Source organism: Canis aureus, chromosome 19 (assembly GCF_053574225.1).
Source record: "Canis aureus isolate CA01 chromosome 19, VMU_Caureus_v.1.0, whole genome shotgun sequence".
Taxonomy (NCBI): domain Eukaryota; kingdom Metazoa; phylum Chordata; class Mammalia; order Carnivora; family Canidae; genus Canis; species Canis aureus.
The window spans coordinates 49066014-49127062 of record NC_135629.1 but is presented as its reverse complement, the minus strand read 5'-3'; the positions used below and the strand labels follow the sequence as shown (position 1 = coordinate 49127062).

The window sequence follows — 61049 nt, the reverse complement described above, 5'->3', positions numbered from 1 at the left end:
CCCTGAACTTTATGGTCAACTAATATTCGATAAAGGAGGAAAGACTATCCATTGGAAGAAAGACAGTCTCTTCAGTAAATGGCGCTGGGAAAACTGGACATCCACATGCAGAAGAATGAAACTAGACCACTCTCTTTCACCATACACAAAGAGAAACTCAAAATGGATGAAAGATCTAAATGTGAGACAAGATTCCATCAAAATCCTACAGGAGAACACAGGCAACACCCTTTTTGAACTCGGCCACAGCAACTTCTTGCAAGATACATCCACGAAGGCAAAAGAAACAAAAGCAAAAATGAACTATTGGGACTTCATCAAGATAAGAAGCTTTTGCACAGCAAAGGATACAGTCAACAAAACTAAAAGACAACCTACAGAATGGGAGAAGATATTTGCAAATGACATATCAGATAAAGGGCTAGTTTCCAAGATCTATAAAGAACTTCTTAAACTCAACACCAAAGAAACAAACAAACAATCCAATCATGAAATGGGCAAAAGACATGAACAGAAATCTCACAGAGGAAGACATAGACATGGCCAACATGCATATGAGAAAATGCTCTGCATCACTTGCCATCAGGGAAATACAAATCAAAACCACAATGAGATACCACCTCACACCAGTGAGAATGGGGAAAATTAACAAGGCTGGACACAACAAATGTTGGAGAGGATGCGGAGAAAAGGGAACCCTCTTACACTGTTGGTGGGAATGTGAACTGGTGCAGCCACTCTGGAAAACTGTGTGGAGGTTCCTCAAACAGTTAAAAATATACCTGCCCTATGACCCAGCAATTGCACTGCTGGGGATTTACCCCAAAGATACAGATGCAATGAAACGCCGGGACACCTGCACCCCGATGTTTATAGCAGCAATGGCCACGATAGCCAAACTGTGGAAGGAGCTTCGGTGTCCAACGAAAGATGAATGGATAAAGAAGATGTGGTTTATGTATACAATGGAATATTACTCAGCTATTAGAAATGACAAATACCCACCATTTGCTTCAACGTGGATGGAACTGGAGGGTATTATGCTGAGTGAAGTAAGTCAGTCGGAGAAGGACAAACATTACATGTTCTCATTCATTTGGGGAATATAAATAATAGTGAAAGGGAATATAAGGGAAGGGAGAAGAAATGTGTGGGAAATATCAGAAAGGGAGACAGAACGTAAACACTGCTAACTCTGGGAAACGAACTAGGGGTGGTGGAAGGGGAGAAGGGCGGGGGGTGGGAGTGATTGGGTGTAGGGCACTGGGGGTTATTCTGTATGTTAGTAAATTGAACACCAATAAAAAATAAATTAAAAAAGAAAGAAATGTGGTGCTTGGGCTTCCTTCTGCTCTGGAAATGTGTTTTAAAGACAAGGAAGCTTGCCCACCAAGGGAGGAGGACAGCACCCACTGCATCTCATTTCAAGAATGATGTCAAGGGCATCTGGGTAGCTCAGTGGGTTAAGCATCAGACTCTTGATTTGGGCTCAGGTCATGATCTCAGGGTCATGAGATCAAGCCCCGCACTGGGGCTCTGTGCTCAATGTGGAGTCTGCTTGAGATTCTCTCCTTCTCCCTCTGCCCCTCCTGGCCAGTGCATGCGTGCTTTCCCTGTCTCTCAAATAAATAAAGAAAACCTTTAAAGGACAAAAAAAATACTGGAAAGAACTCAAATACAAAAGCTAACCTTGGGATCCCTGGGTGGCGCAGCGGTTTGGCGCCTGCCTTTGGCCCAGGGCGCGATCCTGGAGACCCGGGATCGAATCCCACGTCAGGCTCCCGGTGCATGGGGCCTGCTTCTCCCTCTGCCTGTGTCTCTGCCTCTCTCTCTCTCACTGTGTGCCTATCATAAATAAATAAAAAATTAAAAAAAAAAAAAAAACAAAAACAAAAGCTAACCTTGTACCTAAAGGAGCTGGAGAAAAAAGAGCATATAGATCCTACACCCAGGAGAAGAAGAGAGTTAATAAAGATTCGAGCAGAACTCAACGAAATCGAGACCAGAAGAACTGTGGAACAGATCAACAAAACCAGGAGTTGGTTCTTATAAAGAATTAATAAGATAGATAAACCATTAGCCAGCCTTATTTAAAAGAAGAGAGAAAACACTCAGATTAATAAAATCATGAATGAGAAAGGAAAGATCACCACCAACACCAAGAAATTACGAACGATTTTAAAACATATTATGAGCAGCTATACACCAATAAATTAGCCAATCTAGAAGAAATGGACGCATTTCTGGAAAACAACAAAATACCAAAACTGGAACAGGAGAAATAGAAAACCTGAACAGGCCAATAACTGGGGAGGAAATTGAAGCAGTCATCAGAAACCTCCGAAGACACAAAAGTCCAGGGCCAGATGGCCTTCCAGGAGAATTCTATCAAACGTTTAAAGAAGAAATAATACATATTCTGCTAAAGCTGTTCCAAAAGATAGAGATGGATAACTTCCAAAATCATTCTATGAGGCCAGAAGACCTTAATTCCAAAACCAGACAAAGACCCCACCAAAAAGGAGAATTATAGACCAATATCCCTGATGAACATGGATGCAAAAATTCTCAACAAGATATTAGCCAATAGGATACAACAATACATTAAGAAGATTATTCACCATGACCAAGTAGGATTCAACCCTGGGATGCAAAGCTGGTTCAACACTCATAAAACAATGTGATTCATCATATCAGTAAGAGGAAAAAACAACAACCATATGATCCTCTCATTGGACGCAGAGAAAGCATTTGACAAAGTACAGCATCCATTTCTGATCAAAACTCTTCAGAGTGTAGGGATAGAGGGAACATTCCTCAGCATCTTAAAGGCCATCTATGAAAAGCCCACAGCAAATATAATTCTCAGTGGGGAAGCACTGGGAGCCTTTCCCCTAAGATCAGGAACAAGACAGGGATGTCCACTCTCACCACTGCTATTCAACATAGCACTGGAAGTCCTAGCCTCAGCAATCAGGCAACAAAAAGACATTAAAGGCATTCAAATTGGCAAAGAAGAAGTCAAACTCTCCCTCTTTGCCCATGACATGATACTCTACATTGAAAACCCAAAAGACTCCACCCCAAGATTGCTAGAACTCATACAGCAATTTGGCAGCATGGCAGGATACAAAATCAATGCCCAGATGTCAGTGGCATTTCTATACACTAACAATGAGACTGAAGAAAGAGAAATTAAGGAGTCAATCCCATTTACAATTGTACCCAAAAGCATAAGATACCTAGGAATAAACCTAGCCAAAGAGGTAAAGGATCTATACCCTAAAAACTATAGACACTTCTGAAAGAAATTGAGGAAGACACAAAAAGATGGAAAAATATTCTATACTCATGGATTAGAAGAATTAATATTTTGAAAATGTCAATGCTACCCTGGGCAATTGACACGTTTAATGCAATCCCTATCAAAATACCATGGACTTTCTTCAGAGAGTTGGAACAAATCATCCTAAGATTTGTGTGGAATCAGAAAAGACCCCGAATAGTCAGGGGAATTTTAAAAAAGAAAACCATATCTGGGGGCATCACAATGCCAGATTTCAGGTTGTACTACAAAGTTGTGGTCATCAAGACAGGTGCTACTGGCACAAAAACAGACACATTGATCAATAGAACAGAATAGAGAACCCAGAAGTGGACCCTGAACTTTATGGCCAACTAATATTCGACAAAGGAGAAAACACTATCCACTGGAAGAAAGACAGTCTCTTCAATAAATGGTGCTGGGAAAATTGGACATCCACATGCAGAAGAATGAAACTAGACCACTCTCTTGCACCATACACAAAGATAAACTCAAAATGGATGAAAGATCTAAATGTGAGACAAGATTCCATCAAAATCCTAGAGGAGAACACAGGCAACGCCCTTTTTGAACTCGACCACAGTAACTTCTTGCAAGATACATCCACGAAGTCAAGAGAAACAAAAGCAAAAATGAACTATGGGGACTTCATCAAGATAAGAAGCTTTGTATAGCCAAAGACACAGTCAAAAAACCAAAAGACAGCCTACAGAATGGGAGAAGATATTTGCAAATGACATATCAGATAAAGGGCTAGTTTCCAAGATCTATAAAGAACTTATTAAACTCAACAGGAAAGAAACAAACAATCCAGTCATGAAATGGGCAAAAGACATGAAGAGAAATCTCACAGAGGAAGACATAGACATGGCCAACAAGCACATGAGAAAATGCTCCACATCACTTGCCGTCAGGGAAATACAAATCAAAACCACAATGAGATACCACCTCACACCAGTGAGAATGGGGAAAATTAACAAGGCAGGAAACCTCAAATGTCGGAGAGGATGTGGAGAAAGGGGAACCCTGCTGCACTGTTGGTGGGAATATGAACTGGTGCAGCCACTCTGGAAATCTGTGTGGAGGTTCATCAAAGAGTTAAAAATAGATCTGCCCTATGACCCAGCAATTGCACTGCTGGGGATTTACCCCAAAGGTACAGATGCAATGAGGTGCCGGGTCACCTGCACCCGATGTTTATGGCAGCAACGTCACAATAGCCAAGCTGTGGAAGGAGCCTCGGTGTCCATCGAAAGATGAATGGATAAAGAAGATGTGGTCTATGTATACAATGGAATATTACTCAGCCATTAGAAATGACAAATACCCATCATTTGCTTCAACGTGGATGGAACTGGAGGGTATTATGCTGAGTGAAGTAAGTCAATTGGAGAAGGACAAACATTATATGTTCTCATTCATTTGGGGAATATAAATAACAGCGAAAGGGAATATAAGGGAAGGGAGAAGAAGTGTGTGGGAAATATCAGAAAGGGAGACAGAACATAAAGACTCCTAACTCTGGGAAATTAACTAGGGCTGGTGGAAGGGGCTGAGGGCGGGGGGTTGGGGTGAATGGGTGACGGGCACTGAGGGGGTCACTTGATGGGATGAGCACTGGTGTTATTCTGTATGTTGGCATATTGAACACCAATAAAAAATAAATTTATTATAAAAAAATAAAAATAATAAAAGGATAAAGAAGATGTGGTCTATGTATTAAAGGAATATTACTCAGCCATTAGGAAGGACAAATACCCACCTTTGCTTCATCGTGGATGGAACTGGAGGGTATTATGCTGAGTGAAATGAGTCAATTGGATAAGGACAAACATTATACGTTCTCATTCATTTGGGGAATATAAATAATAGTGAAAGGGAATATATGGGAAGGGAGAAGAAATGAGTAGGAAATATCAGAAAGGGAGACATAACACGAGAGACTCCTAACTCTGCGAACCGAACTAGGGGTGCTGGAAGGGGAGGTGGGCGGGGGTGGCGTGGGGTACTGGGTGGTGAGCACTGAGGGGGGCACTTGACGGGATGAGTAGTGGATGTTATTCTATATGTTGGCAAATTGAACACTAATAAAAAATAAATTTATATTAAGAAAAACCACCTTGAGATACCTCCTCACACCAATGAGAATGGTGAAAATGAACAAGACAGGTGGCCACAAATGTTGAGGAGCATGTGGAGAAAGGGCAACCCTCTTGCACTCCTGGTGGGAATGTCAACTGGTGCAGCCACTCTGGAAAACTGTTTGGAGGTTCCTCAAAGAGTTAAAAATAGAACTACCCTATGACCCAGCAATTTCACTACTGTATGCTGTACAGATACATATACAGTGAAACGGTAGGACACCTTCACCCCAATGTTTATAGCATCAATGTCCACAATAGCCAAACTGTGGAAGGAGCCTCAGTGTCCATTGAAAGATGAATGGATAAAGAAGATGTGGTTTATGTATACAATGGAATATTACTCAGCCATTAGAAACGACAAACCCACCATTTGCTTCAACGTGAATACAACTTGAGGGTATTATGCTGAGTGATGTAAGTCAATCAGAGAAGGACAAACATTATATGGTCTCATTCTTTTGGGGAATATAAAAATTAGTGAAAGGGAATAAAGGGTAAAGGAGAGAAAATGAGTGGGAAATATCAGTGAGGTTGAGAGAACATGAGAGACTCCTAACTCTGGGAAATGAACAGGGGGCAGTGGGAGGGGAGGTGGGCAGGGGGATGAGGTGACTGGGTGTTGGGAACTGAGGGGGTCACTTGACAGGATGAGCACTGGGTGTTATTCTATATGTTAGTAAATCGAACTCCAATAAAAAATATACAAAAAAAATACGAATCTCAGTCTGTGTTGAGTTTTGCTGAAGAGCAAAAACATCTTGTTTCTAGACCAGACAGGGCTTAGGGATCTTGGGGTCACATGAGAAGGAGGTTTGTGTTGACAGGATACTTATCTACTTTGTTGCAGTGACAGTTACAGGAATCTACACATGTGATAAAATGCCACAGAAGAGTATGTGTGTATCATGCTGTTGTCAAGTTTTTTCCCCCCATTTTATCAGAATTTTATTTTATTTTATTAAAAATTTTTTTATTGGAGTTCAATTTGCCAACATACAGCATAACACCCAGTGCTCATCCCGCCAAGTGCCCCCTTCATTGCCCATCACCCAGTCACCCCAATCCCCCGCCCACTTTCCCTTCCACTACCCCTTGTTCATGATTTAGATATTTGAGTATCATTACAAAAATACATATATATTTAAAATGTATCTTTTTCAGGAAACCAGGTGAAAGACCTTGGTTATTGTTTTTGAAACTTCTTGTCAACTTACACTTATTTCAAAATAAAGACTTAAAAATAAAGATGTCTGTGAATAGACAATAAATAGATAAAAAACAGACCTTGTAGGGGCAAAGACACTAGTGGAATGAGTCTTCGTGTTTGAGAGGTCTTCCTATATAAAAAAGATAGAACAGCCATCAAGGAAGCTTTCTACGTGAATATTGGTAATGCGAAGGAAATACTTAAAAAGAGAAGTATGAGTTTCAGAGATGTTCATCATGAGGAAACAGGGGAAAGAAACCTCCAGACCAGCAGTTTACTAAGTCAGTTCATCTAGCGCAGAAGTAAACAGAAGTCTTTTTAGCACACACAGATCAAGTCCAGATGGCATCCTCTGTGGCTGTGCTCACTGGTGTCTGCACCAAGAGAAATGGGCATCCAAGGTTGCTGCCAGGTAGGCAGAATTACAATTGGCATAAGGCAACTAAAGCAACCAAGAACTCTATGCAGCATGAGAATTTTCTCTGTTCTTTGCTTTATTTCTGGTTTTTGCTCTATTTTTCACTGTTTGTTTCTACTATCTCTGTAAGGGAGAACAGGGATAAAATTTGAGGAATGGTATTAATTTAATTATACTAAGTTCTCAAGGAAGGAAGTTGGTGAAATTTTTTTCTAGGCACACTCGGATACTTTTCAGACCTTTCTCATTTTACAGTCTGTATTAAACCAGGTTCTCCAAAGAAACAGAACCAAGTTTTGGTCTATCTATATGTGTATATGTGCGCATATGTATAGAGATGTAAATGTGTGTGTAGATATATATGTATGTGTGTGTGTGTGTGTGTGTGTGTGTGTGTGTGTGTAGAGAGAGAGAGAGATGAGAGAGAATGTGTTAGTTTAAGAAATTGGTTTATGAGATTGTTAAAGTTGGAAAGTCTAAAATCTGTAGGACAGGCTGGAAACCCAGGCATATTTTCAGGGACGCTGATGTTGCATCTCGAGTTTGAAGTCAGTCTGGAAGCAGAATTCTCTCTTCTTTGGAGGAGGTCAGTTTTTTTCCTCCTAAGGTCTGTAACTGATTGGGCGAGGACCACCCACATGATGGAGTGTAATCCACTTGACTCAGAGTTTACTGACTTCAGTGTTACTCTTATTTAAAAAAACCCACCTTCACAGCAACATCATGCCTCCCATGAATGGAATGACAGATTCTAACAGGTGGCCAGGTCATGATTGCCTGTGGGGTAGATTCCTTCCTTTTTTTTTTTTTTTTGATTCCTTCCTACCTTCAACGGGTTCATACCACGAGGCCTGTCTGGTGACCCATTGCTCAGGACCAGCCTGGGAGAGAAAGGGAAAGGCTGTGTCCTCAGTGTGCTGTAGGAGAGCTAGGAGCTCACTAGGAAGGAACCATAGAAGCCATGGGTACTCCACTTGGAGAGGCCACTTAACCAGGAGATTGTGTCTTGACCTGCCAGTGGTATAGTTCTCACCCTTTACCTGTCATCAATTCCCCGTCTCACGACTCCGGGCTTTCTGCCTGGCCAAAACCACTATGAGCTGGGACTCAGACTTGGGGCTGTCTGATCCTCCAACCTACACTCTTCTTGTGTTCCCTGAAATATGTATATTAAGTAGGGGGGATTGATTCTGGAAGAGAAATGCTTGGGGTAGATTTCCGCCATTGCCAGAGAACCAAGAACTTGGGTATGGGCATAACACAACAATCTGAGTACTTTGTGCTTCAAGGTGTACTGCCTCCATTGGGAGAAGCTGGAACTTCTCTCTCTCTCTCCCTCTCCCTCTCTTTTTAAAATGGTTTATATACTTGAGTGGGAAGGAGGGTTAGAAGAGGAGGGAAAGAATCCCAGTCAGACTCCCCACTGAGCAGAGAGCCTGATGCAGGGCTTGATCTCCCAAGGCATGAGATCATGACCTGAACTGAAAGTGAAAGTTGGACATTAAACCTAGTGACCCACCCACGTGTCCCTGGGAGAGGCTGGAATTTCTAAGTTGTGTCCCTGATATCATCTGTGTTTATTCTGTCCCTTTACTTTTAGAATGGAGGTTCCATAGGCATGGTGTCTGTTGGTGACTGACTCCTTGCAGAATCTGGGGAGAGGGAGGGTAGAGAACTGGTCCTGAAATCTTCATAAATTACAAGAGCCTTGGAAGAAACATAGGCTGCAGCATCAGAGCCACCAACCATAATGCAATGACCATGCGGACATGAACTGAAACTGGAGCTCCACTCCTCTTTTTGTCATCTTTCTGTTTTTTTCTGCCCTAGGACTCTTGATGTTGCTGCTGTTGGCATTGGGTGTTGGAGCCCAAATAAATAGTGGTAAGTCATCCTAGCCAGCCCCACTGAGGCTCTGGTGTTTTGCAGATAACAGAAATTGTTTCTATCTTCTCAAATGTCCAGAGTTGTCTGTCTTTTCCTCTTCCAGTAGCAGCTATCCCTCTTCTTCCTCCACCCACCTTCCCCTGCTCTTGGACCCCCAGCTGGCAGCTGGTTCCCTCCATTTATTGAGGCTTCTGACTGTGTTTCTGTCCCCACACCCTCTGCCTCCACAGACTCTGTTCGCCATTGCCCTCCGAAATCCACTATTTTCAATGGTGACGCCTGTCGCTGCTCTCCGGGATTCAATTCTTCATCTGGGGAGATTTTCCGTGGCCGGGGGAGTTGTGATGGTAAAGGGGCCTGGAGTGTTGGAGGGGGATGGAGATGGTGGATGGAGGTGATGGGGGAAGGTGTTCTCCTCTCTATGCCTCAGTTTGCTTGCCTGTAAGTTGGGGATAATCATTGTACCTACCTCCCACGGATGGAATCAGATTTAAAATTTATGTGTGAGCAGGACAGGTAAAGACTAGCACAGAGCAGACTGTTAAACACAAGCTATTATCATGGTCACTGCTGTTATTACTTTATGATTCTCATAGCACAAGGAAAGGCAAGAGGTTGTGAAAGTAAGGAGAGGGAAGAAACAGTCAAGGCCTGGAAGCTCAGGCTCTCCTTCTAGCATGAACTCGTGTGGAACATGTACCTCCCTCTCACAGTCAAGATTTTCCACCTTCCTCCTCACAGTAGACCAATGAGAGAAGCAGAGCTACGTGGTTTTTTAAATGATCAAATTTGGACTCAAAGAGATTGACTGACCTGTCCAAGGTCCCGTAGTTAGTCAGGTGGTAGAACTAGATCTGGGTTGAAAACTGAGATTTTATTCTTCAACAACACAAATTATAAAAGGAGATTAATACTAAAAATGGTTAAGGTGATAAATTTTATGTTATGTGAACTTTACAATAAAAATGGAGAAAAAGCAAATTGCACTGTATTTATACAAAAAATACTCTTCATTAATTAAAATTATCTTGGATGCATACGTATTAATAACAAAGGAAAATGGCTGGTGTGACTGGATCCCAGGTCCTTTCTGGGAGCATACCTGTCAGGTTGAGAATTTCTCATCATTGTGTCTTCCCCTCCTGCACACCTCATTCTCACCTGTCTCCCACTCCACCCCACCCAACAACCTTGAAGACAGATGTCCAGCCATTGCCACCATCTGAGAGGAGAAGAGGTCAGTCTCATTCCCCAGGTGGGGGTGAATATGAATGTGTCAGGTGTGTCTTCCCACATCCTGCCATGTCCTGGTGTTGACACTCAAGCCTGGACCTGGGACCTTAGAAGGGAAGTCTAGGAGTTCTGGTGGGAAACTGCTCTGGAGGAGACAAGTTGCCTGCCCTGACTCAGCGTGATGCCACGAGTCCTTTCAGGCTCTGAAAGTCTTTGGTTTCCTGATTGGAATGTACAGAAGAAACATTCTGTCTCTGCATTTTGATACATTCCTGTCTTGTAGATTCTTATTGAACAGTTATTTTTAGCCAGTGATGTGTGGCCCCAGCTCTGTGGGTCCTGAAGTTACTCAAAGAAAACCTTGCTGGAGGGAATCTTTGCTCTCATGTTTAGAGAACAGACAGAGATAAGATTCCAGAAATGCCCGCAGTGACTCAGCTGTGAGAACTGCATGCTGCTTCCTCATTTCATATCTGCGATGGGCTCTGATAAGAGGAACTTCCTCCAGGGTTGGAGGTAGCAAGTCTTCTCCAGAAACATCCTCAGGCTTCTTGAAAATGCCTGATGTTGAGAGCTTGGGGGGGGCAGGTGATGAGTACTCTGAGGTGTACTAAGGTCACCATGAGTAATTGGAGGTGGAAACTATCAACGGGCAGGGGCCTGACCACCTGGCTTCATCCTCAGGTTGAATGATGTGTACCACCCAGCCAGGGTTCCCTTCACTGACTTAACATCGAGAGTGGGCTTCAGAGCCACTGTCACCCTGACTGGAGCCCAACTCCACATCCCCAATAGTGTAAACAGATTTATAGTGCTTTCGTCCACCTCACAAGGCCTGCAGAAGGGGATGCAGACCTCCTCATAGCTCCCATTCTAAAACAACAGAGTATCTGAATCTAGGTGCCCTCAGACCCAACCAGAGAGTAGATATGAGCAGAGAAGGTAGCAGGCCTTCTAGAGCAGCTGGCTCCAGCTCAGACCTGCTCCAGGAATGCCACCTGCAAGCTGAGCTCTCTCCAGTCCCTTTGGCAGAGTCAGGCTGGAGGTCAGGTCTCTGCCCTGCAGGAACTAACACCTTTGGGAGGTGACCCTTTGCCCTGTTGTGTTCCAGACATCAATGAGTGTGGACCACCTCCGTTGGTATCCTGTGGACGGTTAGCAGACTGTCAGAACACAGAGGGGAGCTACTACTGCATGTGCAGCCTGGGATATGAGCTTGCTTCTGGGGCAACGACATTCATGAATGAGACTGAGAACACATGTCGAGGTAGGAACCACCCACACCTTCCATCTGCCCATCAGTGAGGTTTGGATCACTCACCCCACTTTCTCCAGGCATCAGAGAACACCCTGGGCATCTACCTGGTATAATGTCCCTTTCCAAATTCCCAGAGTCAGTACTTTCTCAAGAGGGTCACTCCTGGTCACTCCTGTAATTTTTAAATATCCTCCTTGCCACTTGGCATCTTCTTTTCTTTTTTTCCCTCTTATTTAATTAATTAATTGTTTTTAAATTTTCAAGTTTTAATTTAAATTCCTTTTAGTCAACATACTAGTATATTAGTTTCAGGTATGGAATTTAGTGATTCATCACATCCATACAACACCCAGTGCTCATTAGGATACATGCCTGTCTTCATGCCCATCACCTATTTAGCTCATCCTCCCATTCACATCCCATCTGGAGGGACACAACCAGAGGATTGTGTTCTATATTTACGAGTCTGTTTTCTCTCTTTTCCCCCCTAATGTTCATCTGTTTTGTTTTTTAAATTCCACATATCAGGGAAATCATATGATATTTGTCTCTCTCTGATTGACTTATTTCAGTTAGCATCATATACTCTTGCTTCATCCACATCACTGCAATGGCAAGAATTCATTCTTTTTGATGGCTGAGTAACATTCCATTGATATATACACCACATCTTCCTTAATCATTCATTAGTTGATGGACATTTGGACTCTTGTATAGTTAGGCTATTGTTGATAATGCTGCTATAAAAACCAAGGTGCATGCATCCCTTTGAATCATGTTTTTGTATCCTTTGTGCAAATATCTAGTTGGCATTTTATTTTCATAAAGCAAAAGAGAGATGGCATCAAGGTACTTCACAATCTGAGAGCATGTATGTTCCAGCATAATGTCCCTGCTGAGCCCATCTTAAAGGAAGCTGCCATGAGGAGGTTTGGCAGTGGAGAGGCAGCCATACTTTCAGGAATGGTGCATGCTCGGTGCAGGCAGTGAGGAGACAGGAAACCTGGCCTGGGTAGGGCAGGGCTGACCCTCTGGGATATGTCTAATAAGGACAGGGATGCAGCTTGGGACAGCATTGGTGCCATTCCCGAGCCCCCATCAGTCAACACAAGGGCATCTCAGTGTCACAACCTTCCACAACCTCCCATCACAGCCTCCCCCCTTTATCTACCCCCACAATCTGCACTATATGTGAAGAGACTCAGCTTTGTCTGGAATGACACATATTCCTGGTTGTCCCATGTCCACTTTGCAAGGAAATTATGGAGTTTTTACAGAGGAAAATGCTATCATTACATTTATATTGACAGGCTAGGTGGCTGGTACATGTGTGTGGTATTCTTGATGTGAAGTGCTAAAGAGTCTGAAAGAAGGACAGAAAGGATGGGTTCAGTCAGGGGAGGACACTATGGCCCTCTGGCTTTCCTCAGATGTGAATGAACGTACCTCAGGGCAGAACCCATGCCACAACTCCACACACTGTCTCAAAAACATCGGTGGCTATGAGTGCCACTGCCACCTGGGATGGAAGCCGGTTCCTGGATCTCCCAATGGCCCAAACAGCACCGTCTGTGAAGGTCCAGAACTCAGTCGCCACATCCTGGAGACACACACTTAGAACATCTGATCACATATTCAGTGACACCCACACAAACCAAGCAGCATGAACCCTGGGGGTGTCCTGCCCTACCAGGCATTAATTCCTTTGAGGCTGGATGGGAAAAGATCTGGAGTTTCCTGGGGAAGGAGCTGGGGTACCAAAGAGCAGGTTCCTTGGAGACCCCAGGCAGCAGCTAATTACTAACTGGGACAAAGGTATTTCTATATTCACAACCTGCACATCAACAGGGATCACATGCTAGGTGTTAGGCTTCCACAAACTTCCCATAAGCCCTGCATCACCAGGTTGTGGGGTCAGCAGGTGATATCACCTCCCATTAATGGGAGACACTAACACAGGAAACAGGAGCAGGGCATGGAGAGGAAAGGTGTTCTGTTTCCCATCTTTGCGCCCCCAGATGTGGACGAGTGCAGCGCTGGGCAGCATATGTGCCATTACTCCACTGTCTGCATCAACACTGTGGGCTCCTACCAGTGCCGCTGCCGCCGGGGCTGGGAGCCCAAACCTGGATTCCAGGATAAGCAACTGAACACCACCTGTGAAGGTACCTGGTCTCACTTGACCCCAGACCTGCCCCTGATACAGACATAAACACAGACACTCTCACACCTAATGAACATCTGTTCTATCCCCTGCAGAGATATCCTTCCCCACCTGGACCCTACCCCCTGGAATCAAGAGCCATGTGAGTGGCCCCAGTAGGGACCAGAAGGCAGGCATCCCTCTGTGCAGCCCATCTCATTCACCCATTTTCCCTAGGCTCCCACATCCACACGTGAGGATCTCTGACCTCTCTCATCTCTATTCCAGAGACTCTCTAATTTCTTTGAAAGAGTCCAAGAGCTGCGCAGAGACTTCAAGCCAGCCTTGGCTCAGGAAACCATCCAGGTAAGGGCACACCCCAGGAGAAGCAAGGTGGAGGCATCCCATAGAGGCCTGGGAGCAGGAAGCCCCAACAAAATGCTGCCTCTCTGAGGCCCCATCTCTCCCAGAGTGGGTGGGAAGAGCAGATATGCAGACATTGGTACTCATTGTTAACACCCACCTGCGCCCATAAATAACTTTTCTTCCTGCTGTTTGTGGACATTGGGCTAATTTCATTCTTGGAATTTGTGAGAAAGGGTTGACTGTGTGTGGCTGGATTGCAGGGGCAAAGACCCAGGGAATCTGATCCAGTACCACCTTTGTCTACCAATGAATCTCCAGGGTCTGCTCTTGGGCTGAGTGGGCAGGGTCTTCATGGCTCACTGTGTCCCCATCCCTCTAGAAACTCATATGGGGGGTGGATGAGCTGCTGGAGACTCCGGGAGATCTGGAGGCCTTGCCTCGCTCAAAACAGCACTATGTGGCCACTAACCTGCTGGTTGGCCTGGAAGATGTCCTGAGAGATGTAAGCCAGGCCCTGCCCAATGGGCTGTTGACCTTCAATTCATCTGCAGGCACAGGTAAGTGCTGGGGTCTGCCTCAGGCTCCTGCTCTGCCTGTTCCCCACCTCATTTGTCCCCCAACCTCACTGGAGGGAGTGAACATGTGTATAGCGTTATAAACCAACTAAGAGGTTAAAAAGAAATGAATAAACCTTGAATCATATACATTTTCATTTTATTTTTTTATTTTTTGAATTTTAAAGACTTTTTTATTTATTTTTTATTTTATTTTATTTTTTTAATAATAAATTTATTTTTAATTGGTGTTCAATTTGCCAACATACAGAATAACACCCAGTGCTCATCCTGTCAAGTGCCCACCTCAGTGTCCATCACCCATTCACCCCCACTCCCCGCCCTCCTCCCCTTCCACCACCCCTAGTTCGTTTCCCAGAGTTAGGAGTCTTTATGTTCTGTCTCCCTTTCTGGTATTTACTACTCATTTCTTCTCCTTTCCCTTCTATTCCCTTTCACTATTATTTATATTCCCCAAATGAATGAGAACATATAATGTTTGTCCTTCTCCGATTGACTTATTTCACTTAGCATAATACCCTCCAGTTCCATCCACGTTGAAGCAAATGGTGGGTATTTGTCATATTACTCAGCCATTAGAAATGACAAATACATTTTCATTTTAATGTAAATTATCAGCAAATGAAATAATTATAGTGAAGAATTTAAGATAACCAAAGAGAAACATCTTCAAAAGGAGATAATTAAAAAATTTTAAGAATATACATTTGCTATTATTTGATATTTAAGTATGACTTATTTTATTGAGGTAAATTCATGTAACATAAAATTCACCATTTTGAACAAAGTGTACAATTTAGTTGTACTTCATACACCCAGAGTTGTACAATTATCACCTCCATCGAAAATATTTTCATCACCCCAAATGTAAATAGTGTATCCACTATGCAGTCCCTTCTCATCTTTCCTCTGTCAGCCCCTGACAGCCACCAGTCTGTTTTCTATGTCTATGGATTTGCCTTTTTTGGGCATTTCATATCTATATGAAAGAATCATAGTTTCTTTCACACAGCATCATGGCTTCAAGGTGAATCCATGTTGTATCATGTGTCAGTATTTCTTTCCTTTTTATGGAAATTCCAGCATTGTGGATACAGCACCTTTTGTATATCCATTCATATACAACTGACGGACTTTTGTGTTGTTGTTACCATTTGATTATTTTGAATAGTGTTACTATGAATATTGGTGGACAAGGTTTTTTTGAATAACTGTTCTCAGCATTTTGCATATATACATAGGAGTGGAATTTCTCAGCATTGAGGTCACTCTGTGTTCAACCAACTTTTTGAGGAACCACCAAACTCTTTCCAAAATGGAGGCACCATTTCACATCCCCACCTAGAACACACAGAGTTCCAATATCCACATTCTCAGCAACACTTGGTACTTAACATTTTTTTCTTATAGCCTTTATAGTGTATGTCAGGTGATATCTTGTTATGGTTTTGATTTGCATTTTCCAAATGACTAATGATATTTAACATCTTTTCATGTGATTGTTGAATATCAGTATTTTTTTTTGAGAAATGTCTATTCAAGTCCTTTGCCTTTATAAAATAATTCTTTGTTTGACTTGGTTTTAAGCTGTAAGAATTCTTTATATATTCTATAGTAGACTGTATGAGACATGTGATTTGCTATTTTTTTTTTCATTTCATAGGTTGTCTTTCCACTTTCTCATGGTCTTTTTGCTCTAATGAACAAATGCTTCTGTTTTGATGAAGTCTTTTTTGTTGCATGTGCATTTGGGGTCTTCTGTAAGAATCCATTGCCAAATCAAGGCCATGGAGATTTACATCTGCATTTTTTTTCCTAACTGTTCTAGTTTTAGCTCATAAATTTAGGTCTTTGATACATTTTTTTTACATTTTTAAATTTAAATTCAATTTTCCAACGTACAGTATAACACCCAGTGCTCATTCCATCAAGTGCCTTTGATACATTTTGAGTTAATATTTGTGTGTTGTGCGAGGTAGAGTTCCAGCTTCTTTCTACTGCAAGTGGATATCCACATGTGCCAACACCATTTGATGAAGAGAGTTTTCTTTTCCCACTGAAGAGTCTTGGTATCCTTTGTTGAAAATCAATTGATCGGGGCACCTGGGTGACAGTGGTTGAGTGTCTGCTTTTGGTTCAGGTCATGATCCCAGAATCCTGGAATCGAGTCCCACATTAGGCTCTCCACAGGGAGCCTGCTTCTTCCTCTCTCTCTGCCTCTTTGTGCCTTTCATGAATAAATAAATAAAATATTTTTTAAAAAAGAAAATCAATTGATTACAGAAGTATGGGTTTATTTTTGGACATTCAATTTCATTTTATTGCTCTATATGGTTTTTTTGGGGCATTTTTTTATTGGAGTTCAATTTGCCAACATATAGTATAACACCCAGTGCTCATCCTGTCAAGTGCCCCCCTCAGTGTCCATCACCCAGTCACCCCATTCCCCTGCCCACCTCCCATTCCACTACCCCTTGTTAATTTCCCAGAGTTAGGAGTCTCTCATGTCTGTTACTCTCTCTGATATTTCCCACTCATTTTCTCTCCTTTCCCCTTTGATCCCTTTCACTGTTTTTATTTACTACTGTTCTGATTATTATAGGTTAGTAGTCAGTTTTGAAATCAGGAGGTGTAAGTATTCCAAATTTGGTTTTCATTTTCAGGATTGTTTTAGGTATTTGGGCCCCTTGGAATGTCCTGTGAATTTTAGGATAGACTTGTCCATTTCTTTTTTTTAATATTTTATTTATTTTAGAGACACACACACACACAGAGGCAGAGACACAGGCAGAGGGAGAAGCAGGCTCCAAGCAGGGAGCCTGATGTGGGACTCGATCCGGGATCACGCCCTGGACTGAAGGCAATGCTAAACCTCTGAGCCACCCGGGCTGCCCTGACTTGTCCATTTCTAAAGAAATTATTCTTGGATAATATTCGATAAAGGAGGAAAGACTATCCACTGGAAGAAAGACAGTGTCTTCAGTAAATGGTGCTGGGAAAATTGGACATCCACATGCAGAAGAATGAAACTAGACCACTCTCTTTCACCATACACAAAGATAAACTCAAAATGGATGAAAGATCTAAATGTGAGACAAGATTCCATCAAAATCCTAGAGGAGAACACAGACAACACCCTTTTTGAACTCGGCCACAGCAACTTCTTGCAAGATACATCCACAAAGGCAAAAGAAACAAAAGCAAAAATGAACTATTGGGTCTTCATCAAGATAAGAAGCTTTTGCACAGCAAAGGATACAGTCAACAAAACTCAAAGACAACCTACAGAATGGGAGAAGATATTTGCAAATGACGTATCAGATAAAGGGCTAGTTTCCAAGATCTGTAAAGAACTTCTTAAACTCAACACCAAAGAAACAAACAATCCAATCATGAAATGGGCAAAAGACATGAACAGAAATCTCACAGAAGAAGACATAGACATGGCCAACATGCATATGAGAAAATGCTCTGCATCACTTGCCATCAGGGAAATACAAATCAAAACCACAATGAGATACCACCTCACACCAGCGAGAATGGGGAACATTAACAAGGCAGGAAACAACAAATGTTGGAGAGGATGCGGAGAAAAGGGAGCCCTCTTACACTGTTGGTGGGAATGTGAACTGGTGCAGCCACTCTGGAAAACTGTGTGGAGGTTCCTCAAACAGTTAAAAATATACCTGCCCTATGACCCAGCAATTGCACTGTTGGGGATTTACCCCAAAGATACAAATGCAATGAAACGCCGGGACACCTGCACCCCGATGTTTATAGCAGCAATGGCCACGATAGCCAAACTGTGGAAGGAGCCTCGGTGTCCAACGAAAGATGAATGGATAAAGAAGATGTGGTTTATGTATACAATGGAATATTACTCAGCTATTAGAAATGACAAATACCCACCATTTGCTTCAACGTGGATGGAACTGGAAGGTATTATGCTGAGTGAAGTAAGTCAGTCGGAGAAGGACAAACATTACATGTTCTCATTCATTTGGGGAATATAAATAATAGTGAAAGGGAATATAAGGGAAGGGAGAAGAAATGTGTGGGAAATATCAGAAAGGGAGACAGAACGTAAAGACTGCTAACTCTGGGAAACGAACTAGGGGTGGTAGAAGGGGAGAAGAGCGGGGGGTGGGAGTGAATGGGTGACGGGCACTGGGGGTTATTCTGTATGTTAGTAAATTGAACACCAATTAAAAATAAATTAAAAAAAAAGAAACAATCCAATCATGAAATGGGCAAAAGACATGAACAGAAATCTCACAGAGGAAGACATAGACATGGCCAACATGCACATGAGAAAATGCTCTGCATCACTTGCCATCAGGGAAATACAAATCAAAACCATAATGAGATACCACCTCACACCAGTGAGAATGGGGAAAATTAACAAGGCAGGAAACAACAAATGTTGGAGAGGAGGCGGAGAAAAGGGAACCCTCCTGCACTGTTGGTGGGAATGTGAACTGGTGCAGCCACTCTGGAAAACTGTGTGGAGGTTCCTCAAAGAGTTAAAAATAGACCTGCCCTACGACCCAGCAATTGCACTGCTGGGGATTTACCCCAAAGATACAGATGCAATGAAACACCAGGACACCTGCACCCCAATGTTTATAGCAGCAATGTTCACAATAGCCAAACTGTGGAAAGAGCCTCGGAGTCCATCAAAAGATGAATGGATAAAGGAGATGTGGTCTATGTATACAATGGAATATTACTCAGCCATTAGAAATGACAAATACCCACCACTTGCTTCAACGTGGATGGCACTGGAGGGTATTATGCTGAGTGAAATAAGTCAATCGGAGAAGGACAAACATTATATGGTCTCATTCATTTGGGGAATATAAAAAATAGTGAAAGGGAATAAAGGGGAAAGGAGAAAGAATGAGTGGGAAATATCAGAAAGGGAGACAGAACGTGAAAGACTCCTAACTTTGGGAAATGAACTAGGGGTTGTGGAAGGGGAAGTGGGCGGGGGGTGGGGGTGACAGGGTGATGGGCACTGAGGGGGGCACTTGACGGGATGAGCACTGGCTGTTATTCTATATGTTGGCAAATTGAGCACCAATAAAACATAAATTTGTTAAAAAAAAGAAACACACTAAAAAAAAGAAATTGTTGGAATAATTTTTTTAAATTTATTTATTTATTTATTTATGATAGGCACACAGTGAGAGAGAGAGAGAGAGAGAGAGGCAGAGACACAGGCAGAGGGAGAAGCAGGCTCCATGCACCGGGAGCCTGACGTGGGTTTTGATCCTGGGTCTCCAGGATCGCGCCCTGGGCCAAAGGCAGGCGCTAAACGGCTGCGCCACCCAGGGATCCCAAATTGTTGGAATATTGATATAATTGTATTTAATCTTTAGAGCTCATTGGGGAAATATTGCTATCTTAATAATATTAAACCTTTTAATCTATGAATAATGAATATTTTCCCAGTTACTTAGGGTATTTCACTTCTAATTTTTTTCGTAGTTTTCTGTGTACAAGTCTTGAACCCCCTTGGGTTAAATTATTCCTAATGTTTTGCTAATTTTTTTTACATTTACAACAGGCAGTGAGGGGGGCACTTGATGGGATGAGCACTGGGTGTTATACTATATGTTGGCAAATCAAACTGGCATATAAAATATATAAAAATACATTTATGTTCATAAGAAATATTGGTCTATAATTTTCTTATAACGAATTTATCTGGTTTTGTTATCATGGTTATCTTGGCTTCATAAGATTATTTAGGTATCATTCCTTCCCTTTCTATTTTTGGAAGAATTTACAAAGGATTCTTGTTAATTCTTACTTAAATAGTTGGGAGAATTCAGCAGTAAATCCATCTGGTCTAAGCTTTTTATTTTGGGGAATTTTTATCTGTTCCATTATCTTTGCCCATGATGGGTCTGTTCAACTTTATTCTTCTATTACTTTTGTAGTTTGTATGTCTCTAGGAATTTGTCACTTTCATTTAGGTTATCCATCCATTTGTTGGTGTTCAAATGCTCATAGTATTTTCTCATAAACCTTCGTAAATTGTGTGTATGTGTAAATACATATATAAAATAATGGTGTTATAGCAACCATTCCAGGCAGAATTACTAACCTAACTTCCTTATATAACTCCTACAACTTGTAGATCTGTCCCTGGAGGTGCAGGAGCAAGGACATAGTAATGTCACTTTGAGTCAGAATCAGGCAAAGATGCTGTTGAAATGGGATGTGGCGCATGAATCTGGTGACTCAGGTAATGGCTGAGATGGGAGGAAGGCCATGAGATGCCTAAGGATGTGACAAACAGGGAACTGAAGATTAAAGGGAAGGGGGGATATAGTGGGACCACAAAGAATCCATCTGAGGAGAAAGGGGCCCTGTTGGGCTTCCCAAGGTATCAACATTGGTCTTGCCCTGCAGGTCCTTCTGTGGTGGGCCTCATCTCCACTCCGGGGATGGGCAAGTTGCTGGCTGAAGCCCCTCTGGTCCTGGAGCCTGAGAAGCAGGCTGTTCTGCCCGGGGCACACAAAAGCTTGTTGCAAGGAGTCTCCCCTGTTCTGCTCTCAGATGTTATCTCGGCCTTTATGAGCAACAAGAAGCTCAGCTCCCCCATCACCTACATCTTATCCCACCATGTGAGTGCTGGTGGCATGGGGCTGTGGATGTGGAAGAGCCTGGGTCCTGAGTACAGCCTCACTGCCTACCTCAGCCTTGAGGTTCTGGAGGGCTCCCCCACGAGTATGTCATTACCCCAGGAAAGCTCTTTGCAAGCCAGCTTTGGATAAGCATTTCTGAGCACCAGAACCACCAGCTCCCACCTATGTTTTTCCTACAGTCAGTGACCCCTGGGCCAACAAAAAAGGTGTTCTGTGTCTTTTGGGAGCACAGTCAGGATGGATCTGGTCATTGGTCCACCAGAGGCTGTACGATGGTGAATAGTGGAGACACCAGCACCACCTGCCAGTGCACCCACCTCAGCAGCTTTGCTGTCCTCTTGGCCCACCACGATGTGCAGGTGAGAGGGGCTGCATCCCATGTCTATTTCTCAGTAACGCATTTCCCCACATGTAGGAGCTTTAAAAAACAGAAATCTGTGTCTTATGGTTTCTTTAGGGCAGCAGTCAGGCATGGTATGGCTGAATTGCTATTCAGGATCTTCACAAGCCTGAAATCCTTGAATCAGCTAGGGCTGCATTCTCTTCTGAGGCTCAGGGTCCTCGTGTGAGCTCCCTGGTTACTGGCAGGATTCAGTTCCTTTCAGTCATAAGACTGGGGTTCTACTTTCTAGCTAGCTGTGAGCAGGGGACTGTGCTCAGCTCCTAGGGGGTACCTCCATTCCTTCTCTCACAGACCCTCACACAGATATCAGCATTCCTTTTTCTTCTCTAATTTTTAAACTTAAATTGAGTTTAGTTAATGTGTCTGTAGTTTTAGTTTCAAGGGCAGGATTTAGTGATTCTTCAGTTGCACATATCACACCTAGTGTTCATTACATCAAGTGCCCTGCATAATGCCCATCACTCAGTTACCTCATTCCCCTATGCACCTCCCCTCCCCCCAGCAACCCTGTTAGTTCCCTAGAGTTAAGAATCTCTTACAGTTTGTCTCCCTTTCTATTTTCATCTTATTTTGTTTTTCCATCCTTTCCCCTATTTTCTTTTTTTTTTAATTTATTTTTTATTGGTGTTCAATTTACTAACATACAGAATAACACCCAGTGCCCGTCACCCATTCACTCCCACCCCCCGCCCTCCTCCCCTTCTACCACCCCTAGTTCGTTTCCCAGAGTTAGCAGTCTTTACGTTCTGTCTCCCTTTCTGATATTTCCCACACATTTCTTCTCCCTTCCCTTATTTTCCCTTTCACTATTATTTATATTCCCCAAATGAATGAGAACATATAATGTTTGTCCTTCTCCGACTGACTTACTTCACTCAGCATAATACCCTCCAGTTCCATCCACGTTGAAGCAAATGGTGGGTATTTGTCATTTCTAATAGCTGAGTAATATTCCATTGTATACATAAACCACATCTTCTTTATCCATTCATCTTTCGTTGGACACCGAGGCTCCTTCCACAGTTTGGCTATCGTGGCCATTGCTGCTATAAACATCGGGGTGCAGGTGTCCCGGCGTTTCATTGCATTTGTATCTTTGGGGTAAATCCCCAACAGTGCAATTGCTGGGTCGTAGGGCAGGTATATTTTTAACTGTTTGAGGAACCTCCATACAGTTTTCCAGAGTGGCTGCACCAGTTCACATTCCCACCAACAGTGTAAGAGGGTTCCCTTTTCTCCGCATCCTCTCCAACATTTGTTGTTTCCTGCCTTGTTAATTTTCCCCATTCTCACTGGTGTGAGGTGGTATCTCTTTCCCCTATTTTCATATTTTGTTTCTTGAAGTCCATATATGAATGAAATCATATGGTATTTATTTTTCTTTGATTAGCTTATTTTGCTTAGCATTATACTCTCTATTTCCATTCAGATTATTGAAGATGACAAGATTTCATTCTTTTTGAGGGCTGGGTAATATTCCATTTTTTGATGCTTGAGTAATAATATATTTCTATATCTATATCTATCTCACATCTTCTTTTTTATTTTATTTTTATTTTTTTATTGGAGTTCAATTTGCCAACATATAGCATAACACCCAGTGCTCATCCCATCAAGTGAACCCCTCAGTGCCTGTCACCCAGTCACCCCCACACCCCGCCCACCTCCCTTTCCACCACCCCTTGTTCGTTTCCCAGAGTTAGGAGTCTCTCATGTTCTGTCTCCCTTTCTGATATTTCCCACTCATTTTTCTCCTTTCTCCTTTATTCCCTTTCACTATTTTTTACATTCCCCAAAAGAATGAGACCATATAATGTTTGTCCTTCTCTGATTGACTTACTTCACTCAGCATAATACCCTCCAGTTGTATCCACGTTGAAGCAAATGGTTGGTATTCATCGTTTCTAATGGCTGAGTAATATTCCATTGTATATATATATACCACATCTTCTTTATCCATTCATCTGTCAAAGGACATCAAGGCTCCTTCCACAGTTTGGCTGTTGTGGAAATTACTGCTATAAACATTGAGGTGCAGTTATAGGATCTGAATTCCATCTGAAAAATCCCTTCACAGCAGCACCTAAAATGGCATTTAACTGAAAATTTGGAAGAAAGTGTGTGTACACATTCATCATTCATTGCCAAATTAGAATTCTGCTTATCACAGGAGTCATCAGGACTAGAAGGCTGTAGGCAGGGGCTCTCAAGGACTGTAGAAAGGAAGATTTGGTGGTGGCAGAGGTCAAAGGGGACCAGGAAAGCCAGTGAGGGCAGGGGGGTTAGGAACTGTTTGACTGCTCTCCAGCCATGTGAGCTGGTTACTTCCTCTGAATCACCACTCCAAAGCCTTAAGCGATCTTTAAAGTAAAACAAATCCCTGTAAGCTCCAGGGCTTTGTCTTGAATAAGGACTTTCTTATCCAGAAGATGTGGTTTATGTATACAATGGAATATTACTCAACCATTAGAAACGACAAATACCCACCATTTGCTTCAACGTGGATGGAACTGGAGGGTATAATGCTGAGTGAAATAGGTCAATTGAAGAAGGACAAACAGTGTATATTCTCATTCATTTGGGGAATATAAATAATAGTGAAAGGAAATATAAGGGAAGGGAGAAGAAATGTGTGGGAAATATCAGAAAGGGAGACAGAACATAAAGACTCCTAACTCTGGGAAACGAACTAGGGGTGGTGGAAGGGGAGGAGGGCAGGGGGTGGGGGTGAATGGGTGATGGGCACTGAGGGGGGCACTTGACGGGATGAGCACTGGGTGTTATTCTGTATTTTGGCAAATTGAACACCAATAAAAAATAAATTTATTATTAAAAAAAGGACTTTCTTATCCCTCAGTTCTTACAGGATCTGAACTAATCAGATCAGAATTCCATAAAATTATAGCATTCTGAACCTGGAGGAACATACCCAACAACAGAGTAAATTTACCTGGTTCATATATTCTTGATGTTACTATGTCAATAAATAAAATTATAAATGATGAAAGAGTCACTACCCCAGAGCAGGAAAATGTGACTTTGATGTATTCTTTGCTTCTCTTGGCTGGGTCCCAGGATGATGATCCCGTGCTGGCTATGATCACGTATGTGGGGCTGGGCCTTTCTCTGCTGTGCCTCTTCCTGGCAGCCCTCACCTTCCTGCTGTGCAAAGCCATCCAGAACACCAGCACCTCCCTCCACCTGCAGCTCTCAATCTGTTTGTTCCTGGCTCACCTGCTCTTCCTCGTGGCCATTGACCGGACTGAAATCAAGGTACTGACACTGTCACAGAGATACCCCTGCCCTGCAACAGGGGATCCTCAGTTTATGGACCTGTGCTGCATTGGTACCTTAATAAAATGGCCTTGGGTCCCAAAGAAGTTTTAATGATATGTAGCCTATTTCACATTGACACAACTAGATAAAAACCCTCTTTTGACAAGTCCTTTATTATACACATGAGAGTTCACTCCAATGGCGAGATATGGGACAGGTCCTGGGGCCACCTCCTCTCTGAAAATCCCTCCTTGTGGCACCCCCCCAGGTGCTGTGTTCCATCATTGCAGGTGCCTTACACTATCTCTACCTGGCCTCCTTCACCTGGATGCTGCTGGAGGGTCTACACCTTTTCCTCACTGCACGCAACCTGAAGGTGGTCAACTACTCCAGTGTGAACAGGTTCATGAAGAAGCTCATGTTCCCTGTGGGATATGGAGTCCCAGCCATAATTATGGCCATTTCTGCTGCATCCAGGCCTCACCTTTATGGAACACCCACCCGGTAAGTGCAAGTTCTCTACACGATCATGGCCATGACTAGAACCAGAGTAGCAGTTTTTAATTATGCCAGAGCGTAATGCAAAGAAGGCACAGGAAGTAAGAATTCTTAGAACATCTTTCTGGTGGAAAATTATAATCAAGCAGAATGTCTTTAAAGCTCTATTCTCTGAATAGTAAAACTGAAGCCAAAATAAGTGCTTGGAACATCATTTTGAAAAAAATGTAATCTATTTTGTCAAAATCCTTTAGGATGTTCCAATATTTTTATTTGGAAAAAGAGAGTTGATTTAAATAATCAAGTGATAGGTTCCGTCATAGTTTTCATGGTACCTACTTTATGCCATGCATTTCTACCCATTTCTATACATGTTAACTCACTTAATCCACTTTAATATGCAATTCCAATACATATAAAAATAGTGAAAGGGATCATAGGGGAACGGAGAGAAAATGAGTGGGGAAAAATCAGAGAAGGTGACAAAACATGAGAGACCCCTAACTCTGGGAAATGAGCAAGGGGTAGTGGAAGGGGAGGTGGGCCGGGGATGGGGTGACTGGGTAATGGACACTGAGGGGGGCACCTGACAGGATGAGCATTGGGTGTTATACTATATGTTGGCAAATCAAACTCTAATAAAAGAATATACAAAAAAAAACCCATAAAAAAGAGATACCACCTCACACCAGATTGAGCAGTTTTTCTTGTGTTTATGGACTATCTGGTGTTCTTAGGAAAATGCCTTTGGAGGGGCAGAGGGAAAGAGAGATGGATCTTAAGCAGGCTCTGTGCTCAGCATGGAGCCCACCTGGGGCTTGATCTCATGACCCTGAGATCATGACCTGAACTGAAATCAAGGGTTGGATGCCTTTTTTTAAAAAAAAGATTTTATTTATTTATTCATCAGAGATACACACACAGAGAGAGGCAGAGACACAGGCAGAGGGAGAAGCAGGCTCCATGCAGGGAGCCCAAAGTGGGACTCAATCCTGGGTCTCCAGGATCACGCCCTAGGCTATAGGCAGCGCTAAAGCGCTGAGCCACTGGGCCTGCCCAAGGGTTGGATGCTTAAATGACTCTGCCACCCAGATGTATCTTTTGCAACAGGAAAACCAAAGAGCCACAAACAAAAACATACTTACAGTGTCTTTCCTTATACCTACCTAGGTACTTTTACTGGTGCTCTTTATTTCTTTGGAGTCACATTACCATCTAGTGTCCTTTCCTTTTTTTTTTTTTTTTTTTTTTTTTAGTGTCCTTTCCTATTAGCCTGAAGGACTCATTGAGTATTTCCCTTAGGATTGTTCAGCAAGCAAGAATTATCTTATTTTTGTTTATCTTGAAGTGCCTTAATTTCTTCAGTTTTCTTTTTTTTAAAAGATTTATTTTTATTTATTTATGATAGACAGAGAGAGAGAGGCAGAGACACAGGCAGAGGGAGAAGCAGGCTCCATGCCGGAGCCCGACGCGGGACTCGATCCAGGGACTCCGGGATCACGCCCTGGGCCAAAGGCAGGCGCGAAACCGCTGAGCCACCCTGGGATCCCTCTTCAGTTTTCAAGGAGAATTTAGCTAGATATGGAGGTCTTGGTTGACCATATATATTTTTGGACACTTTGAAGGGGTTATTCCACTGCTTTTTGACTTCCATGATCTCAGACAAGGAATCACTCCTTAATCTTATTGAGGATCTTTTGACACGAAAAATCAGTTTTCTCTTGCCACTTTAAAGATTTTGTCTTTTGTTAGAAGGTCTATGAGATGTTTCAGTGTTTCAGGATCTATTTGAATTTATTCTACTTGTAGTTCATTGTGCTTCTTAGATGCTTAGCTCAATATTTTTATTAAAATTTGGGAAGTTTTTAGCCTTTCATTCTTCAAGTTTATCCTGTTCTTTTGCTTTGTCTTATTCTGGGATTCTAATTATGTGTATGTTGGTGCACTTGGTCCTGTGCCACAAGTCTCTGAGGTCTGTATATTTTTCTTCATTCTATTTTCTTTTGTTCCTCAGATGGCATAATTTCTATTGACCTATATTCAAATTTATCATTTTTTTCTTTTACCAGTTACAATCTTTTTTTCAGTTTAAATATTTATTTATTTTATTTTATTTTTTATAAATTTATTTTTTATTGGTGTTAAATTTGTCAACATATAGATTAACAAACACCCAGTGCTCATCCTGTCAAGTGCCCACCTCAGAGCCCATCACCCAGTTTCCCCCACCTCCCGCCCTCCTCCCTTTCCACCACCCTTAGTTCATTTCCCAGAGTTAGGAGTCTTCATGTTCTGTCTCCCTTTCTGGTATTTCCTACCCATTTCTTCTCCCTTCCCTTCTATTTCTTTTCACTATCATTTATATTCCCCAAATGAATGAGACCATACACTGTCCTTCTCCGATTGACTTATTTCACTCAGCATAATACCCTCCAGTTCCATCCATGTTGAAGCAAATGGTGGGTATTTGTCGTTTCTAATGGCTGAATAATATTCCATTGTATACATAAACCACATCTTCTTTATTCATTCATCTTTCGATGGACACTGAGGCTCCTTCCACAGTTTGGCTATTGTGGACATTGCTGCTACTCCACCCCAAGATTGCTAGAACTCAAACAGCAATTTGGTAGCGTGGCAGGATACAAAATCAATGCCCAGAAGTCAGTGGCATTTCTATATACTGAGATGGAAGAAAGAGAAATTAAGGAGTCAATCCCATTTACAATTGCACCCAAAAGCATAAGATACCTAGGAATAAACCTAGCCAAAGAGGTAAAGGATCTATACCCTAAAAACTATAGACACTTCTGAAAGAAATTGAGGAAGACACAAAGAGATGGAAAAATATTCCATGCTCATGGATTGGCAGAATTAATATTGTGAAAATGTCAATGTTACCCAGGGCAATTTACAGTTTAATGCAATCCCTATCAAAATACCATGGACTTTCTTCAGAGATGTTGGAACAAATTATTTTAAGATTTGTGTGGAATCAGAAAAGACCCCGAATAGCCAGGGGAATTTTAAAAAAGAAAACCATATCTGGGGGCATCACAATGCCAGATTTCAGGTTGTACTACAAAGCTGTGGTCATCAAGACAGTGTGGTACTGGCACAAAAACAGACACATAGATCAATGGAACAGAATAGAGAACCCAGAAGTGGACCCTGAACTTTATGATCAACTAATATTTGACAAAGGAGGAAAGACTATCCACTGGAAGAAAGACAGTCTCTTCAATAAATGGTGCTGGGAAAATTGGACATCCACATGCAGAAGAATGAAACTAGACCACTCTCTTGCACCATACACAAAGATAAACTCAAAATGGATGAAATATCTAAATGTGAGACAAGATTCCATCAAAATCCTAGAGGGGAACATAGGCAACACCCTTTTGGAACTCGGCCACAGTAACATCTTGCAAGATACATCCTCGAAGGCAAGAGAAACAAAAGCAAAAATGAACTATTGGGACTTCATCAAGATAAGAAGCTTTTGCACAGCAAAGGATACAGTCAACAAAACTAAAAGACAACCTACAGAATGGGAGAAGATATTTGCAAATGACGTATCAGGCTAGTTTCTGAGATCTGTAAAGAACTTATTAAACTCAACAGCAAAGAAACAAAATCCAATCATGAAATGGGCAAAAGACATGAACAGAAATCTCACAGAGGAAGACATAGACATGGCCAACATGCATATGAGAAAATGCTCCACATCACTTGCCATCAGGGAAATACAAATAAAACCACAATGAGATACCACCTCACACCAGTGAGAATGGGGAAAATTAACAAGGCAGGAAACCACAAATGTTGGAGAGGATGTGGAGAAAGGGGAATCCTCTTGCACTGTTGGTGGGAATGTGAACTGGTACACAGCCACTCTGGAAAACTGTGTGGAGTTTCCTCAAAGAAATAAAAATAGATCTGCCGTACGACCCAGCAATTGCACTGCTGGGGATTTATATCAGTTACAATCTATTGTTGACCCCTTCTGGTGAATCTTTATTTCAGTTATTGTACTTCTCAAATTTAGGATTACTGTTTGGTTCTCTACATCATATCTACTGCTTTATCTAGATTATTTATTTGGTGAGATATTTTTGTCATATTTTCCTTTAAGTTTTTTATACATGGTTTAGAGTTTTTCATATATATACATATGTATATATATTTTTGTTTTTCATATATATATATATATATATATATATATATATATATATATATATATAACTGATTTAAAGACTTTATCTACAGAGGTTGAAATCTGTGCCTTCTCAGAAATATTTCCTTTTGACTGATTTTTTTTTTTTGCCTGTGTATGTTACACATTTTCCTGTCTTTGACTAGATCATAAATTTTTGGTTAAAACTCAATATTTAAGATAATATATTGTGACACTTCTGTTTTCAGACTTGTCTATCCTCCAAGATAAGGTGTTGTTTCTGATTTTTGGTGTTTTTGTTTGTTTGTAGGTAACTTTTTTGGGTTAATTCTGTAGATTGGTTATTCCTTGTAGTGTGTGACCTCTGAGTTCTCTGTTAGTTTTATTAAGGTTCTTATTTTTATTCCTAGTTCTGGGTTGTTAGGGTTTTGGTCACATCTGGGTCAGTATAATTTAATGATTACCCAATGGTTGTTCAGATTTCCTTAGTGCTTTGCCTACATGCTTTGCATTCTTTTTCAAAGGTATCTGTGTGAGAAGGCACACCTCCAAACTTTGGGTAGTTTACATAATAGTCTTAGCTTTCACTTTCTGATTGCACAAAGCCTCAAGGTCAATCAGAGGTGAGAAACTAGTGCTTTTTTTCCCCCATGCCCTTCTATTTTTAAAAAATTTATATTGAATTTAAAAAAATTTTTTTAAATTTATTTATGATAGTCACACAGAGAGAGGGAGAGGCAGAGACACAGGCAGAGGGAGAAGCAGGCTCCATGCACCGGGAGCCCGACGTGGGATTCGATCCCGGGTCTCCAGGATCGCGCCCTGGGCCAAAGGCAGGCACCAAACCGCTGCGCCACCCAGGGATCCCTATATTGAATTTAATTAACATGTAGTGTATTATTAGTTTCAGAGGTAGAATTTAGTGATTCATTAGTTGTAAGTAACACCCAGTGTTATTGCATCAAATGCCCTCCTTAATGCCATCACCCAGTTACCCTATCTCCCCACCCACTTCCCTCCAGCAACCCTGTGCTGAGTGTCTCTTTTGGTTCATTTCCCTTTTTGATTTTGTCTTATTTTATTTTTCCTTACCTTCCCCAATATTCATCTGTTTTGTTTCTTAAATTATGCATATGAGTGAAATCACCTGAGATTTGTCTTTCACTGACTTACTTATTTCACTTAGCATAGTACTCTCTATTTCCATCCACGTCATAGCAAATGATAAGATTGCTTTCTTTTTGATGGCTGAGTAATATTCCATTGTATGTATATGCCACATCTTCTTTATCCATTCATCTGTCAATGGACATCTGAGATCTTTTCATATTTTTTTATTGTGGACATTGTTGCTATAAACATTGGGGTACAGGGATCCCTGGGTGGCGCAGCAGTTTGCTGACTGCCTTTGGCCCAGGACGTGATCCTGGAGACCTGGGATCGAGTCCCACACTGGGCTCCTGGTGCATGGAGCCTGCTTCTCCCTCTGTCTGTGTCTCTGCCTCTCTCTCTCTCTCTCATAAATAAATAAAAATAAAAAAACATTGGGGTACATCCTCATGCCTTTTTTGAATGAGGCATATCCTCATACATCCTTAGACTTACAGGAGTATTTCAGAGATTTTCAAAATTTGTTATGATCCTTTGGTTCTACAATATTTCCTTTTATTTTTTAAGATTTTATTTATTTACTTGCGAAAGAGGGATACAGAGAGAGGGAGAGCATGAGTATGTAGAAGAGGGAAAAACAGTCTCCCTTCTCAGCAGGGACTCAATCCCAGGACCCTGAGATCATGGCCTGAGCTAAGGGTAGATGCTTAACAAACTGAGCCACCCAGATGCCCCTCTAGTATTTCCTTCAAAATTATGGACAATTTCTTGTTGATCCCACCTGAAATCACAAGCCTAGGCTGCTGGTGATGTGAGAGTAGTTTGCAATTATATTGGCAATTCTCTAAAGTAGGTTCCTTACCCATGAGTTCTCAGTCAAATCAAATAGCCACCAAATTTATAGAATAAAGAGCTGGGGAACTGGAGTAAAAAAATATTGGTTGTGTTCTGGGGGTATGTGTGATGATGATGCTTTTAATGGAACTCCAAAAATAGATCTCTCCATTGTCTTCAGTGCTCTCAACTTGTGCACCTGATGCACCACTAAGCTCTAAGTTAAGGCATCACAGATTCCTTTATCCTCAGTCTTACTGAGGTTCAGGAATTTCTCTTGGACAGACTATCTTCAATTTGTTCTGTGGTTTTGGGTAATTGCCAGAGTCTTGAAATGGTTGGTTGTCATTATTTTGCTTGTATTTGCTTGAAATGGTTGGTTGTCATTACTTGCTTGTTGTCTTAGAAGGAGAGCAAGTTCACCAATGTCCTTACTCCTTCATTCAGGAAGTCGGTTCCCAGAATGTGCACTCTAAACCACAACTTGCTGCTAAAGCTTACATTCATCTACATCAACTGAACTCTTTCCTGGGCACTTCAGTTCTTCCTTGCTTACATTCTTCTTAGCCTATACTTCACGTGTCCTGAAATGGCCTTACACACTTTCCATTGTTCTGAAGTACCCTGCACACTCTACTTTAATGTAGGATCAAAAGTGAATTCTATCACTGTGTATCAGTAACACCTTCAGCAATAGACCGAAGCTTTCTATGAATTATTAACAATCTGTGATCATAAGAGAATGTCTGTTTTGTGCTGTTGTTAAAATTAAATCAAATATCTCAATAACCAAAGACAAATAACTCAATTTAAAAATGGACAGCACAGGGATCCCTGGGTGGTGCAGCGGTTTGGCGCCTGCCTTTGGCCCAGGGCGCGATCTTGGGGACCCGGGATCGAATCCCACATGGGGCTCCCGGTGCATGGAGCCTGCTTCTCCCTCTGCCTGTGTCTCTGCCTCTCTCTCTCTCTCTCTCTCTCTCTCTCTCTGTGACTATCATAAATAAATAAAAATAAGAAAAATGGACAACACAGGGGTGCCTGGCTGGCTCAGTCAGAAGAGTATGAGACTCTTGATCTCAGGGTTTGAGTTCGAGCTCCATGTGGGGTGTAGAGATTACTTAAATAAATAAAATAATTTAAAAAGTGGACAAAATATTTTAATAGACATTTCTCCAAAGAAGATATGTAAATGACCAATAAGCACATGGAAAGGTGCCCAACAACCTTAGTAATTAGGAAAACACAAGTCAAAAACCATGAATGAGATATTACTTTATACCCATTAGTTGAAATGGCTAAAAAATACAGGCAATAAAAAGTGCATGGAAGAGTGTGGAAAATCTGGAACACTCATACTTTGATGGTTTGAATGTAAAATGGTGCAACTGCTTTGGAACGCAGTTGGACAGTTTGTCACAAAGTTCAGTATATAGCTACTGCATGCTGGTATATACCCCAAACAAATGGAAACATATGTTCACACAAAAACTTGTACCTGAATGCTTGTAGCAGCATTATTCAAAATTGGAAATAACTGGAATGTTCATCAAGTGATAAATGGATAAACAAATGCAACATATCCATCCAGCAGAATATTATTTGGCCATGGAAAAGAGTAGGATTATTACTCATCCATAAAAACATGTTGCAATGTGGATGAACTTTGAAAGCATGATGCTAAATGAAAGAATCCTGTCATGAAAGGCCACATATCACATAATACCACTTATGTAAAATGTTCAGAATAGGTGAATCTGTCAAGTGGGAAAGCAGAGTAATGGTGTCCTGGGGGAAGAGGAGGAGTGGAGTGTGTCGAAGTGGGAACACATGACTGCTAGTGTGAATGAAATTTCTCTTTGTGGGGTTGAAAATATCCTAAAGTTAGATTTTAGTGCTGGTGCACAACTCTTGGGAATATTTTTTTTTTTTATTGTTAAATCTTTTTTATTTTATTTTATTTTTTTTATTTTATTTATTTTTTTTTATTGGTGTTCAATTTACTAACATACAGAATAACACCCAGTGCCCGTCACCCATTCACTCCCACCCCCCGCCCTCCTCCCCTTCTACCTCCCCTAGTTCGTTTCTCTTGGGAATATTCTATTTTTTAAATAATAAATTTATTTTTTATTGGTGTTCAATTTGCCAACATACAGAATAACACCCAGTGCTCATCCCATCAAGTGCCCACCTCAGTGCCGGCCACCCAGTCACCCACACCCCACAGCCACCTCCCCTTCCACCACCCCTAGTTCATTTCCCAGAGTTAGGAGTTGTCCATGTTCTGTCTCCCTTTCTGATATTTCCCACTCATTTTTCTCCTTTCCCCTTTATTCCCTTTCACTATTATTTATATTCCCCAAATGAATGAGACCATATAATGTTTGTCCTTCTCCGATTGACGTATTTCACTCAGCATAATACCCTCCAGTTCCATCCACATCGAAGCAAATGGTGGGTATTTGTCGTTTCTAATGGCTGAGTAATATTCCATTGTATACATAAACCACATCTTTATCCATTCATCTTTCGATGGACACTGAGGCTTCTTCTGCAGTTTGGCTATTGTGGACATTGCTGCTAGAAACATCAGGGTGCAGGTGTCTCTTGGGAATATTCTAAAGATCACTGGACTATATAGTTTAGATGGGTGGATTTTATAGTCTATAAAATATATCTGAATAATGCCATGAAACAATGTAAGACCAAGTGGATGGGTTGTGAAGCCGATGGAAAAAAAAATAAATTGAACAGTGCAAGAAAGGCCCCTAACCATGTTAGTTTCCCAGGATCCTGAAAAGTTGTTAACACGTGTGTGGGCTTCTCCTTTGCTTCAACACCATTTATCTCAGTAACATTATTCACTGTTAATATCTCAGCTAAAAATATAATTTCTTTAGAGAATCTTCTTTAACCATCCTAATCCCTCTGATTCCAAAGTAAGCATGACAACCAATGATACAGCTCATTGACTCCCATTTTTGTTTTATTGTTACCATATATTTGTGTGTATCCTACTCCAGGTGAGATATGTGGTTTTAAAACTATGTTTACTTTCTTTTTAGCGTTATCTTCAGACCCAACCACAAAGCCTATCACAAAAGAGTCACTCATTATTTGTTGATGAATGAATGAATGATTTATAGAATAGTTCTTTCTATATTCTTAAGAACCAATGAATTTTTTGCTTTCTCTCTTGTTCAGCTGCTGGCTCAACCAAGAAAAGAGATTTATATGGAGCTTCCTTGGGCCAGTCTGTGCCATTGTCTCTGTGAGTGATGACATCAGAGTATCCTTAATGCTCAGCTGGGTGTCATTAGAAGAGCAGAATTTTAAGCAGGGTGACAGTGGCAGGCATGTCACTGGATTGTCATGGCTTTGCTTAGTTTTCTAAACCTGCTCCTAAAACTAGAAACTCCACTGTTATTTAATATGAAGATGACTTAAATGTGGAATTGATGTTGGACAGGTTAGGATGCAGAGAACAGATTGAAATTTTATTTAGTAAGTCTTCTGTGGTTTCCCAAAGGTCAATTTAGCTTTCTTTCTGATGACCCTCTGGATTTTGAAAAGCAAGCTGTCTTCCCTCAACAGCGAAGTATCTACCCTCCAGAACACAAGGTAAGATGTAGAAGAGAGTGACCAACCCCATAGACATGTGTGATCCTAAGGACAAAGCCATGTGCCTCAGCAGTCCCTGATGCTTCTTTTCGGGGTCTTTTGAGGGGACCTGAGTAGAGAGAGGCAGCTACCCTTCTATGGCAGCTGGCTCAGATTCAGTAGGTGCAGCTAACAACTTGGCCGAATTTTCTGTTGATCCTTTTTTTTTCCCCAGAGAGAGTGAGAGCATCGGGGAGGGGAGTGCAGAGGGAGAGGGAGAGAGGGAATTTTATGCTGGCTCCACATTCAGTGGGGAGCCTGATTTGGGGCTTGATCCCAGGATCCTGAGACCATGATCTGAGCTGAAATCAAGAGTCAGATGCATAAATGACTGAGCCACCCAGATGCTCCTGTTCTATTCCTAACCCAAGTTTGTTACTCCCTCAGCAACAGGAAGAATTGACATTGGTTAATAAACATTCTCTGGACTTTTTCCATCAGTCCTATGACAAATGTGCAGGGAATCTTTATGTTTCCACAAAACACTTAGAAAAACCTGTGAATATTCCCACAACCCAGCCTACACTTCCATACTCCACCTCAGTTCAGGCTCCTACTGATACCTCTTGCATTCTTCTCCTAGTACATGTCAAATCTTCTGGGAGGCTTGGACGGTCCTTTGCTCTAGCAACCTTTGTGCAAATTTAATGCTGTTTCTTCCATGTTCTTATCATTATCATTTCCAAATGAAAATAGAAATCTTGCCTTTGTTATTTTTTAAAGAATTTATTTATTTATTTATTTATTTATTTATTTATTTATTTACTTACTTACTTATTAATGAGAGAGAGAGAGAAGAGGAGAGGAGAGGAAGAGACATAGACAGGGGGAAAAGCTCCCTGCAAGGAGCATGATGCAGGACTCGATCCCTGGACCTTGGGATCATGCCCTGAACCAAAGGCAGATGCTCAACTGCTGAGCCACCCACGGGTCCCTCCTTTGTTATTTTTAATGCCCAGATCCCAGCACAGAGCCTGATGCAAAATGCCTCCTCAGTAGTGCTGGATGAAATCAGGGTCTCCAAGGAGCATCATAAAATTTTTGAAACTTACATTGTGAAATATCCCTGTCCTCCTCAATCCAAATCAAGATGCCATCGTGGTCCAAGTGGCATCTGTACTGTAGGAAATCATTGAGAGTAAAGATCAAAGTTGATCACCAGTCAGCTTGAGAACTCATCACCATCAGGGGAAGACAGAAGCTTCCATGGCTAGAGATGAGAATGGCTTTCATTGTGTTGTCCTGGGTGAATCATGAGCCTTCTTTCTCTTCCTACCCAGGATGCTGACATTTAAAGCCACAGCTCAGCTCCTCATCTTGGGCTGCACATGGTGCCTGGGCATCCTGCAGGTGGGTCCAGCTGCCCACGTCATGGCTTACTTGTTCACCATCATCAACAGCCTGCAGGGTGTCTTCATCTTCCTGGTGTACTGCCTCCTCAGCCAGCAGGTACTACTGCCCAGCTCCCACCTGGGATGCTTCCTATCTTCACTCATCTCAGTGAACTGATCCAGAGCATACTTTGCCTTTGCAGGTGCGGGAGCAATATAGGAAATTGTTCAAAGGGATCAGGAGAACAAGAGCTGAGTCAGAGAAATACACATTGTCCAGCAGGGCCACCTCTGATGCCTCCAAATAGAGCATGGTAAGATCAGGCATTGCTCCCAGAGCACTTCATTAAGTGACCTGCTTAAGTACCATATGCTTACCCCATTGAGCAACGTTAGTGTGCAACAGAATAGGCCCTTCAGTGGCTCACACTTGATTTGCTTTTTTTGTATATTTTTTTATTGGAATTCGATTTGCCAACATATACTATAACATCCAGTGCTCATCCTGTCAAGTGCCCCCTTAAATGCCCATCTTTTATCTATTAATTTAATGTTAACAATTTAGTTATTAATTAATTATTAACTTTCTGACTCCTCTATGAAGACGGTGCTTCCACCTGTTCTTTGGATCCCATCATTCATGCCTTATCCATTATCTTTAACTGTTAGCAATAGTCTCTTTTTAAAGATTTGTTTAAGAATATATTTTGCTCCTTAGGGTATTGTGTTCATCTTAACACTTACACATCAACATCTTTTTTTTTAAATAATAAATTTACTTTTTATTGGTGTTCAATTTGCCAACATTTAGCATAACACCCAGTGCTCATCCCGTCAAGTGCCCCCCTCAGTGCCCGCCAACCAGTCACCCCCACCCCCTGCCCTCCTCCCCTTCCACCACCCCTAGTTCGTTTCCCAGAGTTAGGAGTCTTCCATGTTCTGTCTCCCTTTCTGATATTTCCTACTCATTTCTTCTCCCTTCCCCTCTATTCCCTTTCACTATTATTTATATTCCCCAAATGAATGAGACCATATAATGCTTGTTCTTCTCCGATTGACTTATGAAACACCTGCTATATGGTAAGCATAGCTAACTAAGTAAACAAGAGTCAATGATCTGAAGCAGTGATGCACATTCTACTCAGAGCTATGTTATCCTATGCTTTTTCTTTACACCCACCTATATCTCACAGTTACTATGCAGCAGCCCCGGAAAGAGAAACATGGGGGAGGTTGATATACATATTTATATATTAAACAGAAATGTTAGCTTGTATTTTGGAATTTCTTATAAGGCTGCCTGGTATTTTCAACACCCTCTACCCACTGAGAAACCAGGAAGGAAAAGCAAGTAATGGCAGGGATAATTCATGGGAATGGTTACTAAGAACCAACACTTACTGACTTAGATTGAACAGATTTCTTTCCAAATGTTTCTCACCTCTTCCATTTTCTCTTAAAGACTTCCCCGAGTCTCTGCTCCTATCTAAAGGAGCCCACTCTGCTGCTAGGAAGTCATCCTGCATTACTTATAGCACTGGTTCTGCCACCGAATCTTCTGTCTCCTCCACCTTCCTCAGTAAATGTCATATCACCTATTTCATAGAGAATTCAGAGTCATCTGATGATGATACCTGGTGAAGTCTGTGTCATCGACCATACCAACCAAATATCAGCATGCATCCTGTCCACAGTCCTTTATCATTGGTGCAATTTCTCTCCTCTAGGATGAGTGCTACCCCCTGTTCTTCGGATTCCATCCTTCATACCTTATCAATTATCTTTAATTATTGTTCATATATTCTCACCCTCTCTCTCTCCCGCCCTCTGGCGCCATCTCAACATATTCTCCCATAATCATGGAAACATGTTTGGTTCTCTTCTGTCTTTTATTTTATTTTTTTATTGGAGTTCAATTTGCCAACATATAGCATAACACCCAGTGCTCATCCCATCAAGTGCCCCCCTCAGTGCCCATCACCCAGTCACCCACACCCACCGCCCACCTCCCCTTCCACCACCCCAGTTCGTTTCCCAGAGTTAGGAGACTTTCATGTTCTGTCTCCCTTTCTGATATTTCCGACTCATTTTTTCACCTTTCCCCTTTATTCCCTTTCACTATTATTTATATTCCCCAAATGAATGAGACCATATAATGTTTGTCCTTCTCCGATTGACTTATTTCACTCAGCATAATACCCTCCAGTTCCATCCACATCGAAGCCAATGGTGGGTATTTGTCCTTTCTTTTTTAACTTAATTTAATTTAATTCTTTTATTATAAATTATTTTTTATTGGTGTTCAATTAGCCAACACATAGAATAACACCCAGTGCCCATCCCGTCAAGTGCCCCCCTCAGTGCCCATCACCCAGTCACCCCCACCCGCGCCCACAGCCCTTCCACCACCCCTAGTTCGTTTCCCAGAGTTAGGAGTCTTTATATTCTGTCTCCCTTTCTGATATTTCCCACACATTTCTTTTCCCTTCCCTTATATTCCCTTTCACTATTATTTATATTCCCCAAATGAATGAGACCATATAATGTTTGTTCTTTTCCAATTGACCTACTTCACTCAGCATAATACCTTCCAGTTCCATCCACGTTGAAGCAAATGGTGGGTATTTGCCGTTTCTAATGGTTGAGTAATACTCCATTGTATACATAGACCACATCTTCTTTATCCATTCATCTTTCGATGGACACCGAGGCTCCTTCTGCAGTTTGGCTATTGTGGACATTGCTGCTAGAAACATCAGGGTGCAGGTGTCCCAGCGTTTCATTGCATCTGTATGTTTGGGGTAAATCCGAAGCAGTGCAATTGCTGGGTCATAGGGCAGATGTATTTTTAACTCTTTGAGGAACCTCCACGCAGTTTTCCAGAGTGGCTGCACCAGTTCACATTCCCACCAACAGTGCAAGAGGATTCCCCTTTCTCCACATCCTCTCCAACATTTGTGGTTTCCTGCCTTGTTAACTTCCCCCATTCTCACTGGTGTGAAGTGGTATCTCACTGTGATTTTGATTTGTATTTCCCTTATGGTAAGGGATGCAGAGCATTTTCTCATGTGCATGTTGGCCATGTCTATGTCTTCCTCTGTGAGATTTCTATTCAAGTCGTTTGCCCAATTCATGATTGGATGTTTGTTTCTTTGCTGTTGAGTTTAAGAAGTTCTTTTTTTATTTTTTATTTTTATTATTATTTTTATTATTTTTTTAAAAATAAATTTGTTTTTTATTGGTGCTCAATTTGTCAACATAGAGAATAACACCCAGTACTCATCCTGTCAAGTGCCCACCTCAGCGCCCACCACCCAGTCATCCCCACCCCCCGCCCACTTCCCCTTCCACCTCTCCTAGTTCATTTCCCAGAGTTAGGAGAGTTTAAAGAGTTCTTTATAAATCTTGGATACTAGCCCTTTATCTGATACGTCATTTGCAAATATCTCCTCCCATTCTGTAGGTTGTCTTTTAGTTTTTTACCTTTGGCTATGCAAAAGCTCCACATCTTGATGAAGTCCCAATAGTTCATTTTTGCTTTTGTTTCTCTTGCTTTCATGGATGGATCTTGCACGAAGTTAATGTGGCCAAGTTCAAAAAAGGTGTTGCCCGTGTTCTCTAGGATTTTGATGGAATCTTGTCTCACATTTAGATCTTTCATCCATTTTGAGTTTCTCTTTGTGTATGGTGCAAGAGAGTGGTCTAGTTTCATTCTTCTGCATGTGGATGTCCAATTTTCCCAGCACCATTTATTGAAGAGACTGTCTTTCTTCCAGTGGATAGTCTTTCCTGCTTTGTGGAATATTAGTTGACCATAGGGTTGAGGGTCCACTTCTGGGTTCTCTATTCTGTTCCATTGATCTATGTGTCTGTTTTTGTGCCAGTACCAAACTGTCTTGATGACCACAGCTTTGTAGTACAACCTGAAATCTGGCATTGTGATGCCCCCAGATATGGTTTTCTTTTTTAAAATTCCCCTGGCTATTCGGGGTCTTTTCTGATTCCACACAAATCTTAAAATAATTTGTTCCAACTCTCTGAAGAAAGTCCATGGTATTTTGATAGGGATTGCATTAAACGTGTCAATTGCCCTGGTTGACATTGGCATTTTCACAATATTAATTCTGCCAATCCATGAGCAAGGAATATTTTTCCATCTCTTTGTGTCTTCCTCAATTTCTTTCAGAAGTGTTCTGTAGTTTTTAGGGTATAGATCCTTCACCTCTTTGGTAAGGTTTATTCCTAGGTATCTTATGCTTTTGGGTGCAATTGTAAATGGGATTGACTCCTTAATTTCTCTTTCTTCCATCTCAGTATGTAGAAATGCCACTGACTTCTGGGCATTGATTTTGTATCCTGCCACACTGCCAAATTGCTGTATGAGTACTAGCAATCTTGGGGTGGAGGCTTTTGGGTTTTCTATGTAGAGTATCATGTCATTGGCGAAGAGGGAGAGTTTGACTTCGTCTTTGCCAATTTAAAGGCCTTTTCTTTCTTTTTGTTGTCTGATTGCTGAGGCTAGGACTTCCAGTACTATATTGAATAGCAGTGGTGAGAGTGAACATCCCTGTCTTGTTCCTGATCTTAGGGGAAAGGCTCCCAGTGTTTTCCCATGGAGAATGATATTTGCTGTGGGCTTTTCATAGATGGCCTTTAAGATGCTGAGGAATGTTCCCTCTATCCCAACACTCTGAAGATGTGATCAAGAATGGATGCTGTATTTTGTCAAATGCTTTCTCTGCATCTAATGAGAGGATCGTATGATTCTTGTTTTTTCTCTTGCTGATATAATGAATCACATTGATTGTTTTATGGGTGTTGAACCAGCCTTGCATCGGAGGATAAATCTCACTTGGTCATGGTGAATAATCTTAATGTATTGTTGGATCCTATTGGCTAGTATCTTGTTGAGAATTTTTGCATCCATGTTCATCAGGGATATTGGTCGGTAATTCTCCTTTTTGGTGGAGTCTTTGGTTTTGGAATTAAGGTGGTGCTGGCCTCATAGAACGAATTTGGAAGTACTCCATCTCTTTCTCTTTCCAAACAGCTTTAGTAGAATAGGTATGATGTCTTCTTTAAACGTTTGATAGAATTCCCCTGGGAAGCCATCTGGCCCTGGACTCTTGTGTCTTGGGAGGTTTTTGATGACTGCTTCAATTTCCTCCCTGGTTATTGGCCTGTTCAGGTTTTCTATTCCTTCCTGTTCCAGTTTTGGTAGCTTGTGGCTTTCCAGGAATGCGTCCACTTCTAGATTGCCTAATTTATTGGCGTATAGCTGTTCATAATATGTTTTTAAAATCATTTGTATTTCCTTGGTGTTGGTAGTGATCTCTCCTTTCTCATTCATGATTTTATTAATTTGAGTCTTCTCTCTCTTCTTTTTAATAAGGCTGGCTAATGGTTTATGTATATATTAATTCTTTCAAAGAACCAACTCCTGGTTTTTTTTTTATTGGTGTTCAATTTACTAACATACAGAATAACCCCCAGTGCCCGTCACCCATTCACTCCCACCCCACGCCCTCCTCCCCTTCCACCACCCCTAGTTCGTTTCCCAGAGTTAGCAGTCTTTACGTTCTGTCTCCCTTTCTGATATTTCCCACATATTTCTTCCCCCTTCCCTTATATTCCCTTTCACTATTATTTATATTCCCCAAATGAATGAGAACATATAATGTTTGTCCTTCTCCGACTGGCTTACTTCACTCAGCATAATACCCTCCAGTTCCATCCACGTTGAAGCAAATGGTGGGTATTTGTCATTTCTAATAGCTGAGTAATATTCCATTGTATACATAAACCACATCTTCTTTATCCATTCATCTTTCGTTGGACACCGAGGCTCCTTCCACAGTTTGGCTATCGTGGCCATTGCTGCTATAAACATCGGGGTGCAGGTGTCCCGGCGTTTCATTGCATTTGTATCTTTGGGGTAAATCCCCAATAGTGCAATTGCTGGGTCGTAGGGCAGGTATATTTTTAACTGTTTGAGGAACCTCCACACAGTTTTCCAGGGTGGCTGCACCAGTTCACATTCCCACCAACAGTGTATGAGGGTTCCCTTTTCTCCACATCCTCTCCAACATTTGTTGTTTCCTGCCTTGTTAATTTTCCCCATTCTCACTGGTGTGAGGTGGTATCTCATTGTGGTTTTGATTTGTATTTCACTGATGGCAAGTGATGCAGAGCATTTTCTCATATGCATGTTGGCCATGTCTATGTCTTCCTCTGTGAGATTTCTGTTCATGTCTTTTGCCCATTTCATGATTGGATTGTTTGTTTCTTTGGTGTTGAGTTTAAGAAGTTCTTTATAGATCTTGGAAACTAGCCCTTTATCTGATACGTCATTTGCAAATATCTTCTCCCATTCTGTAGGTTGTCTTTGAGTTTTGTTGACTGTATCCTTTGCTGTGCAAAAGCTTCTTATCTTGATGAAGTCCCAATAGTTCATTTTTGCTTTTGTTTCTTTTGCCTTCGTGGATGTATCTTGCAAGAAGTTACTATGGCCGAGTTCAAAAAGGGTGTTGCCTGTGTTCTTCTCTAGGATTTTGATGGAATCTTGTCTCACATTTAGATCTTTCATCCATTTTGAGTTTATCTTTGTGTATGGTGAAAGAGAGTGGTCTAGTTTCATTCTTCTGCATGTGGATGTCCAATGTTCCCAGCACCATTTATTGAAGAGACTGTCTTTCTTCCAGTGGATAGTCTTTCCTCCTTTATCGAATATTAGTTGCCCATAAAGTTCAGGGTCCACTTCTGGATTCTCTATTCTGTTCCACTGATCTATGCGTCTGTTTTTGTGCCAGTAGCACACTGTCTTGATGACCACAGCTTTGTAGTACAACCTGAAATCTGGCATTGTGATGCCCCCAGATATAGTTTTCTTTTTTAAAATTCCCCTGGCTATTCAGGGTCTTTTCTGATTCCACACAAATCTTAAAATAATTTGTTCTAACTCTCTGAAGAAAGTCCATGGTATTTTGATAGGGATTGCATTAAACGTGTATATTGCCCTGGGTAACATTGACATTTTCACAATATTAATTCTGCCAATCCATGAGCATGGAATATTTTTCCATCTCTTTGTGTCTTCCTCAATTTCTTTCAGAAGTGTTCTATAGTTTTGAGGGTATAGATCCTTTACATCTTTGGTTAGGTTTATTCCTAGGTATCTTATGCTTTTGGGTGCAATTGTAAATGGGATTGACTCCTTAATTTCTCTTTCTTCAGTCTCATTGTTAGTGTATAGAAATGCCACTTACTTCTGGGCATTGATTTTGTATCCTGCCACGCTACCGAATTGCTGTATGAGTTCTAGCAATCTTGGGGTGGAGATTTTTGGGTTTTCTATGTAGAGTATCATGTCATCGGCAAAGAGGGAGAGTTTGACTTCTTCTTTGCCAATTTGAATGCCTTTAATGTCTTTTTGTTGTCTGATTGCTGAGGCTAGGACTTCCAGTACTATGTTGAACAGCAGTGGTGAGAGTGGACATCCCTGTCTTGTTCCTGATCTTAGGGGAAAGGCTCCCAGTGCTTCCCCATTGAGAATGATATTTGCTGTGGGCTTTTCATAGATGGCTTTTAAGATGTCGAGGAATGTTCCCTCTATCCCTACACTCTGAAGAGTTTTGATCAGGAATGGATGCTGTATTTTGTCAAATGCTTTCTCTGCATCCAATGAGAGGATCATATGGTTCTTGGTTTTTCTCTTGCTGATATGATGAATCACATTGATTGTTTTACGGGTGTTGAACCAGCCTTGTGTCCCAGGGAGAAATCCTACTTGGTCATGGTGAATAATTTTTTTAATGTACTGTTGGATCCTATTGGCCAGTATCTTGTTGAGAAATTTTGCATCCATGTTCATCAGGGATATTGGTCTGTAATTCTCCTTTTTGGTGGGGTCTTTGTCTGGTTTTGGAATTAAGGTGATGCTGGCCTCATAGAATGAATTTGGAAGTACTCCATTTCTTTCTATCTTTCCAAACAGCTTTAGGAGAATAGGTATGGTTTCTTCTTTAAACGTTTGATAAAATTCCCCTGGGAAGCCATCTGGCCCTGGACTCTTGTGTCTTGGGAGGTTTTTGATGACTGCTTCAATTTCCTCCCTGGTTATTGGCCTGTTCAGGTTTTCTATTTCTTCCTGTTCCAGTTATGGTAGTTTGTGGCTTTCCAGGAATGCGTCCATTTCTTCTAGATTGCCTAATTTATTGGCGTATAGCTGTTCATAATATGTTTTTAAAATCGTTTGTATTTCCTTTGTGTTGGTAGTGATCTCTCCTTTCTCATTCATGATTTTATTTTTTTTTTTTTATTTTTTTATTTTTTTATTTTTTTTTTCATTCATGATTTTATTAATTTGAGTCTTCTCTCTCTTCTTTTTAATAAGGCTGGCTAATGGTTTATCTATCTTATTAATTCTTTCAAAGAACCAACTCCTGGTTTTGTTGATCTGTTCCACAGTTCTTCTGGTCTCGATTTTGTTGAGTTCTGCTCGAATCTTAATTAACTCTCTTCTTCTGCTGGGTATAGGATCTATCTGCTGTTTTTTCTCTAGCTCCTTTATGTGTAAGGTTATCTTTTGTATTTGAGTTCTATCTAGTTTTTGAATGGATGCTTGTATTGCGATGTATTTCCCCCTTAGGACTGCTTTTGCTGTATCCCATAGATTTTGAACGGTTGTATCTTCATTCTCATTAGTTTCCATGAATCTTTTTAATTCTTCCTTAATTTCCTGGTTGACCCTTTCATCTTTTAGCAGGATGGTCCTTAACCTCCACGTGTTTGAGGTCCTTCCGAACTTCTTGTTGTGATTTAGTTCTAATTTCAAGGCATTATGGTCTGAGAATATGCAGGGGATGATCCCAATCTTTTGGTATCAGTTCAGACCCGATTTGTGACCCAGTATGTGGTCTATTCTCGAGAAAGTTCCATGTGCACTTGAGAAGAATGTGTATTCAGTTGAGTTTGGATGTAAAGTTCTGTCGATATCTGTGAAATCCATCTGGTGCAGTGTATCATTTAAAGTTCTCATTTCTTTGGAGACGTGCTTAGAACCTATCGAGTATAGAAAGAGCTAGATTGAAGTCACCAAGTATAAGTGTATTATTATCTAAGTATTTCTTCATTTTGGTTATTAATTGATTGATATATTTGGCAGCTCCCACATTCGGGGTATAAATATTCATGATTGTTAGGTCCTCTTGTTGGATAGATCTTTTAAGTATGATATAGTGTCCCTCTTCATCTCTCACTACAGTCTTCGGGGTAAATTTTAGTTTATCGGATATAAGGATGGCTACCCCTGCTTTCTTTTGAGGACCATTTGAACGGTAAATGGTTCTCCAACCTTTTATTTTCAGGCTGTAGGTGTCCTTCTGTCTAAAATGAGTCTCTTGTAGACAGCAAATAGATGGGTCTTGCTTTTTTATCCAGTGTGATACCCTGCGCCTTTTGATGGGGTCATTAAGCCTGTTCACATTCAGAGTTACTATTGACAGATATGAGTTTAATGTCATCATGATATCTGTTCAGTCCTTGTTTTTGTGGATTGTTCCACTGGACTTCTTCTTAAAGGGGAATTTTAAGAGTCCCCCTTAAAATTTCTTGCAGAGCTGGTTTGGAGGTCACATATTCTTTCAGTTCCTGCCTGTCTTGGAAGCTCTTTATCTCTCCTTCCCCTTTTGAAGGAGAGCCTTGCTGGATAAAGTATTCTTGGTTGTATGCATTTTCTTCTCATTTAGGACCCTGAATATATCCTGCCAGCCCTTTCTGGCCTGCCAGGTCTCTGTGGAGAGGTCTGCTGTTACCCTAATACTCCTCCCCATAAAAGTCTTGTCTCTTGCTGCTTTAAGGATCTTCTCTTTATCTTTGGAATTTGCAAGCTTCACTATTAAATGTCGAGGTGTTGAACAGTTTTTTAAATTTTATTTTAGGGGGGAATCTCTCTATTTCCCGGATCTGAATGCCTGTTTCCCTTTCCAGATTAGGAAAGTTTTCAGCTATGAATTGTTGAAATACAAATTCTGGCCCTCTGTCCCTTTTGGCACCCTCAGGAACCCCAATTAAACGTAGGTTTTTCTTCCTCAGGCTGTCATTTATTTCCCTTAATCTATCCTCGTGGTCTTTTAATTGTCTATTTTTTCCTCAGTTTCCCTCTTTGCCATCAACTTGTCTTCTATGTCACTTTCTTCTTCCTCATTAACCCTCATTGTTAGGACCTCTAGTTTGGATTGCATCTCATTCAATTGATTTTTAATTTCTGCCTGATTAGATCTAAATTCTGCAGTCATGAAGTCTCTTGAATCCTTTATGCTTTTTACTAGAGCTACCAGTAGCTTTATAATAGTGCTTCTGAATTGGCTTTCTGACATTGAATTTAATCCAATTTTTGTAACCCTGTGGGAGAGAGGACTGTTTCTGATTCCTTCTTTTGAGGTGAGTTTTTCCTTCTAGTCATTTTGCTCAGTGCAGAGTGGCCATAAGCAAGTTGTATTGGGAAAAGGAGAAAAAGAGAGACAATAAAAAAGAAAGAAAAAGAAAAAAAAGAGAAGAGAAGAAAAGAAGAAAAGGGGGGGAGGTGGAAGCAAACAGAAACCAAAAAATAAGGGGGAGTATCGTCTCATTGTATATATTGCAAATCCCTTGACTTCCCCTGGAACTTTCCGGTGCTGCTTGGTCAATAACTTGCTTTTACCCTGTCCTTCTAGCTGGTCTTCTGGGGGAGGGGCTTGCTGTGCTGATTCTGAGGTGTGAGCTCTTGGGGGAGCTCAGTGGAGTTGTTTTTCCTGTTCATCCTGTGGGACCACTGTGAAGCTCAGTGGGGGTTGTTTTTCCTGTGAGGACCCAGGAGGAACAACAACAGTGGCGGCGGCCATCTCTCCAGCCCTAGAGTCAACTCCTGCAGTAACTATGGAGCTCTCAGTCTGCAGGGGCCTGGATGCTCCGGGGGCTGGCCGCTGATCTGCACAGCTGGGTGCCGCCCAGGGGCAGGAGCATCCTGGCTGTCCTGGGCTCTCCCGGCGTCTGCCTGTCCGGATCTTGGGCTGTGTCCCCCCGCACCCTGGGCTCCCTGGCCTGCGCTGCTGGAATCTAGCTCCTGGGACCCTCAGCCCCCTCTGTGGGGAGCCGCCACCTGAGCCACCTCCGAGCTGCTCCCGGGTCCAGCCAGGCGTGTGCTGCACCCTTTAGGGAGCTCGGCTGTGGGGTGTGGCATGCTCTCCCCTGGGGCGCAGGTCCTCTGTTAGTGTCCCAGGAAGCCTGAGGGCATCCCCGCCCTCCTGGGGTCCTGTCCGAGCTCCCTGCGAGCGCCTTTCCCTCTGGGAAGGTTGGTAAAGCTCCTGCTTCTCCGGGTCTGGGCTTTCATGTCCTGGGGGCACTCGGGGCGGCCTTAGCCCAGCTCCTGCGGGGGTCCCTCCCCCTTGGATGCCTTTTATTTCTTTATTTTTTTCCCCGTCTTCCTACAGAAGCGCGAATTCTTCTCACTGTAGCATTCCACCTGTTCTCTCTTTAAATCTCAGGCTGAATTCGTAGGTTTTCAGGATGATTTGAAAGTTATCTAGGTAATTTGGTGGGGACAGTGACTTGGGGACTCTACTCTTCCACCATCCTGCTCCCTCTGGTTCTCTTCTGTCTTAAAAAAATGAGTGTAACTTGCCCCACTTTTAGCTGCCAGACAAGAGTTGACTTCTCTCTGCTTAAATGTACTCTCTACTTCCCCAACCTTTGCAAGTGTGGTTTCTTTCCCTTATCATGCCACCCAATCAAACATCTCTTAGACCTACAATGATCTCCATGTCCCTGAAAGTTTTCTTAGAAACGGGGGACACTATTCATCTTTTCTGATGGAACACTCCATCCTTATCTCCTCTAGATTCTACTCATACAGACTTCTACGTCTTTCTTCCATTCTCTCTAGCTTTTTTTCTCTGTTTCCTTTATAGCTCCATCCAATGGATCAGTTCCAGAAGCACTTCAGTTCTCATTAAGTTCTTTCCTCCTAGACAATAGCATCTATCCTTTAGGTTCAATTACCATCTAAATACAAATGACAGCCATGTACATTTCTCTATCTGATCTCTGAGATCTAGATGAGTATTTCCAGTTTCTTATTTCTCATATCTAGAACTAACTCAGCCTTCTAGTAAAAGACTTGCAATCTTTACCCCAGTTCAGTCCTTTCCCATGATGTCTTTCTCTGGATGCACTACATTCATCTTGTGGCACAAGTTTGGACTCTTTAAAAGTTATCCTCAGTAATGATCTTATTTCCCAGCACAGCATATCCATTATACAATCCTAGTTTTATATTCTCAATATGTTCCCAGTGTGTCCAGCAGGCTCAATCTTCATCACCCCTTCTTAGGACACTGCTATCTTTACCTGCCTAAATAGCTGCAGTTTCCACCTAACTGACCACCCCTTTCTAGTCTTGTCACCTTCCTGTGCACCTTTACATACAAATCAGAGGGATCTTTTCAAAACACAAATAAAATCGTGTCACCCCTTTGTTAAACTCATTACATGTAGGATCAAACCTCAAATCTGTAAATCAATGAGGACCTGCTTGGGTTGTCTCCTGCTCACCTCTCCAGCTTCGTCTATTATGAATGTACCATCATTCTGGCCAGATCAGATTTCTTTCAATTTTTTAAATTCACTGTGTTTCTTTGGTACAAAGGCTTTGCACATATTCCTTGTCCTTGAAACACTCTTTTGTTTTCCTCGACTCAAAAGTATGTCAGCCTTCACATCTCAGTTCACGTGTCCATTCCTCCAAGAAGCCTTCTCTTCCTGCTTAGGTTAGGTCAGGTTCTCTTGTTTTTCACCCTGATGGCCTTTCCTGCAGAGCATTTGTCAGAGTCATTTTAGTCTTGGTTTTCACTATTTGCTTTGTATCTGTCTTCCCTGTAGATTCCAGGCCCAACAGGTGCCATGTTGGTTTTCCCCTCTAATGTATCCCCAGCATTTCACATGATGCTAGGCACATAGAAATGCTCGATACATAACTGCTGCATGACTATTTAAATTAAATGCACAGAGTGCAGCTGCAGAAGGTGCAGGAACTGTCTTGCTCATCAATCTCTTTCTAACTTTCCCAGTGCTCATTAATGGTCTAGAGAGCAAACAAGTGAAGGAATAAATAATAGAATGAATTGCCTGACCAGGAGGGTAATAATACAGTAGAATAAACTACTGATTCGGTAATGATGCACCCTTTCTCGCAAATTTCAAGTTACTTCTCAGGCTTGTGGTTTTATTAGTGACCTTCACATCTACTTATTAAGACCCAAGTATTTCCTTATGAACCAAGAGCATTGTGTAGATACACTGACTGAAACAGGTCTGGACTGAAACAGGTCTGGAATGAAATCCCACTCTCCCAAGTGCTTGCTATGTGAACTGGGTCAAATTGCCACACATTTTAAATCTTCCGTTGCCCCCTCCTTCTCTTCCTTACACATGAGACAGTTGTCTTAGAATCACTGAATTGGAGCTAATTTCTGGCTTCCTTATGTAGGCTTTCAGGTGGGTCATGCATTGGTGGGAGGGGGGCTGAATATCTCCCACATACACTGTAGATGTTGATTCAGCCAAGGATGGGGAATGTAACCCCATCCACCTAACTGGGAGCTAATGCAACATCCCTTAGTACAACTGATGCCATCACATAAGGGGCAGTCACACAGATCTGAGATGTTCCATTCTGGCTGTATCACAGCCTTGTCCCACTGGGGGATTGCAGTTATTCAGCAAGAATGTAACAGATAGTCCACATCTTTCTGTTTAGGGAATGCTAATAGTACTTAACCCTCCATATTTTTGGTGTCAGCCAGTTCTCAGCAAGGCCAATCTTCATTCCTGGAAGCTAATCCCTAGGAGTCCCTAAATAATATCTGAGCTTCTCTCACTCCGGAATTCCAGTAAATGGGTATTTCCACATGGATTCTTTGTATTAGTTTCCTATTGCTATTGTAACAAGTTATCGCAGACCTACTGCTAAAAGCAACATAAGCATTAAAGGTGCCTAGGTGGCTCAGTTGGTTAAGCATCTGACTCTTGATTTCAATTCAGGTCATGAACTCAGCATCCTAAGATCAAGCCCCACATCAGGCCCTGTGCTCAGCGTTGAGTATGCTTGAGATTCTCTCTCCTTCTTCCCCTCCCACTGTTCTCCCTCTCTCTCTAAAACAAACATTATATGGTCTCATTCATTTGGGTAATATAAATAATAGTGAAAGGGTAAAAAGAAAAGAAAGGGAATAGAGGGGAAGGGAGAAGAAATGGGTAGGAAATATCAGAAAGGGAGACAGAACATGAAGACTCCTAACTCTGGGAAACGAACTAGGGGTGGAGGAGGGTGGGGAGTGGGGATGACTGGATGGTGGACACTGAGGGGGGCACTTGATGGGATGAGCACTGGGTGTTATTCTGTATGTTGGCAAATTGAACACCAATAAAAAATAAATTTATTATTAAAAAATAAATTAGTAAATCTTTAAAAAAACAGAAACATTTATCTTACATATCTAGAAGTTTAAAGTTTCAAATGGGTCTTATGGGAGTAAAATCAAGGTGTCAGCATAGCTGAGTTCCCTCTGGAGACTTGAGGAAAGTTTGAATTCTTGTTTTTTTTCCAGCACCTAGAGGCTGGCTGCATACCTTAGCTAGTAGCCCCTCACTCTATTCACCTTTCAAAGCCTACAGTGCAGCATCTTCAACTGTAACTCTATCACTCTCTCTCTCTCTATCTCTCTCTCTCTCTCTCTCTCTCTCTCTCTCTCTCTCACACACACACACACACACACACACACATTTTCTCTCTCCCTTGCTTCTGTCATTGTATCTCCCTTGCTCTTTTCGACTTTCCTGCCTCCCTCTTTCCCTTAAAAAGACCTTAATCATTACATTGCCTCACTTTCCATTTACAATACTTAATTTTATCTGGAAAGTCAATTTTTTTCTGTGTAAAATGAAATATTCACAGGATCCAGAGATTAGAATGTGGGCATCTTTTGTGGAATCCTTACTCTGTGTACCACACTATGGTAGGATGTCTACTGTACATAGGTTTGGTTTGCCTATTGTAGAGCCACCAAAATCTGCCTCAGGTTATAGTATTTGAGTAAATATCAACCCCCACCCCCTGTGATGATCTATACAGTGAAAAAACATACTTTCTGTGAGAAAAATAGCACCTCAAAGCCAAGGAATGTATTAAAATTTGAGTAATCTTATCACTGTTTCTACTGTCTTTGGGAAAAGGACTAAGCAAATTCATTCCTTTACGTATTTGTATCTTCTACTGTCTCCTAAAATTTGGTGCCTCTGGTGTTTAAAGATATAAGGAATGTTTCCCTCTCATCCTGTCATCTCTTCTGTGGTGTCCTGTAGTCTTGTTCAAGAAAAGCACTTGTGTTTAGTTCTAAGTAATTTCATGATGCATATTTTTTATAAGCTCATTGTGTAGAGATAAGCATGTGAAGTTGCCTAACTCAAAAACCAGAAATCACACTAAAGTTCCTATAGACACAGGAACAAATAACTCATATTGGGAATGACAAGGATAAGTGGGAAAAGGAGAATTCAGTGTTTTTTCCTTTACATCTTAGCTGATTGACAACAGATAACATTTCTTTTTTTTATAAATTTATTTTTTATTGGTATTCAATTTGCCAACATATAGAATAATACCCAGTGCTCATCCTGTCAAGTGCCCACCTCAGTGCCGGTATGTTTCTGACCTTGTGTTAATTTCTCACTTACTGAAACGCCTAGGTGGCTCAGCAGTTGACCATCTGCCTTTGGCCCAGGGCGAGATCCTGGAGTCCCAGGATTGAGTCCCACATCAGGCTCCCTTCATGGAGCCTGCCTCTCCCTCTGCTTAAGTCTCTGACTCTCTGTGTCTCTCATGAATAAATAAATAAAATGTTAAAAAAATTTCCCATCTTTTTAGTTTCTCTATATGTAGAGTAGCATTTCACAAACCCTGTATCAGAGCGATTTGGACATACATCTTGAAACAGATAATATTTTTCTATCGCACATTTCATTACTCTTATCTTTTGTAACTTAGGGGTTAAGAAATATAGGGAGATGGGACTTCTGGTGAAGATGTCAGAAATATCTGATATTTTACTCTGACATATTCACTTGGCAAGGGGATTTTGTGACTGAAAGCTTCTTAAATTTCCTATATCTTTTTTTCAAAGGAAACTTTTAAAAAAGATTTGTTGATTAATTTTGAGAGAGAGAGATGTGGAGAGGGAGGGACAGAAGGAGAGGGAGAGAGAATCTCAAGCAGACTGTGCACTGAGTGTGGAGCCCAACATGGGGCTCGATATCATGGCTTTCATCATGACTTGAGCTGAATCCAAGAGTCAGATGTGTAACTGACTCAGCCACCCAGATGCTTCAAAGGAATTTTTTGAATTATCTTTCTGTAGTCTTGTATATCATTTCTAAATATTTTTTTTCTAGGTCAATTAAAAAATCTGATGAATTATATCCCCATCTCCCATGGAAAATTGGAACTGTTAATCTCTGAGCCCTTGAGAGAGGATAAACAAGACTTCATTGTGTGTGTATTTCAAGAAATTCACCATGTCAACAGTGTGAAAGAAGTCAACCTTGCTTGATACTCAATGCCTGCAAAATCTGGAATTTGTCTGTGCCCTTCAGTGTGCTTAGAAAACTCTCAACATATAAAGAGCCATCTGTGGACCAATTTCTTGGTCACTTTGGTTTACAACCTTTTCTGAAGCCTCTCCTTCCTACAAAGATGCTTCTAGATGCTGAACGTCTATGAGCAGGAAAACCTGCCTCAATGGATTTTCTTACCTACAGCAACCATGAAAGTGGAAATGTTCACCCCAGAGTCTGGATTTTGAAATTTCTTTGTTCTGTGAGCTTAATTATTCATACTTTCAAAGATATCAATTTCTCACTAGGTCCAAGGGAGTGATCACAAGAGACACAGGTTTAACCTTCATTGAGATTTCAGGGGGAAATAAAGTGATTTTCGCAGCTATGGTTGACTCAGAGTCTGAAAGATTCCTATAAATCACATCTCTATAGCTGGACAACTGAAACATGATCCATTTCACAGTCATTGCTGTCTTGTTTCATCATCACCTGATGATACAGATAGTTGGAAAACTCCGATCATGAGATGTATGTTTCAGGCTTTGTGGGCCAGTGTATTAGTCAGGGTTGTCCAGAGAAATAGAACCAACAGAACACACACACACACACACACACACACACACACACACACACACGTTTTTATGAAGGGATTTTATATATATATATATATATATATATATATGTATATATATATATATAATATATTTGTATATTTTTTATTGGAGTCCGGTTTGCCAACATATAGTATAACATCCAGTGCTCATCCCATCCAGTGCCCCCCTCAGTGCCCGTCACCCAGCCACCCCATCCCCCTACCCAACTCCCATGAAGGGATTTATAATGAAGTATTGGCTCATGTGATTATGGAGCTGAGTCCCACAGTCTGCTTTCTGCAAGCTGGAGACCCAGGAAAGATGGTGGTTTAGTTTAAAGGCCTGAGATCCTGGGAGCTGATGGTATAGATTCCATACTGTGTCTGAAGGCCTGAGATTTGAGCCTGTTGATTGTAGAAGATGTACGTCCCAGTCAATTTACCAGACTGAATTCTTTCAACCTTCTTCCACTTAAAAAAATTTTATTTAGGCCCTCAAGGGATTGGAAGATGCCTATCCACATTGGAGAGCACCTTCTGCTTTACCCAGTCCATTGAAATGCTAATCTCTTCTGGAAACACCCTTACAGATACACCTAGAAATCATGTTTAACCAGCTATCTGGCATCCTGGGGCCCAGTCAAATTAACACATGAAATTAGACATCACTGCTAGAATATATAGCAACAATATGACTCTGCCATTGTAGCATGAAAACTGCTATAGACATTCATAAATTGATGGTTATGACTGTTTTAATAAATCTTTATTTTTAGACACTGAATTTGAATTTCATGAAATGTTCATATGACACAAAATATCATTCTTCTTTTGATTTTTTTCACATGTTTAAAAATATAAATACTGTTCTTACCTCGTATGAATGGGAACCTGCAACTCAATGATGCATAGACCTGGTGTTGAGCCAGATTTTGCACATGGGCTGTTGTTTGCTGACCTGTATCCTAGGATGTTTGGGGGAACTCTTCATCCACACCAATTTATTCAGGCACTTTTCAAATATTTGAGTACTTACTGTTTAAGGCACGATGTTAAATTGAAAGAAATGGAAATGGCGCTTGACAGGATGAGCACTGTGTTATTCTGTATGTTGGCAAATTGAAGACCAATAAAAAATTAATTTATTATTAAAAAAAAGAAATGGAAATGAAGAAGGTAGACATGCTTCCCCTGTCCAGGAATCCTGAGGACCTTGTATTAGCTTAGACTTCCATAACAAAATACCATAGACTGAGGGCTGAAACAACGGAAATTTATTTTGTCCCAAATGTGGAGGCTGGGAAGTCCAAATCTAGTTTTGACAGTGTTTGGTATTTGGTGAGAGCACTCTTCCTGTGTACCTTCTCACTGTGCTCTCTCTCTCTCACACACACACAATCATTCTATAGGCATCTATTGTTTACAGTTTTGTATCTATCCTTATTATCATTATTTCTGTACATGTACATATGTATTTATGTATCTCCATACATGTTATAGAAATGGATTCATGCTGTGTGGATAAAACTGTGGAATTTATTTTTTATACACAGCTTTTACACAGTTATAGAGTAGTCCCTAGTATGGCTATATCGTGTTTAACTACTTCTTATTAATGAACATTTGGGTTACCTCCTGGCAGTGAAAATTCTGAATATAGAAGTTGCATATTTGATATTTTGATGGACATTTGGGTCAGAAGCTACTGTTCTGGATACCACACTTATAATGGAAGGGGATGAGGCCTATCTCTGAGATCCTTCACCTACTACACCAGAGGTCAGTAAACCTTCTTTAAAGGTCCAGATAGGAAATATTTTCAGCTTTGTGAGCCATATGGCCTCTTACAAGGCCTCAACTTAACTCTGTGGTTGTTCCCCCAAAACAATTATGTAGACAATACATCAATGAATGGGAATGACTATGTGCCAATAAAACTTTATATACAGACTCAGGCAGCCAGCTCATGAACTGTTGTTTGCCAACCTCTAAAATAAACAGAAGTAAGTCCTAGGGTCAGAGTCAGAATTCAGGGACCTGCACATCTGAGAAGACAGAGGAGAAATTGAATGGGGTAAGACAGAGTGTTCATATGTAAGTGGCCCTCTTTGCAGCCCTGACTACATCAGCATAGTCCCGCCCTGAAGCTGGATCTGCTGGATGTGACGGCACACCTGATTCAGTGCATCCACGTGTTCCAACTGTTACTTCCTGTTAACAGTACACTGTCCTCTGCCTGCAGTTGTTTCTGATAAGAGGTCAGTGAAAACTTATGTTGCGGTTTCTCCTCATGTAAAGTGTCATTTTTCTTTGTTTTTTAGGATTTTGATTAGGATGTCTGTAGATGTGCTTTTCTTTGTATTTGTCCTGGTTAGGGTTTACAGGGCTTTGTGAATCAATAAATTATGTCTTTCAACAAATTTGGGGAATTCTTAGCCATTATTTAAATATTTTTCTGCTCCATTTCTCTCCTCTCCTTATTTCTTTTTTTAAAGATTTTATTTACTTATGAGAGAGACTCATTCCTGGGACTCCTAGATCATGCCTTGAGCCGAAGGCAGACGCTCAAACACTGAGCCACCCAGGCGTCCCTTTTTCTCTCTTTTCCTTGAAATTCAGATACAGAGAGTCCTCAGAAAACTGTATAAAACATTACTTTAAATGTAGAATGTGTGTTTTTCTTTGTGAAATAGATTATTTGTAATTGACTAATTCATAATGAAAATGAATGGCTATCAATGTACACTCATAAATACCCATAAAAGGGCTTATGTTTTTGTATTGGATGACAGTCCTTTGGATGTATTCTCCCGACCCACTGGTGATCTTAGAACCAATGTAAGGATGACCACGTTAAAGCATTACTTACAGGAACATCTTAGGAGGAAGGGGAGCAAGTGGGAAACAACAAGAAATTTGGGACTGGGTGACGGGCACTGAGGGGGCACTTGATGGGATGAGCACTACTGGGTGTTTTTTTAAAAATAATAAATTTATTTTTTATTGGTGTTCAATTTGCCAACATACAGAATAACACCCAGTGCTCATCCCGCCAAGTGCCCCCCTCAGTGCCCATCACCCATTTACCCCCACCCCCCGCCCTCCTCCCCTTCCACCACTCCTAGTATGTTTCCCAGAGTTAGGAGTCTTCATGTTCTGTCTCCCTTTCTGATATTTCCTACCCATTTCTTCTCCCTTCCATTCTATTTCCTTCACTATTTTTTATATTCCCCAAAAGAATGAGACCATATAATGTTTGTCCTTCTCCGATTGACTTATTTCACTCAGCATAATACCCTCCAGTTCCATCCACGTTGAAGCAAATGGTGAGTATTTGTCATTTCTAATGGCTGAGTAATATTCCATTGTATACATAAACCACATCTTCTTTATCCATTCATCTTTCGATGGACACCGAGGCTCCTTCCACAGTTTGGCTATTGTGGACATTGCTGCTAGAAACATTGGGGTGCAGGTGTCCCAGCGTTTCATTGCATCTGCATCGTTGGGGTAAATCTCCAGCAGAGCACTGGGTGTTATACTATATGTTGGCAAATTGAACTCCAATAATATATATACCATAGTCCATAGTTTACATTAGGGTTCACTCTTGGCATTGTGCATTCTATTACTTGCATAGTTTTCAATACTTCACTCTTGCAAAATGGATTAAAAAAAAAAAAACCTTCTCAGCCATTAGAAATGACAAATACCCACCATTTGCTTCAACGTGGATGGAACTGGAGGGTATTATGCTGAGTGAAATAGGTCAATCGGAGGACAAACATTATATGTTCTCATTTATTTGGGGAATATAAATAATAGTGAAAGGGAATAGAAGGGAAGGGAGAAGAAATGGGTAGGAAATATCAGAAAGGGAGACAGAACATAAAGACTCCTAACTCTGGGAACTGAACTAGGGGTGGTGGAAAGGGAGGAGGGCGGGGGATCAGGGTGAATGGGTGATGGGCACTGAGGGGGGCACTTGACGGGGTGAGCACTGGGTGTTATTCTGTATGTTGGCAAATTGAACACCAATAAAAATAAATTTATTATTAATAAAAACCTTCTTGTAAATATCTTCCTATGAATATGGTAGTGTTTCTCTGAGGTAAGATCAAAGGAAGTGGGATTCCTGGGTATGTAGGTGTGTGGGTATGTGCATCTTAAACTTTCATTGCTAATAACAAATTGCTGAATAAAGTGTTTATATCATTTACCCTAATGCCATAAAACAATAACCATTTCATCCTGGTCTAACCCATATTGAATACTGTACAGTTTTGAGGATTTAAAAAATATCTTATTTATTTATTCATAAGAGACACAGAGAGAGGCAGAGACATAGGTAGAAGGAGAAGCAGGCTCACTATGGGGAGCTTGATGTGGGACTTGATCCCAGGACCCTGGGCCATGACCTGAGCCAAAGGCAGATGCTCAAGCACTGAGCCATCCAGGTACCCCTCGAGGATTTTTTTTTTCCCCTCGAGGATTTTTATTTCAATCTAATTAATGCATGATAAAATTAGCTTCTTCTGTTAGCTTCCTTGATTACTATGTATTTTTTAGTAATTTGTTTTTTCTCTTTCTGTGAATTACCGATTAATTTTAAAATATTTTATGAACCTTTTTATTATAGAATTTTAGAAGTTCTCTGTACATGATAGATATCAGTCTCATATGAACATAGCAAATATTTTATCTGGTCTTTAGGCTTTGTTAACATTGCCTTCTATCATCCCAAAACAATTATTTAAGTAATAAAGCCATCTACGAAAAGCCCACAGCAAATATCATTCTCAATGGGGAAGCACTGGGAGCCTTTCCCCTAAGATCAGGAACAAGACAGGGATGTCCACTCTCACCACTGCTATTCAACATAGTACTGGAAGTCCTAGCCTCAGCAATCAGACAACAAAAAGACATTAAAGGCATTCGAATTGGCAAAGAAGAAGTCAAACTCTCCCTCTTCACCAATGACATGACACTCTACATAGAAAACCCAAAAGCCTCCACCCCAAGATTGCTAGAACTCATACAGCAATTTGGCAGTGTGGCAGGATACAAAATCAATGCCCAGAAGTCAGTGGCATTTCTATACACTAACAATGAGACTGAAGAAAGAGAAATTAAGGAGTCAATCCCATTTACAATTGTACCCAAAAGCATAAGATACCTAGGAATAAACCTTACCAAAGAGGTGAAGGATCTATACCCTAAAAACTACAGAACACTTCTGAAAGAAACTGAGGAAGACACAAAGAGATGGAAAAATATTCCATGCTCATGGATTGGCAGAATTAATATTGTGAAAATGTCAATGTCAACCAGGGCAATTGACACGTTTAATGCAATCCCTATCAAAATACCATGGACTTTCTTCAGAGAGTTGGAACAAATTATTTTAAGATTTGTGTGGAATCAGAAAAGACCCCGAATAGCCAGGGGAATTTTAAAAAAGAAAACCATATCTGGGGGCATCACAATGCCAGATTTCAGGTTGTACTACAAAGCTGTGGTCATCAAGACAGTGTGGTACTGGCACAAAAACAGACACATAGATCAGTGGAACAGAATAGAGAACCCAGAAGTGGACCCTCAACTTTATGGTCAACTAATATTCGAAGGAGAAAACACTATCCACTGGAAGAAAGACAGTCTCTTCAATAAATGGTGCTGGGAAAATTGGACATCCACGTGCAGAAGAATGAAACTAGACCACTCTCTTTCACCATACACAAAGATAAACTCAAAATGGATGAAAGATCTAAATGTGAGACAAGATTCCATCAAAATCCTAGAGGAGAACACAGGCAACACCCTTTTTGAACTCGGCCACAGTAATTTCTTACAAGATACATCCACGAAGGCAAGAGAAACAAAAGCAAAAATGAACTATTGGGACTTCATCAAGAAAGGAAGCTTTTGCACAGCAAAGGATACAGTCAACAAAACTAAAAGACAACCTACAGAATGGGAGAAGATATTTGCAAATGACGTATCAGATAAAGGGCTAGTTTCCAAGATCTATAAGAACTTTTCAAACTCAACACCAAAGAAACAAACAATCCAATCCTGAAATGGGCAAAAGACAGGAAGAGAAATCTCAGAGGAAGACATAGACACCGCCAACATGCACATGAGAAAATGCTCTGCATCACTTGCCATCAGGGAAATACAAATCAAAACCACAATGAGATACCACCTCACACCAGTGAGAATGGGGAAATTTAACAAGTCAGGAAACCACAAATGTTGGAGAGGATGCGGAGAAAAGGGAGCCCTCTTACACTGTTGGTGGGAATGTGAACTGGTGCAGCCACTCTGGAAAACTGTGTGGAGGTTCCTCAAACAGTTAAAAATATACCTGCCCTACGACCCAGCAATTGCACTGTTGGGGATTTACCCCAAAGATACAAATGCAATGAAACGCCGGGACACCTGCACCCCGATGTTTATACCAGCAATGGCCACGATAGCCAAACTGTGGAAGGAGCCTCGGTGTCCATCGAAAGATGAATGGATAAAGAAGATGTGGTTTATGTATACAATGGAATATTACTCAGCCATTAGAAATGACAAATACCCACCATTTGCTTCAACGTGGATGGAACTGGAGGGTATTATGCTGAGTGAAATGAGTCAATAGGAGAAGGACAAACATTATATGGTCTTATTAATTTGGGGAATATAAATAATAGTGAAAGGGAATAGAAGGGAAGGGAGAAGAAATGGGTAGGAAATATCAGAAAGGGAGACAGAACATGAAGGCTCCTAACTCTGGGAACCTAACTAGGGGTGGTGGAAGGGGAGGAGGGCGGGGGGTGGGAGTGAATGGGTGATGGGCACTGAGGGGGGCACTTGTTGGGGTGAGCACTGGGTGTTATTCTGTATGTTGGCAAGTTGAACACCAATAAAAAATTTATTATTAAGAAAATAATAAAAAAATAAAGTTTACCTCCCCCTCCAAGCCTTTGACTTTTGATTAAAAGGATGTTATTAATGAAGTTTTAAATTGTGGCCTGTATTTTGTTTGAGATTTTCTATAAATTCATAATATCATCTCCTTTTCCCAGTAGAACAGGATTTCTCAACTTTGGGGATAACAGAAGAGAATATGAAATTTTCTGTTAACAAATAGTTTCTCTTTACACGTATATGTTGCTGTAGAAATTTTCTTGTTTCTAATGGAGGATAGGAAAACACCTGTTTATAGCCAGTATATAATGTAAGGGAGTTCCAGCAGTTTCTCAAGCTCAGCATTATTAACACGGGGTGGGGAAGGTGAGGGCTGGATAATTCTTTT

General features: G+C 41.2%; 1 protein-coding gene across 1 annotated transcript; it reads left to right on the top strand.

The window, feature by feature from the left end:
* The first annotated feature begins 6971 nt into the window (after positions 1-6971).
* Positions 6972-53140, top strand: LOC144289352 (adhesion G protein-coupled receptor E2-like). The gene is made up of 18 exons (XM_077857499.1): positions 6972-7088; positions 8925-8978; positions 9212-9328; positions 11326-11481; positions 13491-13637; positions 13732-13778; positions 13904-13981; positions 14361-14538; positions 20702-20809; positions 20977-21191; positions 21392-21571; positions 24691-24888; positions 25160-25395; positions 34718-34784; positions 35043-35134; positions 36454-36622; positions 36708-36818; positions 52987-53140. The coding sequence occupies exons 1-17, from the start codon at positions 7019-7021 to the stop codon at positions 36810-36812; spliced, it is 2217 nt and encodes a 738-aa protein (XP_077713625.1). The 5' UTR covers positions 6972-7018; the 3' UTR covers positions 36813-36818; positions 52987-53140.
* Positions 53141-61049: the final 7909 nt, after the last annotated feature.

Bases quoted from the DNA above. Each gene is read 5' to 3' on its own strand.
- LOC144289352 (XM_077857499.1), top strand. From the start codon at position 7,019: ATGGCATCCTCTGTGGCTGTGCTCACTGGTGTCTGCACCAAGAGAAAT. The intron at 9,329-11,325 runs GTAAAGGGGCCT...GTTGTGTTCCAG, and splicing joins TGGCCGGGGGAGTTGTGATG to ACATCAATGAGTGTGGACCA. The intron at 21,192-21,391 runs GTGAGTGCTGGT...TTTTTCCTACAG, and splicing joins CCTACATCTTATCCCACCAT to TCAGTGACCCCTGGGCCAAC.